At 33.0% G+C, this 51,152-nt stretch overlaps 1 protein-coding gene and 2 long non-coding RNA genes across 3 annotated transcripts; all 3 read right to left on the minus strand.

Annotated features, from left to right (window-relative positions):
- Window positions 1–9,099: 9,099 nt before the first annotated feature.
- LOC143055848 (uncharacterized) lies at window positions 9,100–17,920 on the minus strand. Its single transcript, XM_076228899.1, has 4 exons — window positions 17,762–17,920; window positions 16,980–17,024; window positions 14,643–14,879; window positions 9,100–9,432 (listed from the first exon to the last, which is right to left on the minus strand). Exons 2-4 carry the CDS (start codon window positions 16,999–17,001, stop codon window positions 9,263–9,265), a joined length of 429 nt encoding a protein of 142 aa, XP_076085014.1. The 5' UTR covers window positions 17,002–17,024; window positions 17,762–17,920; the 3' UTR covers window positions 9,100–9,262.
- Window positions 17,921–24,587: 6,667 nt separating this feature from the next.
- LOC143057615 (uncharacterized) lies at window positions 24,588–27,403 on the minus strand. Its single transcript, XR_012972755.1, has 3 exons — window positions 27,320–27,403; window positions 25,876–26,018; window positions 24,588–24,764 (listed from the first exon to the last, which is right to left on the minus strand). It is a non-coding gene; the product is annotated as an uncharacterized LOC143057615 (long non-coding RNA).
- A 19,036-nt stretch (window positions 27,404–46,439) lies between these two features.
- Window positions 46,440–50,910, minus strand: LOC143057673 (uncharacterized). Its single transcript, XR_012972783.1, has 3 exons — window positions 50,714–50,910; window positions 48,491–48,535; window positions 46,440–46,604 (listed from the first exon to the last, which is right to left on the minus strand). It is a non-coding gene; the product is annotated as an uncharacterized LOC143057673 (long non-coding RNA).
- Between the last annotated feature and the right edge of the window lie 242 nt (window positions 50,911–51,152).

Raw genomic sequence — 51,152 nt, forward strand, 5'->3', positions numbered from 1 at the left:
ATTGCTTCTGTCTTCCGTGTAGACAATGTCTAAATGGTTATGAATTCAACTTCAAATTTGTAAAATGTATGTAATAACCATGAACTGTAAAACTAACAAAGTATCTACAAATATGAATTCACTGAATAAATTCCCTGGTTATCCAGTGACTAATTCACAGGGATACTCGGCCAACTGCTGTAGGTCGAGTAAGTTGTTACAACAGCAAAGAAAAGGGCAATAAAGATATTATTATTTTTAAAAAAAATAAAAAAAATGAATTCAACACTACTTTTTAAATAAAATCAGCTGTTACGATTGAAAGAAAAAAAAATATAATATTGGTAATTAAGCTTCTATGAAAAAATAATAAAATGTGGTAATGAAATATTACAGGAACCTTTTTGTTTCTCAAGAAAGAGTAAAACAAAAACCCGAATTTCGAGGAAAGTTCATAATGGAAAAACATTATCTGAAATGAAAAACCAAAAGAGCAAACATGGATAACAACCGTCATATTCCTGACTTGGTACAGGTATTTTCACATGTAGAAAATAGTGGATTGAACCTTGTTTATACCTAGTTAAACCTCTAACGTGTATGACGTCTTTCACCTACTTGTAGTCCATTAACTTTCTGCACAGACGCTGTTGATATTCAACAAAGTCTGAGTAGGAGCTGCAAGTTCTTGAATGCCGAATAAGGTGGAAAATCTCATATGCAGGTGAAGCTGCTACATTGCAACTATCATGGTTTGCACCTGTCATAATAGTACCAGGTACCAGGTACCAGGCTTATAATTTAATACGCCAGAATACGCATATCGATCATTTGAAATTAATTAGACAAACCGGTTTTGACAGGAAATAACTTATGTAGTTAAGAGTATTGGGACTGCATCATAAGACCGGAATTTGGAATACACATGGTCTGGTTTACAAAGGGTATTTTAACAAAGAATTTGAAGGGGGAAAATGGGACTTTAATTTTCGGCCGGAATGGACAGGAAACCGGTTTATTCAGGGTCTGGTTTACTCAAGTTTGACTGTAACAAACAAAAATATTTACTTATCGTTAGAATGCCCAAAAGACCAAAACTAAAATGCATTCAAGAAAAGACAGAAAGTATTTTGACAGAAACAAAATACAAATTGTGTGATCTGCAATTTGTTATTAATTTTATTTCACATGTCCCGAATAAATGGTAGATATAGCATTAATTCAACTACCATATTAAATTATAAATATGTAAATTTAAAAACATGCTACAATATGACAACACTTGAGTTGGGAGTGGATTATTTCAAATGTCTAGCATGTGTATCATGGAGGTTGAAAATCTGAATCACCCTAACTGTTATTTGTTGAAAGCTGAGGTCATTGTCATATTATTTTTAAATGATTATTAATAAAGGTAAGACTTCCGTTTCACACCTTCTCTTCAATTGACAGTTTCTACAGATTGATGTGTGAGTTCTAAAATAGATATATTTTTTAGTATGTGTCCAATTCTAATAATAAATAAAAGACGATCAAACAGAAATTATGATGAATTTTGGCAAATTTGAATACAATTTCAAACTTCAATTCAAGAACATCATCATTCTTCCAAAAAATTAGTAATTGACAGTCTTAGACAGTCTAACAGTTTGATAAAGACACAAATGTTCGTAGATGTAACGGATATTATTTGAAATCGTCAATTGGGTTTTAAAGATATATCAAGAATTACAAATACATAATTGCAAAGACCTTTGTTTGTCAAAGGCTTATCAGTTAGGACCAAATTCTCATACTTGATTTATAACATACCGAATTGTTGAATTAATAACACAAGGAGTCGACAAATCAATAAAATAACAATGCATGAGCACGTTAATATGTATCATCATTTCGTGTGTAGTTATGACTAAATGCCGTCTAATTAAACATCAAGATAACAGCCAGAGAACGCCGATCGTTAAAATCACACAGTAGAACATTAGTAACGAACATGGATGTGGAATCGTGAAATGTGGATTGTTTAAGTCTTTTTGTGTTCGTGACTAAGACAAGATATAGATAAAAGTCTCAGTTTTACATGTATAAAACAGATTTGTTGGTTGATACGTTGACGAAATTTTTATTCTAGGCAGTTGTTTTATTGGTACTCATACCACATCTCCATATATATAGTTCCCTTGTTTTACATTTTCAATGTTGAAATTCTTACCGTTTGAATAACTCAACATGCTAAGCACATGCCCAACCTATGTGAACGTTTACTAGAAATTAATACGTTTTCAATTGAGGTTGAATTACTGAATTGAATGTAAATAATATATAAGCGATGTATTGATCATAGGTTTACAAATTAAACAGAATTGACTGCTCGAAACAATATATTACTTCACAGTTCCAATATTATAATGTTTCAAACAAAAATAAAATCATATTTTAATCCATTGTCGATATTCTATATAACTATGCTAATGTCTCTTAACGAAAATCATGCACACTTCTTGATGTATAAATTCTGGTAGGTTTCGACATATTTTCCAAGAGTAGAAAATCGAAAAAAGCGATAACTGGCTATATAATAGAAGATGTAGTTTAACTGAATCGCTAACAGAATACATCCTACTCTCATTCCTATGCCTTTGATCAATTTTAACAAAACATTTTTTCTCTTGAACATATATTTTAATATGGCAATAAAACAGGTTCACACCTCTTTATTTTATACACATAGCATGTGTCCCTTACATGTGCATGATTTGTGCACGTGAGTTTTCATTATTTTACATCTATACTTTGTCTAGACATATTATTGGTTCGTATAACAGCGGTATACAACTTTTGCCTTTATTTGTTTAATTAATTATTGTAAGGAAAATTTAATATTCATAAATTGCGAATTCTTTGCATATTGTACACAATTTTATAAAAAAAAAAAGAAGTTATAAATATATGTTACTACATAATTAAAGGTTGGAATTAAATTAACTGGTAGATATTACGAGTCATCATCTAAATCGATGCACTAAGATCGTTACCTTCATATAGACCATCAGAATAAAGCGGGTTTTCTCCACCAATGATACTGTTTCAAAACAAAAAAAGATTGTTTCAGTCATCTTAAAAATTGGGGTCACAGACTGTCGTGCTAACAAGATAGGCCGATACGAACTTATACAGTATCTAGAAAAATGATCATTAAAAGAGTTTCATTTGTTTTAACTTTAAAATATCTTAAATTTGACAAAATCTTTACAATCTTTTCCATAAATATTGGAACAAATCATCAACTATCCACGATCTCCATCGATACCCACGTCAATGACTTTCCGCATTTTTAAAAAAAACTATCTGTTGAATGCTGAATTCTCTTCAAAGCCATACTCTTCCGTCAGCAGGCTTAAGCACTGTTTGTTGATACAAACTATTGTTGACTTGCAAGCAAAAGGTGCATACCTAGATTGTTTACGGTCATTCCAATTGTACGAAGTAGCCGCAGTTTGAATTGTTAACTGAAAAACTGCAAATACTGTGTATCTTGTGCAGTTTAAATGAGGTAAACAAAAATAACGGCCATTGTAGTGACTATGAATGTAAGCCAGACCTTTCTCTAATCGATATTGGAGAAATCATGACTAAACTATGATAGATCTCATTTGACTGATTTTTACTATCATCTACCCCAACGCGTGTTGTTCTGAGGAGAAGAGAATTACTAGGGTAATGATATAAAGGCATTTTCAAATGTAGAAAATGGTGGATTGAACCTGGTTTTATAGCTAGCTAAACCTCTCACTTGTATGACAGTCGCAAATTCCATTATATTGTCACCGTTGCGTGAACAAAACAAACAGACATAATAGGTAAAAATGTCAAAAATAGGGGTACAGCAGTCAACATTGTGTTATCATCTTAATCACTATAAAAACAACAAATGTAACGAAGAAGCACAAAAAGGCATACATCAAATTAACATCCTCAGTTTGATTATATTATACGATTATATTTGTCTATGTAAAATGCACCCATCAAGGAAGGAGGGTATGGGTACTGGTGTAAAATTGCGCGTTTGAAATTCGCACAGGTAGACATGAAATAATTTTGTCGTTCAAAGTATGACGGGATGCATAAATACAGTCACGCAAAATAGATATAACAAACACTGACTTAACAGTTAAAGTAATAATAATAAATAAAATAATAGTGTGGTTCAAAGTATGACGTGATAAATAAGTACAGAGTCACGTAAAATGTATATCACAAAAAAAGTTGGTTAACAGTAAAAGTCATATTAATAAATAAAATATTTTTGTCATTCAAAGTATGACAAGATACATAGGTACAGAGTCATATCATAAAATAATTTTGTCATTCAAAGTATGACAAGATACATAGGTACAGAGTCACATCATAAAATAATTTTGTCGTTCAAAGTATGATGGGATACATAAGCACAGAGTTACGTCAAAAGGATATCTCAAAAAACAGACAACAGTAAAAGTAATATTAATAAAGACAAATAAAATAATAATATAACACGTAATTAAGACGATAAACAACGTCAGTACGCAAAATCTATACTTCAAGACCATCGTGTATTATTTGTGAAGTTGATACGGAATATTTATCAACAAGTTCTGGGTACCTTCCGATGAACTTTTTTAGAAAAAGGACGAGACGTTCTTTGACATACCCCTGGTTCATCAACTTTCTGCTCAGACACTGGTGACGTATTACAAAGTCTGAGTAGGAGCTACAAGCTCTTGAATACCGAATAAGTTGGGAAATGTATATTCCATATGCAGGTGAAATTGGTATGTTGCTACTAAGGTGGGGGAAATTGATAATTTCAAAATCAAAATCGTCTCGTTTGTCATAGATTCGGGTACTAAGATGACTGTGTATGTCAAATTCGAGGTATAAGTCTAAAAATGAGGCGGATGAAGCCGTGTTTGTTGTCTCTTTAATTTCTGGTGGATATATTAATGGAACCCAATCAGAAAAGTTTGGATTGTTAATGGAAAGAACATCATCAATATATCTGAAAGTGAAATTAAATAACCTGGCTTCTTTGATCTTCTTGTTTTTGACAAGTGTCTGAAGGAACTCCGATTCATATGAAAACAAGAAGAGGTCAGCAAGGAGAGGCGCGCAGTTCGTTCCCATAGGAATGCCGACAGTTTGTTGAAAAAGTCTACCTCCAAACTCAACAAATATGTTGTCGATAAGAAACTCCAGCATACTGACCACTTGTTCTTTTGTGTAGCAGGTTTTACCTTTTTGTTTGTCACTATTAACGAAATATGCCTTATGAAATCCCAAAGTAATAAATTTATAGCGTATGCTACCATTTTTATGTTGAAAGGCATTGTGGATTATTTCTTTTCGGCGATTTTTCAATTTCACATGGGGAATGGTGGTATACAGGGTTGAAAAATCAAAAGTTTTGATAGAACTAATTTCAGAAATAGACCGAGATTTAAAATTGTCTAGAAGTTCTTTAGAATTTTTAAGAATCCACATATGGTTAATACCACTACGCGAGTAAACAGTTTCACAGTATTTCTGAAGACCCTCTTTCACTGCGGATAAAATTTTAGTCAATCTAATGGACAATTCTTTAGTGGAACATGAAGATGAGCCAGCAATATACCGTTGTTTGTACGGAATTTTATGAAGCTTTGGTATCCAATACAAACAAGGTAAGTCCTCCGATTTGGTGTTCAATGTAATGTTTATGGAAGCCATGAAGGACTTATGATTTGCTAAAATCTCATCCTTGTCAAATGATATGTCTTTGTATGTGGGATTACCTGAGTGCTCCTTTATACCCAATTCTTTTACAAGACATTCGTAGTAATACGATTTACATACAAAGACAATATTATTTGAAGCTTTGTCCGCAGGAACAACAACATGCTTATCATCTGCAGGTCATTCCCTTTCCCTTAGAATTAAAATGTAAATATTTCTTAATGGTTCAGATTCAAACTGGATATATATTTTTTTTGTACTTTGTTTGGTTGATATTGATCATTTCACGTCCAGTAAGGGATAACATCAAAAGATCGATGTAGGATAAAAAAAAAAACTTAAATCAAATAGTTTGGGGGTGGGGGGTTCAACATGACTGCAAGTTTTGTTAATCAAAAATCGATTTTACATATATCCATATAGGTAAATCATTTTTTCCCAAATTAAGTTAAGAGGGGGGGGGGGGGTCAGTGAAAAAACTATGTGAATTAAGTTTTTTATCCTACATTGAAATTTTGGTGTCTTCCCTAACTAATCTGTTGTTCATATTTAAGAACAATTTTATAATCAATGCAGAAGGTAAATTTTGTAAATTCGGATAAGAGAGAGGTGTGAAACATTCAAACGTATTAGTCGTAAACAAACTGACAACGCCATGGCTAAAAAAGACAGACCAACAAACAAACAATAGAACACATAATACAACATAGAAAACTAAATACTGAGCAACACGAACACAACCAAAAACTTGGGGTGATCTCTATGATGTGGCCAATGTAAAATACGGGAGCAGAAATTCTGTCTTGAAACAAGCATCTAAACTTGATGTTGCAAAAGCTCGTCACTCTTGTTTCTTTGTTGAGATTTAAAGTCAGGAGCTTGTAATTCAGTGGTTTTCGTTTGTTTATGTGTTACATATTTGTTTTTCGTTCATTTTTTACATAAATAAGGCCGTTAGTTTTCTCATTTGAATTGTTTTACATTGTCTTATCGGGGCCTATTATAGCTGACTATGCGGTATGGGCTTTGCTCATTGTTGAAGGCCGTACGGTGACCTATAGTTGTTAATGTCTGTGTCATTTTGGTCTTTTGTGGATAGTTGTCTCCTTGGCAATCATACCACATCTTCTTTTTATATGACTATGCAGATAGATCGATTACCTGCTTTAACAATGATGTGTTGCCGAACGGAAGATGTCATAACGGTGTTAATATGTCTATATATTTTTTGTCGAATCAACTCATCATACAATATTGAACCCAGATTCAAAAACTTTACAAATGGTATACCATAAACATTTAAATGGTGGTGTGTCTACTATTACAGGGTGTTAAAGTCCTTTTAAAACATGTAGAGAAAATTTTTTCTGCAATATTTCAATAGACCGGTGGATATTGTGTATCACACTTTGGCTTTGGATTTTTCGAAAGGCTGGGGATTTTCTCATCCCAGGCGTAGATTACCTTAGCCGTATTTAGCACGGCTTTTTGGAATTTTGGATCCTCAATGCTCTTCAACTTTTTACTTGTTTGGCTTACATATTTTAATATGAGCGTCACTGATGAGTCTAAGTTAGACGAAACGCGCGTCTGGCGTACTAAATTATAATCCTGGTACCTTTGATAACTATTTACACCACTGGGTCGATGCCACTGCTTGTGGACGTTTCGTCCCCGAGGGTATCACCAGCCCAATAGTCAACACTTCGGTGTTGACATGAATATCAATAATGTGGTCATTTTTACAAATTTCCTGTTTGCAAGGCTTTGAATTTTTCGAAACGCTGGGGATTCTCTTATCCCAGGCGTAGATTACCGTAGCCGTATTTGGCACGGCTTTTTGGAATTTTGGATCCTCAATGCTTTTCAACTTTTTACTTGTTTGGCTTAATACATATTTTGACATGAACGTCACTGATGAGTCTTATATAGACGAAACGCGCGTCTGGCGTACTAAATTATTATCCTGGTACCTTTGATGACTATTTACACCACTGGATCGATGCCACTGCTGGTGGACGTTTCGAACCCGAGGGTATCGCCAGCCCAGTAGTCAACACTTCGGTGTTGACATGAATATCAATAATGTGGTCTTTTTTTACAAATTTCCTGTTTGCAAGGCTTTAAATTTTTCGAAAGGCTGGGAATTTCTTATCCCAGGCGTAGATGAGTCTTATGTAGACGAAACGCGCGTCTGGCGTACTAAATTATAATCCTGGTACCTTTGATAACTATTCCACCACTGGGTCAATGCCACTGCTTGTGGACGTTTCGTCCCCGAGGGTAACACCAGCCAAGTAGTCAACACTTCGGTGTTGACATAAATATCAATAATGTGGTCATTTTTACAAATTTCCTGTTTGCAAGGCTTTGGATTTTTCAAAACAATGGGGATTTTCTTATCCCAGGCGTAGATTAGCTTAGCCGTATTTGGCACGGCTTTTTGGAATTTTGGATCCCCAATGCTCTTCAACTTTTTACTTGTTTGGCTTAATACATATTTTGATATGAGCGTCACTGATGAGTCTTATGTAGACGAAACGCGCGTCTGGCGTTCTAAATTATAATCCTGGTACCTTTGATAACTATTTGCTCACTGTTTAGAAACCCAAAGATTGCAAGGATATTGAAGCTTTGCATCGGTAATGAAATTATTTGAGGCATTTGTTTTTTTTTAGTCTTTGATCTATTTCTTTTTGATAGACATGTTTTTTTTATCAGTTTTTTTTCTACTTTTGGGTTTCCTCTTTTTTACTGCACGTACTCTTAGATCTGTACTTTTTTTATTTTTGGAATGTACAAGTATCCGGTCATGTCGAAACCGTGTTTTTGTTATATATATATATCTCTTATTGAATTCATCTAAAAAGTTCATTATTTTTTCAATTGATTTGTATAGTTATTTTTGATTTTGTACTGTTACACCACTGTCCCAGGTGGTCCCATGTTAGGTGAGGGTTGTAGTACCGCTACCATGTTTACCCCGCCACTTTCTGTATGTATGTACCTGTTCCAAGCGGTTTTTTGTTGTGTTACATATTTTTTACTTTATTAATTTACATTTCGTTCATCATCATGATCATTTAGTTCATAAATTAGGTCGTTAGCTTTTTCGTTTGAATTGTTTTAAATTTATTATTTCGGCGCTTTTATAACTGACTATGTGGTATGGGCTCTGTTCATTGTTGAAAATAGCATGCTGACTTTCAGCTGCTAATTTTGCTATTTATACCTTTAATAAAACGGCTCACATTGTCACTAAAAACTATAGGAACGATAAACACTTTAAGCAATCGCTTTACACGTTGAAACAGTATACAGTGATTTTTATTTCAGAACTCTCATTACGTCATTATTTGTTTTATTGTCTTTCTGATAGATTCTCGATACTCCACAAATTAATTAAGAAAACTAAGAGCAACATTCCGTCATTTTAATATAAGAATATATTAATAGGTACATATATATGTTATGTCACAATATCTCGCATTACTTCTATCAATATCATGTAGAACCTTAAGAAATTTTGATGTTACTTAGTGGTGGTTTTCTTTGCCTTAATTTTTCTTTCCCTGTTGCAGGTGGCACAGTCCAGTAACACTATCAATCCAATCACAGAGAATATAAAAGTTCCACCAATAATTCCCATGAGTTTGGATGACGTTCTATCATCCGGGGCACTCGTCAGAGATCTCCTGTACTCTACAAAAACATGCATAAATGTACTTATAAGCTAAGAATATTAAGAGTTTTTAATTTACGTTTTGTTAACTATTAAATAAATTTGGTTAGAAAACGATTGACACCCAATAGTAAAAATCTATATTAATAAATTTGCCATAGACACATATAGACATCAAATAAATTTCATTTAACAACACCTTTCCGCATGTGGAGCAGGATCTGCTTACCCTTCCGGAGCACATTAGATCACCCCTAGTTTTTTTGGTGGGGTTCGTGTTGTTTATTCTTTAGTTTTCTATGTTGTGTCGTGTGTGCTGTTGTTTGTTTGTCTTTTTCATTTTTAGTCATGGCGTTGTCAATTTGTTTTAGATTTATGAGTTTGACTGTCCCTTTGGTATCTTTCGTCCCTCTTTCCTTGGATGTATTGTGTAACATTTCAGTCATTATCTATCCTAAACATGTTTGCTTTTTCTTTTTTGTCATCATTTTAATTCCCCGAGGTTATCAACACACAGTAGTCAGCACTTCTGTGTTGAATAGAGTTATCATTCATATGTTCGTAATTATAAATTAACTGTTAACAAAACTTTAGATTTTTTAGATACTAAGGCTTTTCTACCTCAGGAATAGATAACCTTAGCTGTATTTTGCAAAACTTTTAGGAATTTTTGCTGCTCTTCATTGCCATTCAACTTCGTTCTCTATTTGGCCTTTTTAACTTTTTTTTTACTTTTATTCAAGCCTCACTGATGAGACTTTTGTAGACTAAATACGCGTCTGGCGTAAATATAAAATTTAAATCCTGGTATCTATGGTCAGTTTATTTGTAACTGTACTAAACCTGTCTCAACCCAGGGTCGACTTCAATTTGATTAACTCTGGTTTCTAGGTTAAAACGTATAATGTAACTGCGCAAGCGCGATAAACATTTAAATCAAACCTTAAGTTACAAGTCGAGAAAACTCGTGGCTGTCGGAAAATACAGGAAGTATAACTATTGAACTATGGTAACCTAATTGTCATAAGGCTGTTGTGACTGACTTAATTGTATCAGTTCCATAGTTATTACAACGATTAAACATACTTATTGAGGTTGCACAGCAGGGGGTTTGATTGAGTCAACGCGATAAACTCTACAAACCGGAATTGGACGAATCGAAGTAGGCTTTGCGTAATGTAAGTAACAAACGTATATAAGTAAAATAAAATTGAGAATGGAAATGGGGAATGTGTCAAAGAGACAACAACCCGACTAAATAAAAAACAACAGCAGAGGGTCACCAACAGGTCTTCAATGTAGCGAGAAATTCCCGCACCCGGAGGCGTCCTTCAGCTGGACCCTAAACAAATATATACTAGTCCAGTGATAATGAACGCCATACTTATTTCCAAATTGTACACAAGAAACTAAAATTAAAATAATACAAGACTAACAAAGGCCAGAGGCTCCTGACTTGGGACAGGCGCAAAAATGCGGCGGGGTTCAACATGTTTGTGAGATCTCAACCCTCCCCCTATACCTCTAACCAATGTAGTAAAGTAAACGCATAATAATACGCACATTAAAATTCAGTTCAAGAGAAATCCGAGTCTGATGTCAGAAGATGTAACCAAAGAAAATAAACAAAATGACAATAATACATAAATAACAACAGACTACTAGCAGTTAACTGACATGCCAGCTCCAGACTTCAATTAAACTGACTCAAAGATTATGATTTCATCATATGAACATCAGGCACAATCCTTCCCGTTAGGGGTTTAGTATCATACCATCATAACATATATGAGAAGAACATAACCCGTGTCATGCCAACAACTGTTTTTAGAATAAATGTGTTTATTTCCGATGCAAAGACCATATCAGTGACTCAATATTAACGCCAAAATATGCAATCTTTAATGACTTGACAACAGTATCGTAATTATATCCCTTCTTAATAAGTCTATTCAAAGGTTTTGTAAGTTTCTGAGGTGAATACTGACACCTTTGTGCTTTATAAAGAATATTACCATAAAAAATTGGATGTGAAATACCTGAACGTATTAGAAGTCTGCATGTTGAGCTATATTTACGAATGATGTCTTTATACCGATAATAAAATTTAGTAAATGTTTTGACTAGTTTGTGATATCGAAAACCCTGGTGTAATAATTTTTCAGTAATACATAAATTTCTCTCGTTAAAATCTAAAACATTGTTACATACACGAGCGAATCGTACAAGTTGAGATATATAAACACCGTAAAATATACTTTTAAAGATTCAGCACTTCTAGATTGACATAAAAAATCATTGATACGAAATAGGGTATTTCCATGTTATTTCATTTATGCCGATATAAATAATAATTCTTTTCAATACAGAAGTGTTAACAACAGGGCTGGAGAAACCGTCTTCGGCAAACTCCATCAGCAGTAGCATCGAAAAAAAAATCCTAAAAAATACAAGGATTGCGATAGTGTACGTCAAACGCGTGTTTGGTCTACACAAGACTTAATATATGTTGTTAAATTCCTAATCAATGATTTTGTGACTATAAATTGCATGAAAAAGTTACTATATTCTTTGATAGTGAAGTATTCGGTATTCTAAAGTTCAACTTTACTTGTAGGGTTCTTATTAAACCAATGGGCTATCACAATTCATGTAAATTAAGGCAACAGTAGTATACCGCTGTTCAAAACTCGTAAATCCATGGACAAAAAACGTTATCGAGGTAACAGACTAAAACTGAGGGAAACGCATTAAATATTTGAGGAGAACAACGAAACAACATTAAAATGTAACACACACATAAACGGACTAAGCATTAGACAAAATCCGATGAGAATAACAAATATAACATCAAAACCAAATGCATAAATTGGGGATAGAAAAGTACCGCGACACGTCTTATAGTAATGTGAATTCACACTCAAATATAAGAGAAAACAAACGACACAACGGAAACACAATGTTAATATGTAACACACACAGAAACGAACTATAATATAACAACGGCCATATTCCTGACTTGGTACAGGACATTTTTAAAGAACAAACCTCGCACTTTAATGGCAATTTTAAAAATAACATTAAAATGACAACATAATATTATAGGACTATAATACAAATAAATAGGAGAACATATTAGACAAAGAAACACATGAATTATAGCTCATAAAAGGCATCATGTTTAAAATTCAATACGCCAGAAACGCGCCTCGTCCACACAAGACTTACCAGTGACGCCCAGATATAAACGTTCGAAAGTCAAAGCAAGTACAAAGTTGTACAGCACTGAGGATCAAAAGCTCAAAAAGGTAAACGCATTGATGCCTTGAATTATTCTAATAAGGCCGTGTTCACATTGACCTAAACTCGGTGTTTATGTTAGTGTAACTCACACATAAACTAAACATAATTACGTTCCCATTGATAAAACTCAATGTTTACATGTAGTGTAAATCATGTTTTGTCTACATGCAGTCGAAAGTTGATGTAGGCCTTGTGTAGGTTAAGTGTACACAAAACTAGGCATTCAGAACTTTAATTTTCTTATGTATATTTGAAAAAGAAACGATTTTTATATAAAATTGATACGTATAACACTTATAAATAAAGTTCTTTACAGAAATATTTGTCAAACTTGATATATTTATTTGCTATAAAAACACTTTTCATAGCCTTATTAACCTCTTATCAAGACTCATCCATCATCATTGCCGAACGCATAATAAATGTGAAAAGGTCTTTTCGAATCGACTGGACGTACACACTGACAGAAATATTTGCCACTGGTATTAACTCAAACAACGATTCACTCATAAATGCATTACTGAAAACGGATGAGGTTAATTGTTTGTTTGTGTAGTATCTCAGATCCGTTAAAATTTGATTAGAAATATTACCCCCTCCCTTTGCCAAATACTCCTTGGAGAAAAAATACAATTTGAAACAAACAGAAAAGATAGAAATGCATCGCAATTCCTTTTTTTCGTCTGGTCTGTAAGCAAGCTGATGCAGCCTTCGTTTTTAATGCGTAATCGAAATATCTTTAAACTTCTGCAAATCATCCAAAATGACTTTCTTAAAAGAGCAACCACTTTACTTTTAAAAACAGAAGGGGGGTCTGAGTCAGAATTTTTTTCGCGCGAAAGTTTATAATTAGTTTTTTTTTCGATGGTACCAATTCAATATTTAACTCTATAATGTATGGGGAAACCTTGGATTCAGAATAATTATCCATTCTAATCATCTGTATGACCCGATTTTGTTTTTGTTTGAAAATTTGAATTCGGGTCTACGTAATAAACATTTAAATGACATATAGTTTACAAGTGTAAACAAATTTTATGTACAGGTAGCTAGACCAGGTGTATAGATGTGAACAAATTTAATAAATCGTGTACATTACATTAAACCAAATGTAAACATGTTTACTGTACACGGCGTTTGGTGTGAACACGACCTTAGGTCTTAAAGGATGTCTTAATTACTGCGATTTCAAAATGAAATAAAAACCAATCAGTTCGTTTGTTATGTACTTATATTTTGGCGTGACACAATTGCATGCATTTCTCAAACTGTTCATGGTGTTTTTGCACTTAATCTATAGGAAGAAGCGGAATAAAAAATAAGAATAAAAAGAAAGTGGAAGGTTAAGCTATAAAATCAGGTCCAACGCAATATTTTTACAGTTTGCTTTCATATCAAACCACTGTTCCAGGTAATTGAAGGGTTGGGCGCTAACAGACATGTTTAACCCCGCCATATTTTAAATAGGCTTGTCTCATGTAAAAGCCTGTAATTCAGTCGTTGTTTTTAGTTGCTTTCTGTCATGTTCGTGATTTTTTATTAGTCAGGCTATTTTATTGGGTTTTTTTTTCATTTGAACTTTTATTTTTATAGTTGTCTTATAAGCAATCATACCATATCTCCTCTATTTCATATTCAATTTTACTTTGTTTAACTTAGTTTAAAATGTAATTTAACTATTCAGAAGCAGATTTTGATGAGATTAAGTGGGGTAAGAAAAAATTGAGTTAGATATCAGTAATCAAAAGATTAATGCATAGTTATTTTAACTTTTAATGTTTTGCTTTGGAAAAAAAACCATGTGTCATCCAAAATCCTGAATGCGGTACAATTGTTATAACTTTTAACTTTTAATAAGTTTTATTCTTCAGAAAGTTCTATTATCTTTCTACTAATGTGTATAGATGATTCCTTATACAACTCTTACTTTGTGTTGATTTTTGTGGTACAGTTAGCTCCATTTTGATCTTGTCTATTTTATTTTGCAGTTCTTCGCTCCTCATTGTAGTAGATTGGTCAGCATCTTTACTTGTTGATACTGTCGACTGAGATTGATCGTCAAGTGGAATCGTGTCTGTTGACGGTGTCTGTGCAGAGTTAGTTAAACATACCGAATTCTCATGAACACAGGTCATGGCTAATTCGTCAAAACATGTATCTTTAACTATAAAAGATATCAAAAATATGTCTAACATTGTAGAAGTCTCAATGTTGTAATTTATTGAGTCATTTTCTTTAATCCATAAGGTTTATGGCAAGCAGTTTTAATTTTTCTAAAAATCAAATAACTGAAAATATTTGCATTTAACATATTTGATGTATTTATTATACACAGCGAAAGTTGACCTACCGAGTAAGAATTATCGATTATTTGAGTAATACGACGGGTGTAACGTCTGCAGCAATATCTGCTAACACTTGATATCAGATAGGTTTATTGTGAGGTTCTAGTTGCTCAGTTTTTCGTTTTCTGTTTTGTGTTTTGAGTACTTTTGTAAGTCATTTCTGATAGTTTTTTTCATATCATTATCCGTACTTATCGACAAATAAATTTGAAACCTTCTTTGGTATCTTTCGTATCTCTCCAAATTGCCATTGAAAAGGGTCAATCAATCAGGCAAACAGAAACGTGTTTACTGAAATAGTGAGCCAACACACCTGTTCAGTTGAAATTAGCTCTTAATCCTCTTCTTCTAAGGCAGAATAAACAGTTGTTGCCTGTCTAATCTCTGTTGAAAGGTCGAATAGTCCCTCGGAGTTTGTGGGGTGTTTTTTTGTTTGTTTTTTTTTGGGGGGGGGTTCTACTTTTATCTATTTATGTATCCGGCAGAACTGTCAGAATATGGTTTTGGGTAGACAATTTCTAAATTATATAAACAAGAGCCGCTTTCTTTTCATCATTGGAAATGATCATAATCGTCTACGAGGTCCGGTGCAATTGTCTAAAAATGACATTATTACTATGCTGGATTTCTTGATAGACAACATTTTTGATACGTTGAGGACAAGGAAAAAATGTGCCCCTCTACTTGTGGAAGAAAGCAAATACGTTAGCAGTATCCTTAAAATTTACTTTCCGCTGTATCGATGATGTTCACTGGACAATTCAAAATTTGGTGACTACTAGTATGTTGAACACATCTATTCAATCGAGCTTGAGCTTAAGTATACAACAGATACAGTTAAGTCTGTCTCATAGCTTGACTAACATATAGAAATTGACAATGAGGGTCAGTTGAATCAAAAATTTTACGACAAAAGATATGAGTTCACCTTCCCAATTGCGAAATTTCAATTTCTATGTATCAATATTCTAATTTTTTGGATACATTAGTCGATGCGCAATTCATTATTTTTTTATTTATCAGCATAACTTTACAATGTTATATCATAACCATATATCTTCAAAAAAAAAAGTTTTAACATATTTTTTTTCACTTCTTTCATCAATTAGTTTCTGGTCTGCTAATTAATTTATGAATTTCAATTGAAACGTTTTATGATTTGATTTTGGATACACATTGATTCGTTCCCTCAATAAAACATGGTCAGCAGGATGGTTATATTTTTGGTGAATTTGAACATGCATGATCAAACGTTTAATTGTAGATGCTGAAACACATAAAACACAATGAATAGCAGGCATTTGTCTCATTCGCATCATATCAATGTATTATAAAGAGCCACAAATTTACACACAACACGTGTAGATTATAAAAACATTCTTGCAGCCGAAATTATACTAGACTGTAAAAACAAAAATGCAAAAATGTTTCAATTAATGATATTCTTAATGCTTTTAGAATGAAATTCAAAACAGTGTGGCTGTGGTCATTGATTGACACATTAAATTCATCCATTGACTGGGACAATTTACATGAACGTTTGTCTGTAACGACCACTGTTCACGACGTACCTACGATAGACATTTAAACTGTGGGGTCACCAAAGGTTTCTTAACGCCTTTAATTATAAAATAATTCAAAAAATTAATCAGGAATAACCTTTATGTTTTGATTTATATAATTGATATAAATCAAAACATCGTGTTATTTCTGATTAGTTTTTCGAATTACTTAATTAAGGTGTTGAGAACCTCTGGTGACCCCATAGTTAAAGTGTCTTTAAAAAGTACATAGTGAGTAGTGGTCGTTACATACAAACGTTCACCTAAATTGTTCCAGTCAATGGATGAATTTAATGTGTCAATCAATGGCCACAGCCACACTGTTTTGAATTTCATTCTAAATTTGAAACAACTTACACTTAACGAATATTGCCATCATATCAGCCACTACAAATTGTACAGCTGAAAGGAAAGATAACAATCTAAAACATGTTTTTATTTCAACTATATTTTTTTAAACATGCTCCCATATCATAGCTTGAAACTACAAATGATTTTTATGTGACTTATCTTATAGTTTCTGCAACACTATATTATTATTTTGTCATCAGTTTATCAAAATATTGCGATAATCGTACAATAATCTCAACTTTAGTAAACGGAAATAGGAAAAAGGTCGTTTCATATTGATCGTATTTCTATATTTCAAAATTTAACCCGTTTGTTAGCATTTGTTTGCCATACATACGTACATAAATAGTCAGTTCTATTTCTGTAACAAAATCACCACGTGTAACTAGATCAATAACAATGAACATGCTGTCGCATTGCACCATGAAATCATACCACATCTCCTAATTTAAACCAGAGGAAAATATCAAAATGCTACACTTTTCAATGAACAAAATTTAGATAATTGAATACGACATAGGATTATATGAACGATATATACAAAAAAGTACCAAAGTATTCGTGCATCAGATATCCAGAGATGTCTGTTTTCGATTCCGAATAGCATCAATGTATAGAAGTCGACTTGTGATACCATGTACTAGTTTCATAACAATGGTTTAGTGGCGTACAAAGTGTGTTTGCTGGTACTAGTCACAGCAAACGTCAAACGCCTGATGTGCCTGTACGTTTAAACATGAATTTGTTTTAAACTCCATGACTATGCTGGAAAAGTCCGATAACAGTACCTTTTGACAATTTCGAACTTGAACTGAAGAGAATGAACGGCTGTTCTTTGATCTTTTTCTCAAACTCACAATGGCCTATATCGTCTCCAACAAGCAACCAACCATCATCAGCTTCGCATGAAACTTTGGAATTTCTTATGTAAAATCGTCTTTTGTAGTTGTCCCCAGATACACTACAAATGTATTTAAGCTTTGATATGGTATAAAATAAATAGGTCCCCAATAACGTCTCATTAAAATCCATTTAATGGGCAGTATCAACAAATCAAAAATATGATTTTCATTTGTTTCAAACAGTTATATAAGCGAAATACAGAAATCGTATGTTGCTATTAGCTCTTCTAAACAAAATTAGAAATGATGTATTATTGGCTTGCAAGTCAATTATTTAGCCTCTTTAAAAAAAATTCATGCAACCTTCAATTTAACGTTTAATGGAGATAGGTTGCGTAAGTGGTCATTATGTGGTTTATTTATAACATGAAAGAAATGTAACATTTAAAAGTGGAACAAAAGGGACAAAAGGCCTAGAAAAATTCAAGATGACACGTGATTGTTAGCAAATTAATAGAATTTCATATACATTTATATAGGGTTTTATGACCGTTGGTAGTCTTTAGAGGTCTCCTTGGTAGATAAGTTTATGTCATACTGAAAAATTATTACGAGTTCATGCACCTTTTTATTCCTATTGAACTTTTTTCGTAATTTTTCAGATCGGTGAATATGAATCTTATAGGAGCACCTGAGATCACCCCTAGTTTTTTTGGTGGGGTTCGTGTTGTTTATTCTTTAGTTTTCTATGTTGTGTCGTGTGTGCTGTTGTTTGTTTGTCTTTTTTTCATTTTTAGCCATGGCGTTGTCAGTTTGTTTTAGATTTATGAGTTTGACTGTCCCTTTGGTATCTTTCGTCCCTCTTTTATAATGTATGCTTCTTTATAATAATGTATTATTAATTTTGCTTTATTAGAACTTAACTTTTTTGATAAAATTATTTCATTATTATACGCTTCTTTAACTAAAAATTAAAGACAGGACATGTATATGTATTCCACTGAGAAATAAACATACGTTGTTTTCTGTAACAGAAACCATGATAATATACCTGTTTATTTGTCGGCTTTTTATTATTATTTTTTTTTCTTACATATAAAAAACAAGATTTGGTATGATTGCAACTCTCCACAAAAGACAAAATTGCCACAACTATAGGTCACCCTACGGCCTTCAACAATGAGCAAAGCCCATACCGCATAGTCAGCTATAAAAAGGCCAAGAAATGACAATGTAAAACAATTCAAACGAGAAAACTAACGGCCTTATTTATATAAAATAAAATGAACGAACAACAAATATGTAACACAAACGACAACCACTAGATTACAGCCTCTGACTTGGGACAGGCACATACATACATAATGTGGTAGGGTTAAACATGTTAGCGGGATCCCAACACTCTCTCTAACCTGGGACAGTGGTATAACAGTATAACATAAGAAAGAACTATAAAAATCAGTTAAAAAAGGCATAACTTATCAGATGGACAAACTACAAGTGGACGTTGTCGGGTACTTGTATATCCCACCACCAAAAAGACACTAGGAACAGATCTGAGAGTTCTCGCAGTTAACTGATAGCTAGTTCAAAGCCACTAACAACTAATAAAATATCATGCATATAAGACTAGATTATCAATCCGTACACTTCCAACATCCAATGGATTTGGTGTAAAGATGTCATAAACATTTAGAGAAAAACATGATCTTGTGCAAGATACAGGTATAAACAGATTGTAGATCCATGAATGTGTATATGTATATAACATTCTAGTAATATGTAGTTTGCTTTTAATTTACTGATAACAAAAACAATATTTGTACCAATAAAAACAATATTCAATGATCCTATTACAGTGTTGAAATGGTAACCTTTAAAGATAAGTTATTTAAAGTAGCGATAAGTTTACAAGGATCATTTCTAAATTTCCGGGCACGGTAAAAAACTTTTCCGTAAAAATGAAGATGTGATCTCTCGTTTGAAATCAGTTTTTTTACAGGTAAAACAAAATTTCAAAACCAAATCTTTATATATATGGAAAAATTTAGTTAAGGTTTTAAGTAATATAAGGTAACGATATTCCTGGTTTAATAATTCACCAGTAATACATAGATAACGTTCGTTAAAATCTAAAACGTCACAGCAGACACGGCATAGCGTACGAGCTGTGAAATATAAACCCCGTAAGATGGTGTCAAAAGAACATCACCATCTAGAAAAGGAAAATTAGCAAAAGGGTAAAGTGTTCCGTTTAAAACCGAAATATCTAACACTAGAAAAGGACAGTTATTACCGTTTAAATTAGGTTTATTTAAAGTAAGTTCTTTGGGGTAAATTTAAGCAGTATATTGAGAAAATTCTTGATTATTTAACGAAAAAATATCATCACGATAACGGTAAGTGTTAATTAAATGATATTTCGACGGGTCTTACGTCGACATAAACGACATTAACGATGTTTTATTTTCATCTACCGTCACAATTTTTGTTCAGTCTAGTCAAATAACCTCATCATATATACCATGAATCAAATTTAATAATTACCGCCGACGCGCGTTACGTCTTTAAAAGATTTATCAATGACGCTCGAATCAAAAATGTTATAAAAGGCAAAATAATGTACGAAGTTGCTACGTCAATCTTTGAAGACCCAAATCTTGATTGACAACATATTTTTTACGTTCGGAGGACGTGTTTTTCAACAGACTGTCGGCATTCCAATGGGAACAAATTGTGCCCCTCTACTTGATGACTTGTTTCTTTATTATTTTGAGGCTGACTTCATGCAGGAACTTCTTAGAAAGAAAGATAAGATGTTAGCGATATCCTTTAACTCTACCTACCGCTAAATAGATGATGTTCTTTCACTAAATAATTCAAAATTTGGTGACTATGTGGAACGCATATATCCCATCGAACAAGAGATAAAGGATACTACAGATACAGTTAAGTCGGCCTCATATCTTGACTTACATCTATAAATTGACAATGAGGGTCGGTGACAACAACACTTTACGACAAAAGAGAAAATTTCAGCTTTCCAATTGTGGATTTTTCATTTCTAAGTAGCAACATTCTAGTAGCACCTGCATACGGGTTATATATCTCCCAATTGAAACGATATGCCCGTGCTTGCATTTCCTATCATGATTTTCTTGATAGAGGGTTGCTGCTCACAAGGAAGCTATTAAACCAAGAGTTCCAAATGGTGAAGTTGAAATCACCCCTTCGTAAATTTTACGGACGCCATCACGAGTTGGTTGACTGTTATGGAATAACTGTTTCACAAATGATATCGGATATGTTCCTAACGTCGTAACTACAATCCACTTCCCTTTCACGAATGTGACCAACCGAATTAGACTATTTACCGGATATGTTATCACATAAGCATCACGACGGGTGTCACATGTGGAACGGGATTTGCTTACCCTTCCGGAGCACCTAAGATCACCCCTAGTTTTTGGTAATGTTCGTGTTGTTTATTCTTTAGTTTTCTATGTTGTGTCATGTGTACTATTGTTTGTCTTTTTGTCTGATTCATTTTTTGCCATGGCGTTGTCAGTTTATTTTCGATTTATGAGTTTGACTGTCCTTTTGGTATCTTTCGTTCCTCTTGAAGAGCATTGAAGACCAACAATTCCTAAAAGTTTTGCCAACTACAGCTACGGCAATCTATTCTTGAGGTAAAAAAGCCTTAATTTTTCAAAAATTTAAAGTTTTGTTAACAGTTAATTTATAATTGTGTCGAGGAAACAGATGAGTATTTAAAGTTTCATATGAATCCAATAACAGGGAGTCATAACATCAATTTACCTGATAGAAACTCTTGTATGAAAGAAAGGTAAAAGAAAAATACCGAACAATTAAAGTTCCATAAAAACTGATAAAATCAAATGCTATCAATGAACTTAACAATTGAAAAGCAACTGCCATATTCCTGACTTGTTCGGCTTTATAACTATTTTGAACTGAACATCATCTTAAATACGAAACGCGCGTCTGGCGTATTAAAGGAGTAGGTTCAGTAAGACCCCTTTTTGGCCCCAAAATATAGCAGTTTTACAAAATTGTGAAATTGTAATCTTTTAGTTATTTATTGGAAAGTAGAATGCTTCTGCTACATAAATATAGGCTGTTTTTGACAATACAATGTACATGTATCGGGTACTGGCATCATTAAGTCATGCTAAATTACTGAAATCTTCACAATTTGAGCATTTTAGTTAAATTTTAGACGGTTTCCGTCTTAAATGAAAGTGGCCGCATTCGTGTTCATTCATAATATTGAAATGTAAGTTGTATTTGATGATAATACATAACATATATAAAGGTTGAGGATGAACACGGATGCGGCCACTTTAATTTTTGACGAAAACCATCTTAAAAGTGACGTTATTTGGCATATTTGATAGATTTTTCATATTTAAGCTTGAATCAAGGCGTTTTTAATGACTCAATCAGTTAAAATCTTTCACAAAATCTAATCATATCAATTGAAATAGACACTTAAGTGTTTAAAAAGTGTCCAAAATCTTTCGTTAGATGAACCAGAAATTTGAGGCCAAAATCGGCTCTAATAAAATTAACGGTATCAATTTTCTTGCACCAGATGCGCATTTCGACAATACATGTCTCTTCAGTGATGCTCGTGGCCAAAATATTTGTAATCCAAAGCTTATATAAAAGATGAAGAGCTATAATCCAAAAGGTCCAAAAAGTATAGCCAAATCCGTGAAAGGAATCAGAGCTTTGCATGAGGGAGATACATTCCTTAATTTATAATAATTTCTATCATTTTGTAACAGCAAATTTTAATAACACAAAAAAAATCCGTATTTTCATGCCAGTACCGAAGTACTGGCTACTGGGCTGGTGATACCCTCGGGGACTAATAGTCCACCAGCAGAGGCATCGACCCAGTGATAGTAATAAAATTAACGGTATCAATTTTCTTGCACCAGATGCGCATTTCGACAATACATGTCTCTTCAGTGATGCTCGTGGCCAAAATATTTGTAATCCAAAGCTTATATAAAAGATGAAGAGCTATAATCCAAAAGGTCCAAAAAGTATAGCCAAATCCGTGAAAGGAATCAGAGCTTTGCATGAGGGAGATACATTCCTTAATTTATAATAATTTCTATCATTTTGTAACAGCAAATTTTAATAACACAAAAAAAATCCGTATTTTCATGCCAGTACCGAAGTACTGGCTACTGGGCTGGTGATACCCTCGGGGACTAATAGTCCACCAGCAGAGGCATCGACCCAGTGATAGTAATAAAATTAACGGTATCAATTTTCTTGCACCAGATGCGCATTTCGACAATACATGTCTCTTCAGTGATGCTCGTGGCCAAAATATTTGTAATCCAAAGCTTATATAAAAGATGAAGAGCTATAATCCAAAAGGTCCAAAAAGTATAGCCAAATCCGTGAAAGGAATCAGAGCTTTGCATGAGGGAGATACATTCCTTAATTTATAATAATTTCTATCATTTTGTAACAGCAAATTTTAATAACACAAAAAAAATCCGTATTTTTATGCCAGTACCGAAGTACTGGCTACTGGGCTGGTGATACCCTCGGGGACTAATAGTCCACCAGCAGAGGCATCGACCCAGTGATAGTAATAAAATTAACGGTATCAATTTTCTTGCACCAGATGCGCATTTCGACAATACATGTCTCTTCAGTGATGCTCGTGGCCAAAATATTTGTAATCCAAAGCTTATATAAAAGATGAAGAGCTATAATCCAAAAGGACATCTAACCGGACCTACTCCTTTTAATCCTGGTACCTTTGACATCATTGAAGATGTTTTATCTTTCAGTGCAGTACTGTACAAGAATAAACATTAGCTGTTTTTTTACACTGCACAATTTTTACAATCCCCATCAAGAATTGGTTGGCATACAAACTTCATCATGTGTTTATATTCTAAACCAATCATAAAAGGTACAGAAAAAAACATAATAATTTAACAAACAATGCTACAGGGATTAAATTTAGACAAAAGCCAACACAAAAATAGACATAAAAAACACAAAAAAAGAAAATACAAAAAAAAATCAGAAACAATAAAGCCACAGAAATATGATAATAATGAAATTTTCAAGGTAGAAATAGATTCATGATTAAATGTCCAATTGCTATTTATCCGCAGTGCTGTTCCACGACTCATAGATACCATTTGTATGTGGTCGATTATCCTGATATACCACAAATTGACGAATGACACTAGTATTTAATTTTACTAATGGTTTTCTGTTCCCTATCAATACAATTGAGTATACATTTTTATTGCTGAGTAAACATTTATAGCAATAGATCCCTTCTCTGTCAACTCACTCATTCCATACGAGTCTGTCTGTTTTGTTTATTTCTTATTTTTTTATCTTAGTCTGTTGAATGAAACGGATTATTGAAATTATTGAATACAGGTGAAATTAAATAGAAAGGATCTGATTGAGAGAAAAAAAATTATGTGCACGTGAAAGCTTTGAATTCACAGTGACACCTCTAAGAGTGAAACTGTTCGCTTTATTTTAAAATGCAAACCATTACTTGTTTTATCTGAATAACTTGCTTGAATCTGTACCAGTTCATCTGTCTATTGAAAAATAGAGCAACTACATGGTGATATCAAAACACTATATAAATTATTTCTTGCAAAGACATCGAAGGTATATTGTCAGATTTCAGCCTCATATGTATGCATTTTGGTTGTTTAGTGTCTTCGACATGAAATTACAATTTATAAAATTAGCTGAAACCTTACCCTTCCATAGAAAAGTCTTTAACACTTGATTCATTATTCAGGTCTGTATAACTACTATCCACGAGTCGACTCTGGTCAAACCAGTTCGTCTTGTTCGTCACTCTTCCATTAAACAAAAAATATGCCTTTTCTATGCCTTCCACATAAAGTGCTATTCTAACCTGAAACAGTTAAAAATGTACAAATTTAAAGATATCATGCAAATACTTTTATTGTTTAATAGCCGATTTTTATTATATAGATATACTTCCGTATACTATTATAATAATGAGTAATACTTGTAATGTAGTAGATGTTGACAATTAAAACTAGAGGCTCTTAAGAGCCTGTGTCGCTCACCTTGGTCTATGTGCATATTAATCAAAGGAATCAGATGGATTCATAAACATTGTGTTTTGGTGCTAGTGATGTGTTAGTAGATCTTATTTTACTGAACATTATTGCTGCTTACAACTTTATCTATATTGAACTTGGCTCAGTAGTTACATAGGAAAATATTTTATGAAAATTTACAAAATTTATGAAAATTGTTGATAGTTACTATAAAGGGCAATAGCTCCTTAAGGGGTCAATTGATCATTTTGGTCACTTGACTTAATTGTAGATCTAACTTTGCTGAACATTTTTGCTGTTTACTGTTGATCTTTATCTATAATAATATTCAAGATATTAACAAAAAACGGCAAAAATTCCTTAAATTGCAATTCAGGGGCAGCAAACAAACAACGGGTTGCTTGATTCATTTGAAAATTTTAGTGCAGATAGATCTTGACTTGATTTGCTCTAAATGCTTTGGTTTCAGAGATATAAGCAAAAACCTACATTTTACCCCTATGTTCTATTTTCAGCCATAGCGGCCATATTGGTTGGGTGGATGGGTCATCAGACATATTTTACAAAATAGATACCTCAATTGATTGTGGCCAAGTTTAGTTTAATTTGCCTAGTAGTTTTAAAGGAGAAGAGAAAGGTTAACGACAGAAGGCGACTACGGACGACGGACGCTCACAATGAGAAAATCTCAGGTGAGCTAAAAAGGAATATTTTCTTCGAAAGAATTACAAATAATTGTAGAACAATGTATATTTGCCTGTTTTATCATTCAATTTTGATATAATTCTATTCCATATACAACAAATCAATAACCCGGAATTTGAAGAAAAAAAAGACAATTCCATGGTTTCGTTGCAAAATAATATATTCGGTTTTGATTAAGTTATTGAGTTATGCATTCCAATATACACATGTTAGAAACACATTTTAAATAAATACCAGATCTATTTGTACATTGGACCAGTTGTTGAGAATATCTGACTTAAAATGTTTCTTCGCTTGGTTTTCTAATGACATTGCTTCTTTGTCATTCACATTTAGTGATTTGTTAGACATCAACAAATCGTAAGCTCTCTCTTTTCCTAAAAGTAATATAACAACGTTACAAATGATGACAGAAAGACATTTTGATGAGAACAACCTTTATATTTCTTTATGATGAAACATTGCTTGATATTTGTATTTCTAAAGGCATGTGCATATATTTTGGTGTTATTCGTTACGACTTCGATAACTTGTTACGTCCCCCCCCCCATTTTTTTAGTTTACCTGCTGCAATATTGCATATATATACACGTACGTGTGGTTCGCAGGCAGCTATACTATTTTTTCGGTGCATGTGGACTGAGTTTTAACTACTCCAAGCTAAAACTTAGTCGGTAACTTCCTATAATAATGCTTTTTATGTAATGTTGATGCTGTTTTTAGCATCCTTTTTAGTCTATTTGTTTAACATGTGCATTTCTGTTGAAGATTATTCTATGTTACCGAAGATCATGTATCATACGCTTGATAACCATTATTAGTGTCGGTCGAGCTGCTAGTAAGTAGGTGGCTATCCGTTCATCACGTAAATATGGTTTATGTACTTCAATAAATAAAAATGTATTACTTAAAGTTTTTAGTTTTTGTTTGCACTAGATTTGAAACTACTCAAAGTTAAGATTGCATTGAGTTCTCCAGCAAATGGATATTAATTTGCCAGTTAAAACTAAAAAGTCTAAATATAAACTGACAACGTCATGGCAAAAAGCGAAACACTTCACATCTCAGCTGTTGGTTTAAAAATTCCCTTTGAGGAGTACCCACTATCAATAAAATCGTTATAGAAAATGCAATCTCAATAATATCGTATCGACTTGGAAATAAATGATCCATATGCTGGCATTATTTGATTGTTGGTATTTCGAAACTGGGAAGTTATATTCTTCTCTTTAGTCGTTAAGTTTTATTGTCAACCGGCCCTACTTGTCAATTTCTAGATATAAGTTGACCTAATCATTTTGAGGGACAAAACTGATTTTTTTTTCTTTAACTGGCGACTTCCTACCAGCTTAGTGAGAGGTTTCGCTAGCTATAACAACCGGTTTAGTCTACCAATTTTTACATAAGAAATGCTTGTACCAAGTCAGACAAATTACAGTTGTTATCCATTAGCTTGATTTTTTTAGCCTTGATTTTTTGCAATTTGATCAGGGACTTTCCGTTTTTTCATTTTGCTCGGAGTTCAGTAATTTTATATTTTACTCTTTGCATTAAACAGAATGTTTGACAAAACTTCATAAAATACATGAAAGGAACGAATCATTACTTGATATCTAACTTTCTATATGGATGTGTCCATTGCTGGTATCATAGATATAAATGTTTACATTTTTATTACCTCCAGTTGCTATTTTGTAGACAAGAGCCCAACATTCCTCTTCACTTCGAGAAATACGAATTTGTAGGTTCACAGCTGCATAAATCAGCAAAACTGTAATTTTGAATCAATTACATAAATTAATTAGATTATTTATTTAGAAGAAGAAGTTATAAAGTGTTATGTTATTGTTTCCGATTTCTTTTCTTTTTTATATCAAGTTTTTAAAGAATATCAAACAGCTGACAAAGTTATCACCTATCATCAAATTTCGCATTCTTCCAGCTAGTTTTCTTTGCAACATTAGAATAAAAAAAAACTGTATTCACATTTTGTAGTATTCTAATATATTTCAAAGACAATGGCAGATCAAAGACTGTTTTTGATAATGATGATATGGAAGACATTCTAATTCGATTACTGACTAACATTACCGTTCATTCAGACAGGATGGACACAATAAATAGTTAACAGTATAGACCAAAACCATGAAACATGGGAAATAAAATGAAATAGAATAACAACGATAAATTACTTAGCATGTATTAGACTTGCAGGAAGTCATCTGATGGTATCAAATTATTGTTTTTGTGACCAGATCCTTTTGGTTTATATCTGTGATATCGCAGTTTTAAAATTGCATATGGAATCTATCGAGTCCGGTAATCATAAATTATCTGTGGGAAATCCTTACTTTATTAATTACAAGGTGGTGATGTATCACATTAAACTTCTACCTTCAGATGTAAAGAACTTGTTGAACGGACGATGAATGTTGAAACTAAACAGTTTAACATGGAAAATTGTAGTATTAAAAAAAGAGGGCCGAAAGATACCAGAGGGACAGTCAAAGTCATAGATCGAAAATAGACTAACAACGCCATGGCTAGAAATAAAAAGAAACACAGATAAATAATAACACATGAAACAGCATAGAAAACTAAATTAGAAGCAACACGTACTCCACCCAAAACTGGAGGTGATCTCAGGTGCTCCGGAAGGGTAAGCAGATCCTGCTCCACAGGTGGCATCCATCGTGTTACAAACCGGGTAAATAGTCTAATTATATTAAACTGATCTAAAAGTACTTTCCGATCGAAGGCAGAGCATGAGTGAATCAGGTTATAACGATGACGTGTGATGTTGAACAAAACAATGTAGACTAATGTAGACATAGAATGATTTACAGTTGAAATGTGTCAAGTTTATCCACAGTGTGGGAACGAAACTGTATGATTTTCTAACATTTTGATCATTTGGGAGAATGTCAAGCGGGGCTCCGACATTCGAAAAAAAAACAAGTTGCTTGATGGAAAGTTTGATAAATTCAAATTTTACTATATAATTTTTCTGTTTTGGTAATCAAAAAATTCCATATATTAATATAAACCAATCAAATAATAAAAACGATATATGCATCCAAACGTTTTCTTACGAATGGTGAATCAATCAAAATTGTCAAACAACAGCAAAAAAATATGTCAAATAAACATCGGAAAACCAATCGTTGTTTCCAGAAATGAAGTCACTAAGGTCTTTCCGTATCTTCTTCCGGTTAATTAGAAAATGGGCAATATTTCTGTCATATCTGTGAAATATTCATAGTCTCTCGGTCTTTGACTTTCGTTTTTCTTTTCATACATCATGGACATAACTATACCTCAAAAAAACCACCTGCACAGTGAATTACGAGTGATGTTTGTAATATTGATGTCGTCAGTAACAGATTTTAATTTCATTATTATAACTTCTAGTATTAGATGTTAATATATATTTGTACTTTGATGTCAATGGCAGCGGTACGGATATTCGTTAGTGCGTTTATATACGGCATACACAAAGTTCCTTTCAAGACTGAACAACCCGTCCCGGCTTAGTGCATCTTTTCAACGACAGGAATCCGGTCACGTCCACAATTGTATGCATATTTCTATCCATCAGTTAATACAAAAAAAAAGATGTGGTATGATTGTCAATAAGAGAACTGTATCAAAGAGATTAAATGACACAAAAAATAATAACTTTATGTTATCGTACGGTCTGAGCAATGAGCAAATTCCATACCGCATAGTCAGTTATAAAAGGCCCATAAATAACAAATGTAAATCGATTCAAACGAAAATACTAATTAATGTTCTATAAAAATGAACAAACAAGATGGATATTACATAGCAGCAAACGACAGGCTTCTGAGTTGGGACAGGCAAATACATATATAATGTGGCAGTTAAGCATGTAAGCTTGATCCCAACCCTCTACTAACCTGGCACAGTGGTGTAAAAGTACAACTTAAAAAAACAATTATCAAAAATCAGCTGAAAAGGCTTAACTCATCAGATGGATACAAATAGAAATACATATAACAAACACATATAGTGGACGTTGCCGGGTTCTTCCCAACAACAAAAAAACACGAAGTACATATCTGAGAGTACTCGCAGTTACTGACAGCTAGTGATTGCCAATAAAACTAATAAAACAAATCATGCATCTCAGACTTAATTATCAATCAGTACACATCCAACATCCAATGGATTTAGTGTATAGACGTCATAAAAATATTAGTCCTTTTTTATTGTTTGTTCTTATGTTGTTTTGTAATACCACTATCCCAGGTTAGGGGGTAAGGTTTGGTGCCAGTGGACATGTTTAACCCCACCACAATAGCTGTGTGCCTGTCTCAAGTCAAAAGCCAGTAAATCAGTGGTTGTTGTTTGTTTCTATGTTACATGTTGGTTTTTCGTTCATTACATTGTTCATAAAATTAACAGTTAATTTTCATGTTTGAATTTTTTAACTTTTATCATTTCAGGACCTTTTATATATTACTATGCAGTATGGACTTTGTTAATTGTTGAAGGTAGTACAGTGACATATAGTTGTAATTTCTGTTTCATTTGGTCTCTTGTGATTGGTTGTCTTATTTGTGATTATATTTATTTTCTATGTAGCTATAGGCATGCAGTTGGTCATAACCAATCCTGATCGTGTCTATTCATTTCATTTCGGACATTGCAATGATTTTGCGGTATTCGCGTGCATTTGTGGTAAAATAAGGTCGAAAGAAAAATTATCGAAAGCTTTGAAGGTGTTAATTTCACAGAACACATCTTTTAAACAGGGAACAAAGGATGTTAACCTAGGAAAATATAACAGAGAAAATTTCAAAAGCTCTCGTCAATAGCCCAAATGAAACAAAATTTGAAGAATTAAACATGAATAGCATCAAATAACTGTAAGAAAAATCTGTATAAAACTACAGATCGGGACACAAAATCTTGAAACTCGTATTACTGTCAAATAAAAACAAATATTAAGAACAAGCAGGGAGTTACCTCGTGTACTCATACTAAAAAATTATAGTGAAAAATACATAGCAATATCCACGCAAACAACGGGGGGACATTCTGTCGTATAAACACAGTACAAGGGACAAGCTCCGTAATAAACATAAGACACAAATAATTTAAACATTAAAAGGCACAGTTTGTAAAATAGCAAAATGTCAGCAAAATAATAAAATGTTTGCGAAATTTGATAAGAAGCTCATATGGAGCTAAAACACTTCCTTACAAATCACAATTTGAACTAATTGTATCAAAGTCTGTTTTGTCATGTATAAATATGTTGTCCGCAAAAAATGGATTCAATCATTACAAATTATATTACACACCATTTAAATAAGTTACTTTGCGTACGAGATATAAATGTACGAATTATTAAATCAAACATTACCTTGGTTCGTTTTGAAATAATTCAAAAAAATTTAAAAAGCTATATATTAAGTTCTCACCTGTCTGTATTAGCTGCATTTTCTGATCAACATAAAATACTTGCTACAAAGTCATGCTTTTTAAAATACTGTATAATTAATGTGTTCGTCGATTTAATAATAAACAGAGCATCATTTACAATATTTCGCTGAATTCATTTCAGACATTCGTTGATCTTATATTTCTACGCTCAACATCTGTCATTAGCATTGTTTTTGTATACCACGAAAGATGACTCCGATTGATTTTGAACCAAAGTCATGGTATGTGATACTTAGGAAAATTGTTCAGTTGTATGGCATCATTACTCACATTATATAGCTTAAAACTGTAACTGATGTATCAAGTGCTCACTAGCCTTACTACAAGTCCCTTCCTTATTTTACCCTTCTATTGTTCTTTTCTTACTTTTTTATATGTTTACTGAAAACTGCCAATATACTGATTGTCATCTACAGTGTTGGTGGGGTTCGTGTTGCTTAGTATTTAGTTTTCTATGTTGTGACTTCTGTACTATTATTTGTCTGTTTCTGTCGTTTTATTTTCAATCTATGAGTTTGACTCTCCCTCTGGTATCTTTAGTCCCTCTTCTACAGATGTCAGTTTAATGGTAATCTCTTAGTTATAGCAGAAAACTGTTAAAAGGGCAAAATTTTTAAAAAAAATAAGGAAGGGACATGTAGCAAGCTTATGTTCTAATCTCGAATCAGGATGTCCTATGTTCTATTACCGGTTAGGTTAAAACAAAGAATTAAAAATTACTTCGTCTCCGCTGAGCAAAAAGCAATATTACGAAAGGTGTGTTTATGGAGGTGATATTTATCCTTCTACAGCCTGTTTATGCCTTGTGAACAACCATTTTTGAAATTGTTTGTTGTTTAATTACTACCCAAAGTTCATTTCAATATCGCATTAACAAGTTCTCGACCTGATTTGTATAACACATTGACCACTGGAAGCTCAACATCAACCAATACATTAATTCGATTGGCAGCAGTTAATCTTGTCAGGTATATTACATTTCTACAATTAAAAAAGGAAACAACATGTTTTAAAAGCAAAAACAGAAGAAAATCAGTATTTGACAAATAGACACTTGCATGTTATCATATCAATGCCGAAGCAGTAGTAAATGAAAACATATCATTTAATTTATGCAAATAGAGAACCCCTATCAATTTGGCAGGGGAATATGAACTCAAAGTTTCATACTTTATTCATTTTACATTTGAACGTCAAGTGGAATATAAAAAGTGGAAGTTTAAGTTAATTGAGTTTGTTTAATTGTGTCCTCGTCGAACTCATTGGTCGTATCGACAAATATATTTAGAGACATCCTGTAATAAACAGAACACACAGCTGTTGCCGTTTTAAATACCAGGAAGTACCATGTATAAAACGTTAATTGTATTTTGAGTCTGATAATTGATATTAATTTTTGTTTAATTATTTAGAACTTCAACTCGTTCATTTTCAATATGATATGTTTTAGGTCCAAACTAAATTTCATTTTATATTTATACTTATTTATTTATAAGGTACCAGGATTATAATTTAGTACGCCCGACGCGCGTTTCGTCAACAAAAGACTCATCAGTGACGCTCATATCAAAATATTATAAAGCCAAAAACAAGTGCAAAGTTGAAGAGCATTGGGGATCCAAAAGTCCAAAAATTTGTGACAAAAATAGCTAAGGTAATCTATGCCTGGGATAAGAAAATCCTTAGTTTTTCGAAAGATTCAAAGTCTCGTCTCTCCAATAAGCACAATCGATATATATAAAATGTAAAATAATACCTAAAACTTAATACATTATACAGGAGTCAGTCAATACAGAATTTAAAGTGACCATTAAAATCCATATATGAACTACATTAAAGGGGCATTAGCTACGAGATATGAAAAAAAAATAGAATATGATATTTTTCAATCAGTAATAAAAGTGATATAATGATTTCAATTATTAGCCAATTTGGTTCAATTTTGTACAAATAAACATAGACAGATCGCTTATGAATTATTCAATTCCAAGTGAATAACTCGACGTCATTGAATCCATACGCATGAACTAGTCTTGTTCAGACATTAAAAGGAAAGTGAAACAAAGATGAACAATTTCGTTGACTGATACGATTTACAAAAACGCATTCTTATACAGGTTAAAACGACGATTAACTTATTTTTTAACCGATAATATGAAATAAAACAGATCTAGAAAAGTCCAATTGCACGATGTCTTTATCTATCGATATCTTTGTTTCTGTTTATATTGGGTAATGTGACTGTTTACAGTCTATAGATGTAATCCCGACTGTTAAAAATATGACGTCTAGATTAAAATACGCATGAAAGGCTGACGTATATCATTGAGTACATGCAATGTTAACTGTACATTTCCGACATATTGGAACATTGATATACGTTTAAGTATGTTATAAATCACATGACAACTGAAGTCAAATCGATGAACATGAATTTAACATCTATAGCCCTTTATATACAAGGTAAATGAAATGAATAGAGTTTATACGTCTTCTTGTAGCATGTAAAACATCAATTTTAGAAAACTTATATATATATACTTGAAGGCTTAGTTATGCTATACAAAAAGTGTACCTGAACTTTTTTGTAAACAAACATCCTTTATATTATCAAAATCTTTATAAATGTACTGCTTTTGAATTATTGTCCTCTTGTTCGCCAATTCGCCGCTATTCACTATGCAGTGTCTCTAATATAACGAAACGTCTGGTGAGAACTTCGAATAGACGTTGATTTGACGTTAAACAGTAAAGGACAGTTTGAATACGCAAAATAAATAGTTTAATTAACAAATGGGACGCATGGAATATTACGGGGAAAATATATCATGATGTTATCCCTTCACTTATTTGTCACGTGATCTGTGGTGATAGATTATCAGTGTCATGATCTTCGGCAAAAACAGTTAACAAGCTTGCGATCAACAATAGCTGAATAAGATATTGATTGTTGATAATACGTTATAGAGTCGTAATACATGTGCAAAACGTGCATGGAAGACTTAGTTTAGAAACATGCCTTAGTTGAATAATTCCGATAGATTATATATAACCTATTTCATATTGAAATTTAAAAAACAGGTTTGTACATACACACATATCATATAAATCATCTGAGAATAAAACATTAACTTTTGGTTGTCATCTAAATTTTTAAGATTCTGCAATATGATACAAATAGTTTCTTTAAAGCAGTAGTCTTTGTAAACGTTGTTAAGACGTCATGACATTTGGATGTTCAATTTCGGAGCAAATGTAATACCAAATACTATCAGGAAAGAATTTAAACGTTTCCAGATAAATATTGACGGAATGGCATTGAGTGGGATCCGTTTGTGGGATCGTGTTGATGCTGGGAAAACTATCTTTATTATCTGAAATCAGCATTCATTGTACTACAAGATGCGCAATTGTTACATCAGATTACATGTTAATATTCCAATATATGAGATATTGGGATTTAGTTAATTATGGGTTGGAGTCAGAATTACACTTAATTTACATTCAAGTCGGCAGGCCAATCAATAAGCATACACGAATATGTAAAGTCCACATTATTTTAATAGAGTCCAAATATAAAATAACAGTGTTACAAATTAGTAATTTTAGACTATCGGAAAATAAATCATCTTGCGATGGAAAATCCGATTGAAGTTCATATGCTCTCGTCAGCATTTCCAAACGAAATCCCCGAATAATGATTTAAGTGTCATTAAATACCAAATAGCGATGCTAACAACAAAGTTTGAAATGGAGATTTGTCCAACAAAAATTAGATCTATTCTGTTCAACAAAGAGAATTATTTACACGCATGTTTTGAAATAAAGATAATTGATCAAATAAAAATATTGAATAGCCATAAGTATTGACAAATACAAATTTGTAATCTAACATGTTTCAGGTGTAAACAAATATTTCGTACGTTTTAAATTCATAGTGAATTCCGAAATGATTACTATTGAGTTAATTAAACATGTTAAATATGCCTGGTGCAGAAGAAATGTACACATTAATAAACTGTAATATTAGAAATCAACATAATTAGATAAAATTTTTGAATAGAAAATTTAGCACACAAATAATTTGTCCGATACTATAAACATGTACTGTAAGTCGCAACCACACTCATATCCTCTTTGTTGCCTTTCTACCGGATTTCAGCTGTCCTTATGACATAACGGGTGAAACTAGTGAAGCAGAAACTCTACTAATTTTAGAAAACATGAGTTATATCCTTTTTTTGGATGTGTTATTGTTGGTGAATCTTGTCATTTCATGTCTTTTCAATGATGTTGAAGTTTTCTCCGATGTAGAATGTTGTTTGCTTTTTTGCTTTAATAATATAAAATCATTCATGACTAATAACATCCTCGAAAGATATTGTGATAAAAGTGTGATCTCTTTTTTAATCATTTCCGTGAATCTACTATAATTTAAATTAAATTCAGTGAGCTCAATTTGAAAAAAAAATTTTAAAAAAAATAATCTGTTTTTTCTTGACTTTATATACAATTATATATATATTACCTAATAAAGAGTATTTTACTGTTTTATTAATATTTCTATATTATTTGATATTTTTCTGCCATTTTTTGTTCCATGGTCTATTGCACTGGAAATTATCGTTCTTTTGCACCTGTGTGCAGTCTATTGCACTGACCTGTTATGACCTCTTATTCTGAAATCTGATTAGTTGAAAGGTATTTATGTTGTCCTATCAAATTGGGTCTTTTAAACATTCTTGGGTTAATTGTTTCATGTCCGTGTTATTGAATTTCTAAAGTATTGGTTGTACATGTATGCTCCTTGTACATTATAATTAATACAGTTGTCACTTTCATGATTTTTCTTTCTAAGAATTTTTAGAACTGACTCAGTATGTATTAGGTAATAATACAGTTACTGAATGTGTAACAGTGCAATAGATCAAAATACTTCGGGCAATAGAACAATAGGCTGATCTTCATACCGAGGGAAATATATGTTGATCTATTGCATAGTTACATATTAAATAACTGCATAATATAGTATATACAATTGCATTACTTGGTGAGATGAGTAATCTTTTATTTATCAACATAAGTTTGACTGGTCCTTTTTTAGTTCAGGTAATAACATGTTGGGGTTTTTTTGTAACCGTCAATTGTTAATGTATCATAAATATTGTACATTCTCCATTCTTATTATGGAATCGACATAAATATCGTTCTGCAAAAACAAAATATAACTCTATCGAGGCTATCACTTTTTATATTTTCAAAGCATAATGAAAAGGTTATATAATGCAATAACAAGCTAGGTACTTAGAAAAAATCTTGAAGGTTTCAACAGGCAAAGAAATTGCTGATTAAGATTGAAATAAATTCATAAAACACATTTAAACCTAACAATTTGTTATTGTAAGATCAATGGAAGTAGTTTCTGTTGTCAGGTCATTAAAGATTGCATATTTTGGCTTTAACAATGATTCACTGATAGGGTCTTTGCATCGGAACTAAACACATTTATTTCTAAAAAAACAGTTGTTGGCATGACACGGGTTATGTTCTTCTCATATATTTTATGATAGTATGATACTAAACCCCTAACGGGAGGGATTGTACCTGATATTCATATGATGAAGACATAATCTTTCAATCAGTTTAATTGAGGTCTGGAGCTGGCATGTCAGTTAACTGCTAGTAGTCTGTTGGTATTTATGTATTATTGTCATTTTATTTATTTTCTTTTGTTACATCTTTTGACATCAGACTCGGACTTCTCTTGAACTGAATTTTAATGTGCGTATTGTTATTCTTTTACTTTTCTACATTGGCTAGAGGTATAGGGGGAGGGTTGAGATCTCATAAACATGTTTAACCCCGCCGCAATTTTGCGCCTGTCCCAAGTCAGGAGCCTCTGGCCTTTGTTAGTCTTGTATGATTTTAAATTTTAGTTTCTTGTGTATAATTCGGAGTTTAATATGACGTCCATTATCACTGTACTATTATGCATATTTTAGGGGCCAGCTGAAGGACACCTACGGGTGCGGGAATTCTCGCTACATTGAAGACCCATTGGTTGCCTTCGGCTGTTGTTTGCTCTATGGTCGGGTGGTTGTCGCTTTGACATATTCACCATTTCCTTTCTCAATTTTATCTTAATGCTAACAGTATTGTTCAAAGTTTTGTAACAGGAAATTTCAACTTATTCAGGCAAAACTGACCTTGAATAAATCAAGCTTTCTTTTAAGTTCCTTTCTGTCACATAATAATAGTTATTTCCTAATTTTAGCAGTGGGTATCAGACTAATCAGGTGACTTTTAAACTTAAAGCAATATTTGTAATAAATGTTCTGTTTATATCTATAGGGTGGACCGGAAGGCAGGGTATGAATTTGCCGCAATGGAATTATAGTACTCTGGATAGGTATAACCCCGCCGCAATTTTGCGCCTGTCCCAAGTCAGGAACCTCTAGCTTTTGTTAGTCTTGTATGATTTTTAATTTTAGTTTCTTGTGTATAATGCGGAGTTCACAATGACGTCCATTATCACTGTACAAGTATACATATTTGTTAAGGGGCCAGCTGAAGGACGCCTACGGGTGCGGATGTTTCTCGCTACATTGAAGACCCATTGTGGCCTTCGGCTGTTGTCTGCTCTATGGTTGGGTTGTTGTCGCTTTTACACATTTCCCATTTCCTTTCTCAATTTTATTTTTATAGACATTTAGCCTTGCAAAATTCCACCTGTTAATCCCTCACAAAATCGTTAGAATGATCCTAATTGCGCATAGACTGGCACTCTCTCTAAACAAGAAATAGGATATAACGTCCCCTTCCGATCGAATATGGCTGCTAATTAATATATCCCGCACAGCCAAACAGAAGCTGTTGTTTAACATTTCTCTATAAGCTGGAGTTTTTGCTAATCATAAAACAAGGTTCAACCGCCATTTTTTTCGTAAAATGTCCTGTACCCAGTCAGGAACTTGGCTGTTGTTTTGAGATAATCCGTTTCTATGTATGTTGGCGCTTGTTTTTGTTGCACATTGGTGCTTTTGTTGTTTCATTGTTTTCCGCGTTTCCCTCAGTTTTAGTTTGTAAACTGGATTTGGTTTTTTTCTATCGATGTATGAGTTTTGAACAGCGGTATACTACTGTTGCCTTTATTTATATAGTGGATGTGTTATTCTCAGTTTTAATTTACTAACCGGATTTTTTTTCTCTCAATCGATTAATGACTTTGAATAGCGGTCTACTACTGTTGTTTTTATTTACACCCCGATTATAAAATTACAAAACAGAAACATCCATTTCTTATGATTACATTTTCATGCTAATAAGACAATGAAAAAAATGTTTTTCTTTAATTTACCTGAGCATTTTTTGTTGAAGCACGTGTCATTACGATTGAAACAATGCATTCTGATATGAGGCCCGTTTATGAGGCCTATACCAAGTCAGGAATATGACCATTGTCCATTCGTTTGATATGTTTTATCATTTGATTTTGCAATTTGACTTTCCGTTTTGAATTTTCTTCGGAGCTCATTATTTTTGTGATTTTATTTTGTTGTTAGTCAATCAAACTAACGAATTCTCGCGAATTATCAATGTACTGTAATTATACATGTATCAAATCGATGGTCAATTTCCAACTGAGTTTTATTGTTGATTGCTGAATGTTTCTGTCATTCTCAATTATAAAGAAAGATATGTTCAATCACAATAAAGATTGAAGACAGATTTATTTAAATTGTTTTATTTATATATATGTACTGTCTATTCATATAAAAAGTAAAATCACAAAAATACTGAACTCAGAGGAAAATCAAATCGGTAAGTCCATACTCACATGAAAAAATCAAATATAATGCTTTATTTTTCATATAAATATAATCAAAAGCATTAAGATAACTTTTTTCTAAGATTTAAAGTAACATGGAGCAGTATATTTACTGAGTCCTATATTTTGCACGGGATATAACAAATTATCATGGCATTTATTTGAGCAATGTTAGTTCTTCTGAACCGGTCGACGGATAGAAATCGGCATGATACAAGGTTATGCTCATCAACATTTGATAGACGTTAGACGTCTTTTTCTTCCATTTCTTTTAATACAACCTTGTCCTTGTAAAAGAATGTCATCTTTGTGACAAGGAATAACGAAATTGGACATCACAATTTTGAGATATTGACCTTTGGCTTACTTTTTTTCGTGGATATATTCGTTCAAATAATGTAACGCTTTATCATTTGACACCATTTGGTTCTTGATTCTTGGCGTATATATACGATGCGTTTCGTAACATGATTATAACCTAAACCTGATTTTAATCTTAACCTGTGATATTCAACGTAAAACAAATTGATTTGAATGTGTTCAACACCAAACCGTATATATATATCAAATGCGTTTTGTTAAAATATACTTTTTCACTTTTTGGTTTTTTTTCAATATTGTTTGTGCTGTATTTAGACCCTTCTACAACATAATTTGTTTTACATGCACACGTATACAAAATTGCGGTTTTTATCCAACGAAATTATAGGTTTGAATGTAGTTTTCAATTTAGACTTGTTTACATTTTTTTGTGTGGGCTTGTTTCATATTTTCCCTCCGGTTTATATGATTCAAGAGTCTATCCTAAATTGAAGCAAATTATATGGCCTTCAAAATACTGTTTCGATCCCTAACATCACTGAAGAGACATTTAATGTCGAAATCCAGATCTGGTGTACAAATTTTGTGCACCTCATATTTGTGGTATAACATCTTTATTGTTTGTTGTTAAGTACCAAATTAGTACTAAGATCCATTTTGTTACATTTTGTGATCAATTTATTTGGAAATCGTCATTGGCAGTCAGCATGGGCTAAAGAACATCAGTTGTTCGACCGGTTAGTCAAATCCGTTTTGTTAAAATATATTTTTTCACCATTTTGTTTTTTGGAAAATGTTGTTTGTGCTGTATTTAGACCCCTCTACAACGAAATTTGTTACTTGCACACGTATACGATTGCGGTTTTAATCCAACACAATTATATGTTTGAAGTTGTTGTCAATTTAGACTTGTTTATATGTATATTTCTTCGAAATAGAAAGACAATATTTTCATTGTTAACTAAGGGTTAGCTCCTGCAGGTCATCCCCTTTCCCTTGTATAATCGATTGAAGAATAGTTCAGATGCTATCACTATACCATATAGATATAATAAGATCTGGTATGAGTGACAATGAGACAACTCTCTATCAAAGTCACAATTTGTAAAAGTAAACCAATGTAGGTCAAAGATCGGTCATCAACCTGAAGCATTGTCTCACTCCGAATAACAAGCTATGAAAGCCCTACAAAATTTCTAGTTTAAAACCATTTAAACGGGAAAACCAACGGTCTAATCTAAATACAAAACGAGAAACAAAAAATATGTATGAACTACATCAACAAACGACAACCACTGAACATCAGGTTCTTGGCTTAGGACAAGTGAAAACAAATGCAGCAGTTTTAAACGTTTTAGTAGATACAAACCTTTACCCTTACCTGAAACAATAGTGCAACATATAAAGACAAACTATATAACATAAATTGAAATGGCTTAACTCAATCAAAAAACATATGAAAACAAACAAGTGAATATACACTAAACGAATAAATGTAATCTATTTCACAATGTAAAAACAAAATCAATAAAATAAGGGTTGAGATAATAACCAATTTCAGAATGTCCACCAAGTCATGCCTAGATAAATATATTTGTACTTTACATCAGAAAATGGTTAATTGGTTAATTTTGATCAATTCATGTCCAGTAACCAATTTGTTATTGATATTTTTGAACAACTTAATAATCATTGCAGAAGTTAGGTAGCTTTAGAAAATTCGTATAAGCGAGAGATCTGAAACATTCAAAGTCGTTAATAAACTGACAACGCCATGGCTAAAAAAGACAGACCAACAGACATATAATGAAACGCAAAATACAACATAGAAAACTCAAGACTGAGCAACACGAACACAACCAAAAACTTGGGGTGATCTCTATCAAATTCGGAGGCCAACGTAAAATTCGGGAGCAGAAATTATGTCTTGAAACAAGCATCTCAACTTGGTGTCGCAAGACAGCTCGACACTCTGGTTACTCTGTGCAGATTCCAACCTGACATGACTATACAGATAGACCGATTACCTGCTTTAGCAATGGTTTACTGTCGGATGGAAGATGTCATAACGGTCATCATATTTCTATACCTTTTTTGTCGAATCAACATACATTATTGAACCTAGATTCATAAAACTTTACAAATGGGATATCATAAAAATTGAAGTGGAGTTCTAACTGTTAAATGGCGTTTAAATCATTTCAATAATGGAAAGAAAAGCTATTTTCTGCAATATTTCAATAGACGGGTCGATTTTGTACATTAAACTTGGCTCACTGTTTTCAAACACAAGGATTGCAAGGATATTGAAGTTTTGCATCGGCAAGTAAATTGTTTGAGGCATTTGTATTTTTTAGTCTTTGATCTATTATCATTTATTTTTGATGGATATGCTTTTTGTATTAATTTGTGTTGGCTTTGGGCAAGCAGTTCTCAGTAATTGCAGTACTATCAGATCCGTACGTAGTGTATGTTTTGTTGTTGGAATGTACAAGTACCCGGTCATGTCCATGTGTTATTGTTATATGTATTTTTATTTGTATTCATGTAAAGAGTTGAGCCTTTTTCAACTGATTTTTAAAGCAATTTCTTATGTTGTACTGTTACACAACTTTCCCAGATTGTCCCGGGTTTGAGGAGGGTTGTGGTACCGCTAACATGTTTAACCCCGTCACGTTCTGAATGTATGTGCCTGTCCCAAGTCGAGGGCCTGTTATTCGGTGGTTGTCATTTTGTTCATAAATTAGGCCATCTGAATATTGAGCTCATCATTAATGCATTTGTGATTCAAGCTATTTTATATTATCAAATATTAGGCATGTGAATGGACATTATGCATACTCCCCTTGTTGAAGGCCGTACTTTAACCTATAATGGTTTACTTTTTAAATTGTTATTTTGATGGAGAGTTGTCTCATTGGCACTCACATCACATCTTCCTATATCTATCCACAAATAAAAGTACAAAAAATTGAGAGCGACAATCCTTCATTTTGATATAAGAAGAAACGTATATGTATATCTATACTATTAAACGAGAAGACCTCATTTTGTGTGTCGCTTCTCTTCCTCCCACAATAAATTAATCATCATGCATCTGTGTCATATAGGTACCATGTATAGTCGCATTTGTCATCCTTTCTTATGACTATTCAGTTTGAATAATTTTGGGAGAAAAACGAAAATAAAGGTGTCCGAATATTGTTTCCGTTATCAAACCGACTTTTATGTCAGACATGACTTCCGGATTAAATAGTGAGAACCAATCGAATGATAGGTAACAAAAAATGAAAATGAATAAGCATATCAGAGCGTTGTCCATATCTTGGTTTTCATATCGTAAGAACCACTACTTCATACCGGTTTGATTTTAATACACATAATTTTCATAAGTACTCGGACGGGGAAAGGACAATTATTTATTATAAGGCTGACTTCATGCAGGAACTTCTTAGGAAGAAAGATAAGAAGTTAGCAATATCCTTTAACTCTACAATTCGCTATATAGATGATGTTCTTTCACTAAATAATTCAAAATTTGGTGACTATGTGGAACGCATCTATCCAATTGAACTAGAGATAAAGGATACTACAGATACAGTTAAGTCGGCCTCATATCTTAACTTACATCTAGAAATTGACAATGAGGGTCGGTTGAAAACAAAACTTTACGACAAAAGAGATGATTTCAGCTTTCCAATTGTGAACTTTCCATTTCTAAGTAGCAACATTCCAGCAGCACCTGCATACGGGGTATATATCTCCCAATTGATACGATATTCCCGTGCTTGCATTTCCTATCATTATTTTCTTGATAGAGAGTTGCTGCTCACAAGAAAGCTTTTGAACCAAGAGTTCCAAATGGTGAAGTTGAAATCATCCCTTCGTAAATTTTACGGACGCCATCACGAGTTGGTTGACCGTTATGGAATAACCGTTTCACAAATGAAATCGGATATGTTCCTTACGTCGTAACTACAATCCCCTTCCCTTTCATGAATGTGACCTACCGAATTAGACTATTTACCGGATTTGTTATCACATAAGCAACACGACGGGTGCCGCATGTGGAGTAGGATCTGCTTACCCTTCCGGAGCACCTGAGATCACCCCTAGTTTTTTGGTGGGGTTCGTGTTGTTTATTCGTGTTTTCTATGTTTTGTCGTGTGTGCTGTTGTTTGTTTGTCTTTTTCATTTTTAGCCATGGCGTTGTCAGTTTGTTTTAGATTTATGAGTTTGACTGTCCCTTTGGTATCTTTCGTCCTTCTTTTATTTTCGCGTTTATCTGCATTTAGACTGTGATCAATATACTACTTTAATATATAGAGACTCTCTATATAATATAGCAGTGAGTTTCCGTCATCAAAGAGACTTTCAATTCAGACACGTTACCGGTTTTAACATCGAGAACCAATCGTATGATAGATAACAAAAATGATAAATAAATAAGCCAATCAGAGCGTTGTTCATACCGTGGTTTTAAGATCGTAAGAGCCACTACTATTGTACCTCGGTTTTGATTTACAGATAATTTTCATAAGTTCTCTGACGGGGACAGGACAATTATGTTTGCGTTTATCTGCATGTATACTATAAAAATATACTACTATAATATATAGAGACTCTATATAATATAGCAGTGATGGCCATGGAGAAGACACTTTGAATTGATAGTTAAAATAGAAAATTAAATATACTTTAATATTTATAATATAGTATACGTATGTTCATAGTATACAGAAACGCGAAAATAATACAATTTAACAGAAAAAAATAACGGACCTTGGAAACAAGGGAGCTTAAACTGTTTCCAAGTATCTATGAATTTTAACACCTTTTCTGAAATACTCCAGATATGAAATGGTTTCAGGCTGAAATTCCCCAGACACAAAATCTCACAAGCTCTAAATGCCCGCGATTTCGCGGGTGTGTTCTAGTATATATATTTGTTATGTCACTATATCGCACAACTTCCATCAATATCATGTAGAAAGAAATTTTGATGCTACTTAGTGACGGCTTTCTTTGCTTTACCTTTTCTACCCATATTACAGGTGGCGCAGTCCAGTAGCACTATTGATCCAATTACAGAGATAATAACAGTTCCGCCAATTATTCCCATTATTTTGGATGATGTTCTCTCATCCGGGGCACTCGTCAGAGATCTCCTGTACTCTAACAAAAAGATATAAAGGTTATCATCAGCACAGAAATCTTTAGTGCTTCTCGTACTCGTTATTTACTTACTAGAGCTTAATGCGTAATTTGTATATTTTTCAAAACAAAATTTATTTGCATTTCATAATACGCCATTTTGTTACGTGTACAGTTTATAGTATGATATACCTAATGAGATGAAGATTAAAAGCAGATTAAAAGTGGTGCTATCCGAATTACTAGTAATACGTTAGTAATAAAAAGTGGATATTATGTTTTTCTTTTTTCGTTTTATCTTTTGATTCATCCAAATTCTTGAATGAGTTACTAAATATAATTACTTTTAAATTTTTTAAAAGATATATCATCAACAAGGACTACTTTGTATCATAATATGATGTGAATAGACTGTTCCTTTTACAGTGCTTACTTTGGGTGGATTTTCTCTCTACAGTCAGCTCCATTTTGATTCTGTCTATTTTACTTTGCAGATCTTTACTTTTTATTGTAGTAGATGTTGATGATGTCTGTCCACAGTTTGTTGATAATGTCTGCACACTGTTTGTTGATGATATCCGCAAAGGGTTTGTAGATGATGCCTGTGCAGAGTTTGTAGATGATTTCTGTGCAGGGTTTGTTGATGATGTATGTGCAGGGTTTGTTGATGATGTATGTGCAGAGTTTTTTGATGATCTCTGTGCAGGGTTTGTTGATAATGTGTGTGCAAGGTTTGTTGACGATGTCTGTGCAAGGTTTGTTGATGATGTAAGTGCAGGGTTTGTTGATGATGTCTGCGCAGGGTTTGTAGATGGTGCCTGTGCACGGTTTGTTGACGATGTCTGCGCAGAGTTTGTTGATGATCTCTGCACACGCTTTGTTGATGATGTCTGCACACGCTTTGTTGATGAGGTCTGCACACGGTTTGTTGATGATTTCCGCACAGGGTTTGTAGATGATGCCTGTGCAGGGTTTGTAGATGATGTATGTGCAGTGTTTTTTGTTAATGTTTGTGCAGAGTTTGTTGATGATGTCTGTGCAAGGTTTGTTGATGAAGTCTGTTCAGGGTTCGTAGATGATGTCTGTGTAGGTTTTGTTGATGTCTGTACAAGGTTTGTTGAGGATGTCTCTGCAAGGTTGTTTGATGATGTCTGTGCAGGGTTTGTTGATGATGTCTGTGCAGGGTTTGTTGATGATGTCTGTGCAGGGTTCGTAAATGATGTCTGTGCAGGGTTTGTCGATGATGTATGCGCAGGGTTTGTTGATAAAGTCTGGGCAGGGTTTGTAGATGATGTCTGTGTAGGTTTTGTTGATTTCTGTGCAGGGTTTGTTGATGTTGTCTGTGCAGGGTTTTTTGAGGATGTATGCGCAAGGTTTGTTGATGATGTCTGTTCAGGGTTTGTAGATGTCTGCACATGGTTTGTTGATGATGTCTCAGCAAGGTTTGTTGATGATGTCTCAGCAAGGTTTGTTGATGATGTCTCAGCAAGGTTTGTTGATGATGTCTCAGCAAGGTTTGTTGATGATGTCTCAGCAAGGTTTGTTGATGGTGTCTCAGCAAGGTTTGTTGATGATGATGTCTCATCAAGGTTTGTTGATGATGTCTCAGCAAGGTTGGTTGATGATGTCTCAGCAAGGTTGGTTGATGATGTCTCAGCAAGGTTGGTTGATGATGTCTCAGCAAGGTTTGTTGATGATGTCTCAGCAAGGTTTGTTGATGATGTCTCAGCAAGGTTTGTTGATGATGTCTCAGCAAGGTTTGTTGATGATGTCTCAGCAAGGTTGGTTGATGATGTCTCAGCAAGGTTGGTTGATGATGTCTCAGCAAGGTTTGTTGATGATGTCTCAGCAAGGTTTGTTGATGATGTCTCATCAAGGTTTGTTGATGATGTCTCAGCAAGGTTTGTTGATGATGTCTCAGCAAGGTTGGTTGATGATTTCTCAGCAAGGTTTGTTGATGATGTCTCAGCAAGGTTTGTTGATGATGTCTCAGCAAGGTTTGTTAATTGTGTCTCAGCAAGGTTTGTTGATGATGTCTCAGCAAGGTTTGTTGATGATGCCTCAGCAAGGTTGGTTGATGATTTCTCAGCAAGGTTGGTTGACGTCTGTTCAAGGTTAGTTATACATTCCGAATTATCGTTAACACAGTTCATGACAAATGGGCTCAAACAATGGGCTTTACTTGAAACTGTAAAAGATGTGTACAATAATTATAATATTCTATAACCCTATATGTTGTCCACATATTCAATCGGTTGCAAGTGCCTCGGACTGCATTAATTAAATCATACATTTTATTTTCGACGTGAATATTTCTGGCTATAACTGTGTTAAGTTCTTGTTGTTTTGTGCTCTAAAATTATTATTTTTTCGAAATTATCTCGCCTTATGAATATTATTTTAAATATAAGGGGTGTATACTTTCATTTAATATTTTCGGTTTTTCTTTAAGAAATAAAAAAAAAAATATTGCAATGTTATATTAAAGAAAATTGACCATGTTTGTGATTTGTCGCTGTATATTAAGCCACAGAAAGAATGAAAAAAGGTCAGAATACGATATTAATAAAACATAATCTTCTACGAAATGGTTACATTAAATGGTCGAATAATTGCACATTTCTGTAAATGTTCGGTAAAACTTGCGTCGTACCACTAATGGAGTGCTGTTTACAGTCTGTAATCAATGGTAATTGTAGGAATGAACCTAGTGGTTAGTGTGTTTTAAAAAAAAAGTTCTTACCATAGAATTTGATTCCTAAAATAAAATATTTGTATTTACGTAAAATACACCTTTAATAAAACGTTCAAACAATATGAAAAGGAATTAGTGTTTAATTATATTACTAGAGAAGAAAATCTTAGTTTGTATGCATTCTAAATGTATTGTCAGTGCATGCATTGTTGATCGTAAATTATTTTGTTATAATAAGCTGTTACCTATCATCTTTTTTTTTAATATTTTTAATCTTCTTTTTTCTTTTCATTTTTTTATTGAATTTGTGTCATATTTTTCTTGTGAGCGCCTTTTATAGCTGACTATTCGGGCTTTTTTTTAATGTGTGGCCGGTTGCCTATAATTGCTTACATTCGCTCTATTTGAACTTTGATGGAATTGTCTAATTGGCAATCATACCACATCACCGTATTCGTCTTTTTTTAATTATGACTTGTTCAGGGTCAATATAATTGCTTAACAATCTTGTATTTGTGAATAATCTTTGAAACTGTACACCATTTCATTTTCGAGAAATTCAAATGAACATTCTAATATTGCTTCCCGATTACCTTATACTGAATGCTAAGTTGTTAGTCTCATTCTCAATCATACCACATCTCCTTTTTTTATATTCTATCCAGGTGAATATTTAGAGAAAAAAGAACCATGAGTGGGCTATTTGACATGCCCGGAAGCTTTATAGCTTTTTATATTGTATGGATGTTGCTTAATTATGAAGACTATGCGCTGACGGTTAATTGCTTACATTCACATCTTTTTGTCTGTGGTTGTAAGTTGACTAATTGACAATAATATATTTTTATTTGAAAAAATCATTAAAAGGACCTTATTGTAAATAAGTGAAAACGCTTTTACGGGCAATCATTGGAAAGATATCACTTCATCAGTGTATGTTAGTGGCATGTTGTTCACCCAACTTAAGGTTATTTTTTCCGTCGTAACATATTTTACCATACATGTAAATATTTTATATACACCTGATTTCATTCTTTGATTTTTGGTAACGATCGTGTTACGTAGTCCCTAGTTTTTATGCAGTGCTTAGTGAATAAGTTCGTCTCTTTGTGGTGTTGCCGTATAAGCGAGAGGTTTCTGTTGTTCTGTTGTTGTCCACCTATAGTGTATGTGTTTTCTTCGATTTTAGTTTGTTACCCGGATTTGTTTTTCTTTATCGAATAATGACTATTGATCAGCGGAATACTACTGTTGCCTTTATTTGCCACAGAGTGTCAGTTGTTTTTGTGGCATATGAGTTTTGAATATCCCATCGATATCTTCCGCTTTCATTCTTAGCATTGATATATAAAATTGCACAATCTAATTACATAACTTACACTTTATAAATATTGCCAAACTGTCCGCCAATGTATGGTTCAATGCTGAAAATAAGAATATTTTTTAAATGCTCTTGGGGTTAATTGTTTCTTTTGTATTGATGCATACACTTATATAACTTTAATTCGAAATACACGTTATTGGATGGTATTTCAGACTTTAATGAAATACAGTCTACATAACGTACAAGTAGAACTGCATCAAAATATTGTAACATAAATGTATGTTCACTTCATAAATACAAACAAGTATAAAATTTTATAAATAAACATATCATCAGGATACCAGGATTTAAAATGTGTACGCCAGGCGCGCTTTTCGGCTAGAAAAGACTCATTGGTGACGTTTGAATAAAACCAAAGATAAAATGGCCATATATAGTACGAAGTTGAAGAGCAACGAAGACCCAGAATTCCTAAAGGTTTCTCCAAATACAGCTCAGGTAATCTATGTTCGTGGAATAACAGCCTTAGTATTTCGATATTTCAAAGTTTTGTGAACAATTCATTTATAATTATGACCCAATCAATGATAATTCATGTCAAAACAGAAGTGATGACCACTGAGCTAGTGACACCCCGTGGAGGAAAAATCCACTAGCAGTGACATCGGTCTAGTGGTTGTAAATAAACTCATATATAAAAAAGATTCTATAACAATTTAAATGAATCAAAATTAATCAAATATTTACCATCACCACTAATTCAACTTATAAAATTTTTTAAATTAGGCATCTTGTTTTTCTATACGGCATATGGTTGTTCTGTTGTCTATAATTTCGTACACCCATTGAATACAATTTTGGCTGCTGGGTCCCAATCAATCATTGTCATGTTAACCAAGTATATCTGTTACGGTTGTCATACGATTTAGTAAATATAACTATGACAAAATGTAAACAACTGTCATGCAAGTGTGAATTTTGTCTAGCTATAGAAATATTATTAAACGACATTTTTTTTTTCGGAAAATGTCTGTACCAATTCATGTATTGTTTTCAAGCGTATCCGTTGTAATCCCATTATTTTAGATGAAGTAATGAAGCACGTCATTTTAGGTTACATGGATTGATATGTTCAGTATGAGGACATCATCTATGTTATGGAACGTGAAGTTGAAGGACTTTATAGATTTTTTACCATTTTCCAGAGAGATTCCTGTTTGGAGACTGCCTTGTGTGAATTAAGGAAGCACGTCACTTTGTTGATTTAGTCGAATGTTCGGTTAGAACAGTTTTATTAATTTTCCCCTTTTTTAATTTACCTTTGAGTTCGGTATTTGTTTTGTACCTTGTTTTACCTCAGAAGTAAGTCTTATTCGAAGTTATCAAACCCGTAAAAAAGTAAGACAGTTGGCACATAGAAATTGTCATCTGTGACCAAAGTACATTATAATGGTCAACCAACTCGTGATTGCATCGACAAAACTTTCTAAGTAATTACTTCAACAAGAACATTTGACATGACACCCTTGGTTCAATACCTTACCTGTACAGCAACTCACTATGAAGAAAAACCTGATTGAAAACGGAGGCTCTATCGTATAAATTTGAACATGTCAGGCGCTGATGTGATGGTTTTTTTTTATAGAAACGGAAAAATCACAACTGGTAGGCTAAGTGCTCATTGTAAAATTCTAAGAGTGAGTCAAGATATGAGGCAGACTTGTATGTATCCGTGGTATCCCTTATGTTAGGTTATATGGATTGATATGTTCAGTAAGAGGACATCATCTATGTAATGGAACGTGAAGTTGAAGGACATTCTAGATTTTTTACCATTTTCCTGAGAGACTCCTGTTTGGAGACTGTCCTGTGTGAATTTAGGAACAAATCGACGAGAGGAGAAACACAGTTGATTTTCATAGGGTCGCCAATTGTTTGTTTAAAAGAACATCATTTAATCGTAATAAAAATGTAGTCAATTGACATAATCAGGCATTTTGATGATATCGGTCATAGTGAATTTTTATCTAAATTTTAGAGCGATCTTTTTCTGTTCAAAGTATGATATTTTTATCTAAATTTTAGAGCGATCTTTTTCTATTCAAAGTATGATATTTTTATCTAAATTTTAGAGCGATCTTTTTGTTTTCAAAGTATGATATTTTTATCTATTTTGATCTTTCTTTTTAATGAAACAAGAATTGACTTATTTGTTCAATATATCTTTAATTGCAGATTGAGGAATACGAGTGCAAAAGATAAACATAACTAACTATACCTTTAGAAATGGACGGAGGATTGCTGAATAGAATGAAGGGCTTGTCTTTTATGTTTCTCTCATAACTGCAGTTTTCTTGTTCATCTCCAACAAGTAACCAACCATTATCAGCTGTGTAACAATTACCAGTTGATTCATTTCTTATGTAAAAACTATTTCTATAGTAGTCGACATTATCATAGTCCGAAGGAATTCCATTTGTTCTGAAAGTGTATTGAAATCTATGTTATTTAGGGACAATACTTTGAGATGAGAATACCTTCGACGAATCATCAAAGCATAAAAAGAAATAGTTAAATCTATATACAACATTGTCATCAAGATGGGTTCAATTGCTCAGAAGGAAAGATAATATATATATGTTTATGGGAATTGTATTACAATTATCATAAGTTAGAAGACTACTACAAAATATCATATAAACAGGGAATTTGAATTT

Source organism: Mytilus galloprovincialis, chromosome 13 (genome assembly GCF_965363235.1).
Source record: "Mytilus galloprovincialis chromosome 13, xbMytGall1.hap1.1, whole genome shotgun sequence".
NCBI lineage: Eukaryota > Metazoa > Mollusca > Bivalvia > Mytilida > Mytilidae > Mytilus > Mytilus galloprovincialis.

Coding starts and splice junctions, on each gene's coding strand:
- LOC143055848 (XM_076228899.1), bottom strand. CDS start 17,001: ATGATGGCAATATTCGTTAAGT. Junction 14,880..16,979: donor GATGGCAATATTCGTTAAGT/GTAAGTTGTTTC, acceptor TATCTTTTATAG/TTAAAGATACATGTTTTGAC. Junction 9,433..14,642: donor ACCACAAAAATCAACACAAA/GTAAGAGTTGTA, acceptor ATGTTTTTGTAG/AGTACAGGAGATCTCTGACG.